The sequence below is a fragment of the Podarcis melisellensis genome (assembly GCF_964234715.1).
Source record: "Podarcis melisellensis genome assembly, chromosome: 7".
In the NCBI taxonomy this organism is placed as follows: domain Eukaryota; kingdom Metazoa; phylum Chordata; class Lepidosauria; order Squamata; family Lacertidae; genus Podarcis; species Podarcis melisellensis.
The window spans coordinates 15,806,487-15,878,575 of record NC_138539.1 but is presented as its reverse complement, the minus strand read 5'-3'; the positions used below and the strand labels follow the sequence as shown (position 1 = coordinate 15,878,575).

At 45.4% G+C, this 72,089-nt stretch overlaps 1 protein-coding gene across 1 annotated transcript; it reads left to right on the top strand.

Moving 5' to 3' along the window:
* The first annotated feature begins 38,426 nt into the window (after positions 1 to 38,426).
* Positions 38,427 to 69,617, top strand: COLEC10 (collectin subfamily member 10). The gene is made up of 6 exons (XM_081919008.1): positions 38,427 to 38,767; positions 49,274 to 49,345; positions 52,829 to 52,900; positions 57,682 to 57,735; positions 67,564 to 67,659; positions 68,210 to 69,617. Exons 1-6 carry the CDS (start codon positions 38,629 to 38,631, stop codon positions 68,599 to 68,601), a joined length of 825 nt encoding a protein of 274 aa, XP_081775134.1. The 5' UTR covers positions 38,427 to 38,628; the 3' UTR covers positions 68,602 to 69,617.
* The last annotated feature ends 2,472 nt before the right edge of the window (positions 69,618 to 72,089 follow it).

Sequence of the window (72,089 nt, the reverse complement as noted above, 5' to 3'; positions counted from 1 at the left end):
AGGCTGGAGCTGGTATAGCCGTCAGACCTGGAATGGGTCGGATGTCGTTGCACAACAGCAGTGAAAACAGGCTGAGGATTTAACAGCAGAAAGCTGGCTTAGCCTAACACACACACCCCTCCAGTCCAGTTCAAGAGAAGGTTTGTATTGCTCTCTTAGCTGGTAGGCTACATCTTCCCCGAAATTGCTTCTTCTTTTATGGGCTGACATAAACTCGTTCTACCTAAAGGGGGTGGGAATATTCCACAAATGGAAAGCAAATATTGACTCTGGGCGTCTCGGTTGATGCCCATTAAAAAATAACAACGGTTCATTATTTCGCATTGTTGGTTTAGCTGTAAATAAAAAAAAGGCATTTAGGGAACCGAGGAAGTCAGACGTGTAGATTTGATAGGTCTCTCTTAATGGGAAAATGTCACCGAAACCTGAAATCCACTTTTGTAGCACCAAGTTAACTTCTGCTTCCCAGGAACTTTGCTGCCTGGCAATCCAGGCCAAATGGCACCTTGCATGTAATTCCCTGAAACTGTCATCTAATGGTGTCTTATTATTGTGCAAAAATAATCTTTGGGTAGGGGCACTTACATGCAGACCATCGGGAGAGTTGGGGGCAGTTGTCCAGGGTTGAGAAGGGGGGTTTCCTTGGCAGCAACGGCAGCTGAGGGGCGGAGCAGCAGAACTGCAATCAAAGCTCAGAGCCGCCATTTAAATTTCCCACAATTCCCTAGGCCAATGGGGGATGCATTGGGCAGCACATTACTAAGCCAGCTTTACAGTGCTTGTTTTTTGACACAGAAAACCTTGAAATACTACCTTGGCTCCCTGCCCACTGCTTCAGCAGATGCTCTTACATCTCAGAAAGTAAGCTTTATTCAACGCCTGCAGGCACAGATTACACATGGCCACATTAGCACCAAGCATTTAAAGCACTGTTGATGCCACTTTAAACATCCAAAGAATTCTGGGAACTGTAGTTGTTAAGGGAGCTGAGGGGGCTCCTCCCCCCCATGTGATTTAACAATCAATTTCTCTTCACATGGAACTCTGGGAATTGTGCAGTAGCTGTTTTTTACATTAAGTTATATCCTCCCTTTTACCTTCAGACGTTTCTTGAATACTTTTTTTTTATTGCCCACAGGCCCATTCAGTTGTTCAATTTTCTTTGTTTAGGTGAGTCAGTCATTCTTGTGACAGCTTTGCATTCTTTCATGATACATTATGTCCTGTGCAGCCTTGTTGTGTTCTGTGAGTGGGTGATACATAAGTAAATAAATAAAAGGTCAAGGTCAAGGACCCCTGATGGTTAAGTCCAGTCGCAGATGACTCTGGGGTTGTGGTGCTTATCTCGCTTTACAGGTCGAGGGAGCCAGCACTTGTCCGCAGACAGTTTTTCCGGGTCATGTGGCCAGCATGACTAAACTGCTTCTGGCGCAACAGAACACCGAAACCAGAGCAGTGCACAGAAACGCCATTTACCTTCCTGCCGGAACGGTACCTATTTATCTACTTGCATTTCTTGGCGTGCTTTCAAACTGCTAGGTTGAAATAATAAATAATAGATATCAAAAGGAAATAACCATTTTCTTGCCTTTTAGGGTTGTTCCAGGCTCTTTGGTAGTGTGAACAATGACAAATCATTTCCATAAATAGATAAATCACACGCTGACTCATACAACACCCAGCATGGTTTGCCCAGGGTAGATTTTGGCATTTCTAGAGGGGTCCTTCAAGGGTGCTGGGGGGGTGGCACTGCGGTTGTCCAAACACTTTCCCCAACTACTTTTGGCTTCTCCTGGCGCACGTTCAACTTTGCAAATATTTGGTAACAGTTCTGAGCAGTGGGAGCTATTGCTGGTTGCCATGATTTGGAGCAGGGAAACAACATTTAGGAAAAGAGGTGAGTAAATGCACCTTTGTCTCTTTTGTTTCCTGATCCTCAATTGTCCCTTCCTCAAATGGCCTTCCAGAGTATTTTTTTAAATGGATGTCAGACTATGACTATGGGCCTTTGTATGAAATGTGTAGCTTGGCCCTCAGATTCCCACTCTATGTGGCTCTTCAAATATTTGTGCAAGAGTTATACGCAGAAGACAGTTATGACTCAAAAGCTTATTATGTCTTGACAAAGGTATTTTTGCTAGTGATCTGCCTCTGCTTACAAATGGCCAAAACATATCTTGCTGTGGGGGAATTGTTTTGGCAAAACGGTTCATTTGTTTTATGCCACAGAATATTCATGTAAATGCTTTGATGATCCCTATTTATAAAAATAGCAGGCCAGCCTCCGGACTTATTCTGTCCATCCATAACTGCTGTTTCTTTCCTTTCCAATGTGCTGCACACAGTTGTACTTCAAGCAGGAGCTTTGGGTATGGTGGGGCATATAACTCTAGGCAGATGAACAAGGGTTTGCATGCAAGAAAGGTGGAGACTTTGGGTGCCCACATATTATATTATAATAATATGTTGTTGACATCTGTCTGTCACAAGAGACAATGGAGTGCGCCTCCATGGGTGAAGTCAAACTGTTCCATTAGCCGTACGGGATTGACGTTCCATGGTACGCAAGCTTGGGCAGTGTGTAAGGAGGTCCTGGGCTGCCAAGACTGTTGGAGCCTCCATACGACCGAGCTGTAATGGCTACTCCTCCAGACGTATCTTCAGAACCCCATCCAGGCTCTCCTCTGACAGTGATTAATGACCTAGGTCTTTGAATGAGACTTCAGGCACACTGTCCATTGCGCAGAGTACTCAGACAGCGGCAGAAGGAGCCAGAAATATGTGCTCCATTGCTCCTTTATTTCGAACTAAGACAGAAAAGAATATGCGTCTGCTCTCTGTGAGAGACAGAAAACAACAGAACAAAGAAACAGGAAACCAGTAACTTCAACATCCATCTCCCGTCTCCCATGAGACTTCCAACAGTCTGGAATGTCAACAGAGTCTTGTGACTCCAAGAACTGCACAGTGGCATAACAGAAACCTAACAAAAACAACATGACCCCCCTCTTGGTCTCACTGATGTGGTCCATTTGGCACCAGCTTGGCTGCAGGAGTTGCCAGAAGGAGGCTCCATCCAAACTGTCTTAGGGACTCCACTCTGGATTTGTGTAGGGTTTACTCCTTAGTCTTTTCTTCTCCTGAAGAAATCCCGCAAGAGCCTTCCCAGGTTGATGAGTCCCATTGGTCTCTCGCTTCCCTCTACAGCACGTCTTGACCATTGGACCCACTATTGGTCTGGTCCGATCAATCTGCTGGAGCCTGTCTTTGCATGCAGGGGAAGTCCCTAACTCATAGAGGATTTGAGATCCATCGGCTACCCTCACCTGGTTTAGCCAGCCAGTCGAAGCCATTCCCCAGTGTGTGCCTGCTGTCGCACACTGACAGCTTCTAGGAGCCACAGGTGAGTGCTGAGTGGGGACCAAAGGTGGACAAACTACCCCAGAAGGAGCATGACATGTCCCACACCAGAGATACTCCTCCTCCCTAACATTCCATACACCCCATGGAATAATCAACATCAACATAATGGTTTGTATCCAAAGTAAAGGACCCCTGACCATTAGGTCCAGTTGTGGCCGACTCTGCGGTGCTCATCTCGCTTTATTGGCCGTATCCAAAGTAGTGTTAAGTAAATTGTATCATCAGCCAAAGTATTTCTATTTGTGTAACAGAACTTTCTTCCCTTCCCTCCCCCCTCAACCTCTACATCTCTTCTAGAGGGTTCCCTGGGGGTTCCCTCTAGGGGTTCCCCCAGCCCTCCACAGCAGATTTGCGGAGGGCATGGGGCATATGTAGGGGGAAGAGAGGGGAGAATGTTCTGTTGTGCAAGCAGAAATCCTTATGCTAATGGAACACGTTAATTGGATAACACCCAGTATTCTTAATTATTAGGTTTTAACTGTTTTTAGAATGCTGTTTAAAAATGTCTTAACGTCATTGATAAGTTTGCCACCCATGTCTCCTTCAGGAGGAAGAGTGGGATATAAATTTATTAATTGAAATAAACAAACAAACAAACAAACAAACAAACAAATAACAATAGTATAGTATTCCTTTCCCATCCTACACCAAAAGTTCCTGTGGCAGCTTACATTATAAAAACAAAGCCGTGAAAAAGCAACGCCGCCCATAACCTCAAACTCATAACCCATCCAAGACGTTACAGAGATGACACCAAAATCAGTCCTTCAATTTTCAATACTTGGTACTTAGTAAGTCCTTGCATGTGTGGTCCTTGTAATTCAACATGTGTAATAAGGTTGATACGGCTAACTTTGTCCCCCTCCGATGCTGCCAAAGCCTATTATCCATCTTCAGGGATGATGATGTTTCTAGAACTCCCTTGGTGGTCCTGACCATCCTTGGCAATGCCAGAGACAAAGGAAGAAGCAAACAAACAAACAGCCTTCTCTCCTGGGTCAGCATCTTCTCAGAATAGTTTTGTGACTGCAGCGAATGAGTCTGCAGCTCTGAGCACTGGCAGAGGCACACAGTAAGGCAACAATCCATTTCCAACAACCAATAACCAGGTTTAGAAAAGGCATGTGGTGCAGTCCTCTTGAAAGGGGTGTCTACATGGGGTAAACCCAGAGCCCAAGTCCCCAGGTCATTTATGCTGGTCTCCAGATCTCCTGCTCCTTCCCCTCCACAAATCTGTGTCATGTTGGACCTGTTCCTCAAGTCTTTTGAGTCCTTGGCAATGCCCCAGTGTTCTTGGGGACACATCCCTGCACAATGCAGAAAAGGGGCCATGTGTTTGAATGCACCCCTGAGAAATGTAGCCTGATAAGAAGCAGGGTTCTGGTTATCAAAACAAGAGGACAAGGTTGCTGTAGTTGCTCTGTGGAGATCATGAGGCAACATTTCCCATTCAACCCCATTTTCATAATGATTTCCCTTTCCTTCCGCATTCTCTGGAAAATTCTTATCTTATTGGTTTGCATTTAAGTCTTCATATATTACTGTTTTCCCTGCATGTTAGTTGAAGCAGTTGTTTTTTTAGCCAATCCTTAAGGCTAGTGGAGCATACACACACACACTAGCCTGCTTCAGACATTCAGAGGAATGTGTTAAGGGTCAAAGGGTCGGGAAAGACTGCAGAACATTGGACTAGCATGCAGAAGACTCCAGATTCAAACCCTGGTTAGATCAATAGAACTGTGGTGGCCATGTGTCTTACCTAATAGACAACAGTCCTATATTTCTTGGTGTCCAAGAAATACTTGGTGTCCAAGTATTTGCTCCAACTCCGCTTAGAGATAAAGAACCACAAGAAGGGAGCTGCCCATCTTCTGAACAGCAGACTGGCAAGGTACGCAAGTCACCTGGTCAGTCTTTCTCACTATGGTGAATTTTTGCACCAACAGTGGAAAATCAGCTGTGTTGTCCTCCAGAAATATCCTCTTGCAGTATGTTGACCAGTAGGGGAGCTGTGACGGACAGCAGAGCCAGACTAGGGTCTGGTGATGCTGTTCTTCTGAAACCAGGGTGCTTATCCTCTCGCAGATTGGCTAGAGCCAGCTAGCTACAGAGGGGGAAAGAAACAGCACTTTGGGGGAGAAGAAAAGGAGCAGTTTCTGAGGGAGAGAGTTGGATAGGACTTGTCTTGGAGAGGGCAGTTAGGGAGTGAGATTGGGAGAAGGATGGGGTTTGACTGAGGGACAACTGGTTCTGAGTTAAGTTAAAAATACACACAGACTATCCATAGCGACAGAGCCTTGCAGCTTGGATGGGGAGACCGGGTTGAAGATCTGGGAAACACAGGAGTGTTCTGGTAGGGCTGAGTCTGAGCCAGAAGAGGTAGATCCTGTCGGAGTTCAGGCTACCTGGGTCTCAATATAGCCAAGGAGGGGAGAGTTCTTCATATCTATCTATCATCTATCTATCTATCTATATCTATCTATCTATCTATCATCTATCATCTATCATCTATCTATCTATCTATCTATCATCTATCTATCTATCTATCTATCATCTATCATCTGTCTATCATATCTATCTATATCTATCTATCTATCTATCTATCTATCTATCTATCTATCTATCTATCTATCTATCATCTCCACTATCTATCATCTATCATCTATCTATCATCTATCTATCAATCATCTATCTATCTATCTATCTATCTATCTATCTATCTATCTATCTATCATCTATCTATCATCTATCTATCTATCTATCTATCTATCTATCTATCTATCATCTATCTATCTATCTATCTATCTATCTATCTATCTATCTATCTATCTATCTATCTATCATCTATCATCTATCTATCATCTATCTATCTATCTATCTATCTATCTATCTATCTATCTATCTATCTATCATCTATCTATCTATCATCTGTCTGTCTGTCTGTCTGTCTGTCTATCTATCTATCTGTTGTCATATTTTAATTCTTCCTCCTTCCCTCCTTCCCCTCCCATGTCCTTTATTATCTGCCCCTCGAATACCATTGGAGGGGGTGTGCCAGAGTTTTAACGCAGTAAAAAAAGGTAAAACGCTACATATGAGCAGTGTTTCACTGATATAGCCGCATAAAACGATTAAAAAATTAAGCAGTAAAAAAGACAAGGTAATAACACGTTATGAATGTAAAAAGTAGAACATCACTTGTCCATCTATGCTATCAAAATCATTCCTTAACCCTTCCTTAATGTTAAAAACCACGAGTGTAGATCTGCCCCTGGAGACTGAATGTGGTCCTCCAGTCCTCTCTGCCTAGCCTTCAATACTCTCCCTAGGCCACTCCCCCTCTGCCCAGGCCACACCCCTTGCTGGCCCTGCATTGCACCCTGAGCATTTATTGCCTCTCTGGAATGCCTGCATGGAGGACAGAGAAGGGTGTGCAAGTGTGTGAAGAAGCTAGGCTACGGGATAAAGGAACATTTTACATGAGTTGCTCCATCCACTTTGGCCTCTGGCTCTGGCCCTTGATAGGTTGCCCAGTGAAGAAGGCGGTCCTCATCCCTGCTATATGAGCTATATCCCCTAATCAAGCACCGTCCCAGACATCCTATATTCCTCATTTCCTTAGATCAATAGAGCAATGAAAACTCCCTTTCCTGGCAAGTGTAAAGTCCGTGACAGACTACAATTAGAGCCAAAAAAACAGGTGCATTCTCAGAAGAAGAAGAAAGAGATTTGGGGAAAAAAATATGACCCAGTGAACGTCAGTCTCCTTCATGCTGCTTTTTAAAAATATTTCCCACCTGGCCACATGTATCTTGGCAACAAGAGGTTTCTGCCTTCGCATGGTACAATTTGCATTCATTTGTCGGTTCCTTCGCTGTCTTCCAGGGACACCAGAGAGACATCATTATGGGATTTTCCAAAAGGCTCCTGGCTATATTTAGTGATGGTGTGCAGTGAGTCAAAGCACCCACCTGTGTCCTCCACAAATAGACGTTATAAATAGCAGTGACTGAAGTGACTAAATCCCAGCTCCTGTTCTCCGGTTTTAGCATGAATTCAAATAGTGTTCTTGGTTCCAAGAACTGTAGGATGTAAACTAAGGGGGCGTGGATACTGGAAATCTTGCAGTTACTCTTACTACCGGCTGGGCTAGCGGAAGGAAGTTGGAAAAAGGAGACGTAACTTCACAGTGCTGTGATTCCTTTCGCTCCCCTCCCCATCACCCCTACTTTTTCACAAATCTTTGCTTATTATTCATTAGTGTGTTGGGTGCACAGCCAGACATACTGCAAGCTTAGGTTTGCACGCTAAAATCAGGCTTGGTTCAGAAGCTTAACTAATCTGGATTCCTTTGCATTTTTGCTCATTTCAAAGAACAGTCTTTTCTCTTGTCTGTCTTGAACCTTGACTACACATATCGCTAACCAACAGTTTCATTTAATGGGATTATATTCAGGTCTCTGGGAGAGCTCTAATACAGGTTTGGAGTTTGTTAAGGCTGCTGGAAGTCGTAGCCCTGTGAGGGGTACAGTTCTCAGGATTCTCTTGGGGGAAGTCATGTGCTTACGATGCACATTAGATGTACTTTAAATGTATGGCATGGATTGCTCCTAGTTTAAGAAATGGTCATCCAACTTCTGTTTAAAAACCTCCAACGAATGAGAGTCCACTAGCTTCTGAGGGAGTCCCTTCCACAGTAGAACAGCTCTTCCTGTCAGAAGGTTATTCTGAATGATTAGCCTACCTAATGAGAGAATGCAGTTATTTTACTGTGCCTTAATACAACCCCCCTGGGACGTGGGTGGTGCTGTGGGTTAAACCACAGAGCCTAGGACTTGCCGATCAGAAGGTCGGCGGTTTGAATCCCCACGATGGGGTGAGCGCCCGTTGCTCGGTTCCTGCTCCTGCCAACCTAGCAGTTCGAAAGCACATAAAAGTGCAAGTAGATAAATAGGTACCGCTCCGGCGGGAAGGTAAACGGCATTTCTGTGTGCTGCTCTGGTTCACCAGAAGCGGCTTAGTCATGCTGGCCACATGACCCGGAAGCTGTACGCCGGCTCCCTCGGCCAATAAAGTGAGATGAGTGCCGCAACCCCAGAGTCGTCCGCGACTGGACCTAATGGTCAGGGGTCCTTTAATACAACTCCAGGGTGGACATTTTCTTTTTGAAGTTGTGATTCTTCAAACATTCACCCAAGGTCCTCCAAAATTCCATGGTTATGAGTTGCCCAGGCAACTTCTTTGGAGCTGCCTGAAATCTAGCATCTGAGAAATTGTGAGGCCCCCATGTAACATTTCCATGTGGGAGGGGTGTCCATGTGATGGATTAAAGCCCATCTTGTTGCTGCATGGTAACGCTTGCTAGAAATTCTCAGCTACTGTACACCCTTTCCCAGCACAGAGCAAGGCTATCCTTGTTTCAGAAAGCCTGCAAGCCTCAGGGGGAGAGATACAGGGTGCCCATAAATTGCTCCACCAACTATTAAATTATAGCCAGCTACCCTTGAGAATAGCCAGGCTGTTCTAGGAACACAAGCAGCTATTATCATGGTGCCAGCAATACCACACAAATGGATGGGAAGGAAATAAAGACGAGCGAGCCCTGGCCTGCTAAAGCAATAAAAGAATTGAGATGACTTTTCCATAGTGTAATGCTGGCCAGGAGACCAGGACAGACACTGCTATTCTTGCAAGCGCAAGTTGTCTGATCTCCTTTGAAGTGGTTTCGGAGTCAGGATCTCATTTTTCACAACTCACCTGAAAGTCGCCGCCCACCCACGGCAAAGCAAAGGCAGCTGCCATTGCTGGGTTCATGTGGTTAGCATCTGAATCACCAACAGCCTGTCCATTAGGGCAAATGAGGCACTGCCACACCAACCTGTCTGCCCTCAGCCAGCCCCCACCTGCCTGACTTCTGACCTGCAACCAGTCCAGGGTTGCATTGCTTGTCAGCACCTTCCTCCTTAGTCTGAGTGTCGCCCCCTGTAGAATTCAGCAAGGAGGAGGAGGGTGGGGACAAAACTAGAATTAGCTGGCTCTGCCTGCAATCGCCTCTGGCACCACCTACTGTTGGGTTCCTGGCTTTCTGCCCTACCAGTCCCAACCATAGCTGTCAACTTTCAGGTTTGAAAATAAGGGATCAGCAGCCTTGAAAATAAGGGATCAGCAGCCTCACCTGTCCTGGGGACAGTCTACGGGATATCTAACAATCTGGGATAGCAGCAGGAAGCAGCGGGAAACGGTGCTGGAATAAGGGAATTTCCTGCAAAAAAAGGGAAGGTTGACAGCTATGGTCCCAATGAGCAATAGCCACCAATGCCAGCAGCTCTACTTCCTGTTTTCTAAACCTACTGTTTTCTAGCACTGTTTTCTAAACCTACAGTAGATTAAACCCTTAGCCTAGACCATGTTCCTCAAACTTGGGTCTCCAGCTGTTGCTGGACTACATACAGGGGTCGGCAAGGTTTACCTTGCCTGGGCCGGTTCACTCCAGCAGAGATCCCTCCATGGGTTGGATCACGTGCGCCCCCATGATTTCTGGCATCTGTGTCTGTGCAGACGTGATTTTTGGTGCCGCGAAAGTGAGTTCCCATGCTGCGCTGTGTCAGTTTAGCGCAGCATGTGGGGACTTGCCGAGTGGGCAGCTCGGTTCGGGCCAAATTTGAGAAACACTGGTCTAGGCCCTTAGTGAATGTGGTCCTCTCTAGAAGTTGTTGGACTCCAGTTCCCATTCAGCTCCAGCCAGCTTAGCTAATGACCAGGGACGATGGGTGTTACGAGTCCAACAACATCTGGAAGGAAAGCATTCATTGCCTCCTCCACCAGTCCACGTAGACTATTTCAGAATAATGAGCTCCAGCCAGTTCATTCACATTAAATACCCACATCCTTAGGGACGCTTGTCCGCATTAACAATGAATGTTTTCTGCTTTTCATACCATATCAAAGCCAAAAACAAGATGTGCCTGAAAGGATGCTAAGAAGCAGGAATGCTTAAGGGAAGGAAACCGGAGGGGAGCCAATGAACTGAAACAAAGGAAAAGAAGGATCTGTAGCCATTTGGAACACATTTGCCAGCATTTATATCTTATAAAATTAGACCTGCGCTGCAAACACTGCAAGTCTTCTGCGAAAGCATCCCTCTTGTGAACAAATTTAATTGGCCGTGCTATATAAGTACTCCCCAATCATCGAGAAGTCCAAAGATAATTCTGCTGGGCTTCGTTTGGACGTGGGAGAGAGAACTCTGGAACAATGGCGCCTTTGTAATATTTGCTTAATTGGCAAATATATACAAAGAGAGCCTAAAGGGAGCAAGCAGGAAACAAGCGTCACGTTCCCAAAACAGCTGGGTGGACCCCCTGCAGGGTCTCTGGCTCCTACCAAGCCAGCTAAGTGCTCTCAGCCTCTCGAAGTGCTTACAGTTGACTCTCTAGGCCTCCCTAAAACTCTCTAACGTATTTTGCAATCTGGAACGAGACTCCACCAAGACCATGAACATTATGTCCTTAAGAAGCCAATGAGAACTTTTGGAAAAGAACAAACTAAGCCCCATATGTATCTACGCTGGGATGGTTTGCTATTTTGGAGTTGGTTGCAGCTAGAGATGGAGGAGATGAACTTCCACACAAATTGCATACCCATCCCTCATCTTTCCCAGTTTTATCCTGTTTCTTCAGGTGAGAACAGCTGGGAGAGAGGCAGCGGGCGGACCGTTTGGGCAGCACAGAGTCTGCGCGCCCAAGCCACTGAGTCTCACCATGGCTCGGGCATGCTGCAGACCCCGCGGTGAGTGACGCCTGACATTTTGTCACCCCCCTAGGGTGACACCTGAGGCGGCCCACCGCACCGCCTTCCTCCGTCCCTGCATGAGAGCACAGTAGCCATTTTGGGTGTTGTGATCTTGCACTGTGATCTTGCTCTGAAAAAGCACTTGGGGAGGGCCGTGATCTCATGTGGGTCACGTGACTCACACAGGAACGCGGCCTCGGAAGATGCGTATCCCAGTTTTTCGTCTTGGCATGTTGCAGGGTATGCAAACTGAGATCCTGTTGGAATAAGCAACAGCCTTTAATTGAAACCCACTGTACAAGGAAAGAGACAGACAGACAGACAGACAGACAGACAGACAGACAGACAGAGATTGAGTAGCAAACATTGTGAGAGACAAAGCAGTATTTCACTTCCCGAATTTTTCTGTATCGTGATACTTCCCATTTAGAACAAAGTCCATTTCTATCATTTTAATGTAAACCCCACCTTTAGGTCTCAAAGATCTTATCTATCTACTGGAATTACCCTTTCACGCAGCTCCAATATTTTGCTCTCCAGAGTAGACAGAATGAACAACCACCACCGCCATTGTAGTCAGGGGCTACCTTGTTAGGGTGTGTCCCAGAGGGGGGACGACTGAGCTCCAGGTTCCATCTACTTGGGTCCCTAAACCTTTCTGGCTCCTTTTTAATTAGCTTACAGGACTGGTGAACATGCTGCCAAAACAAAGTAACATGGAGAGACCCCAGCCACTCAGGGACCTTAATTTGTGTGTATACACATAAATTAGCATATGCAAAATGTATGCAGCTATGTGCCATGGGCCTGTATCCCGAGTATTTTCTCTCTCCTTCTAGTGTTGTGATGGATTATCACGATTTTGCTTATTGCTGGTATGTTTGTGCTGCTGTGTTATTGAGTTTGCCATACAGTTTTTGTCTTGGGATGTATTGTTATTTTTCTGATTTTATTCCAGTGCTTTCGAAACATTCTATGTTGCTTACAGCCTTTCTATGAGTCGAGTGACTAATAAATTGAAACAACAACAACAACTCTATAATATAGCATAGCATATCATTGATATAATATCCAGGGTTATAGCATTCTTTCTTGGTCAGGAAGCTGTGGTTAAGGCAGAACGATTGAAAGATAACTATTCACTGAATGAGAAATATCAGCTGGCTGATATAAACAGGTCTCAGTGAAGCCCAGGCTGTATTGAGCTCCTGCCCAGCTTCTAGTCATCTGACATATTCCTCTTCTAGAGGTCTTCTGGGAGCCAGCCTTGCATCGGCAGTGACATACAGTATAACTGGCCTTTCTCTCAGCTGGGCAGGAGCCACCTGTCTATGAAAAGCTCCTGTGTACTTGGGCAAAGATGTAAATAACCTTTCTAAACAGGCAAGGAAGGACTGCCTATTAGGGATGGATGAATCTGTTAAATTCACTTTCTCCTGAACATTTCCAGCATGTTAATGCAAATTTCTCCTACTTTTGACTAACATGTTTCTGCAAGCAACGTTGCCTAATATGCAATGCATATTTGTATGTTGCTTTCACTAATATGTGCATTTTATGCACTTTTTACCCTTACATACACATTTTTCGTAACACACTGTTTGGTTGGAGAGATGTGAATTTGGAAGAATATTCAAATTCTGGTTCACATATTCAAAAAAACAACACTTAGGAAATTTCTCCTTATAATGCAAACAGAATTGGATTTCTCCCCCTGGTTCTTACTGGATATTCAGTTATTCTGCATAGCCTCAGGACCATTCTGTGCCAGGGAGAGCAAATTCAACAAGAAAGACCTGATGAGTATCACTTCCCAGATATCCGACTCCCATGGGGGAACATCTAGGATGTGCTTGCACTACTAAGTTCTGAATGCTCAAATTTGCTTAGGACGGAACGTGTACAATTTCAATGCTGTGTTTTAGATTTTGTGGGCTGATGGTTTTTTAAATGAAAACAGGTTTCGGTTATTACTGCAGAAATGTTGCATAACTTGGCGCAGGAACCTGGAGAGGAGCAAGGAAAATGTAACACGAGTAGCTGATCCGTGAAAACGAACCGCCCCCCCCTCCATCCCATCGCTTGTGTTAACTGCATTTTGCTGAATCCTCTGGTCATATTTATTAGGACCCCAAGTTTTAATCAAGCATCGTGTGCAATTAATTAAGGCACCAACGCAACTAAGAGTTGAGCACACTTGACAATCCCATGCTGATATTACGCCATGTATCCAATGTGTGCTCAGCCCAGAAGGTCACACAAGTAGAAAATACAAAAAAGAGCACAAAAACGGCAGGCATCTCTGTAAACTTTGCCAGTGCCCACCAATCAGGGACTGAGCCAGCAATGCCACCCACATATGAAGCCAATGAACTCATAAAGACGAGGTACACACCCACCTCCATCACCGCAGAAACACCATGCAAGATGCCAGACTGACTGGTACCCGTGCTAATCATTCCCAGGCATCTCTCAAGCCAAGGGTTCGATTCCTCTTATGTTGTTCACAGACACTGTTTCAGAAGCATGCAGCACGCAAAGGGAAGGAAGGATAGGCCACATAACATGACATTCGTACAGCTCACTGCGCAAGACACCTGCAGAGAGCGTGCACACACTGTGATAGCCTGGGACTTGGGCTCGGACTCAGAACCAGAGGTGTCTCAGTCCACACTGGATCCTTTGCCTCAGGCGGCATCTGAACCAAGTCTGGGGCCTGCTTCTGAAGAGCCCCAGTTGCACAGGTTCCCCTGCAACAAGCACCAGCTGAGTCAAGTCAGGGGCCTGAGCCTGCCCTGGCTCCAGATGCTGGGATTATCTCGTTGCCTTTAGCTGGGCAATCACTTCCAGCTGCTCAACTACCAGTTGGGTCAGGAGAGGCTGAGGCAGCCTCTGGCTCTAGTAACCCACTGACATCTCCCGAGCTGGAGAGACTCAGGTCTGAGAGAAGGAGAGACCTGAGTACTCGCAGGAGGAATGCTCGCCTTCAGGCGAGACAGGGTGGTGAGTCACCGAGGGATCAGGACCAGCCGTTACCCCGACAAAGATAAAAGGCTGTCGGGCCCCGCCTCAGGTTGTGGGAGCAACGTTGCTGTTTGCTAGAACCTGCCTGAGACCCTGTGCCTGACCTAGCCTGGTTTCCTGCCTTGGCCCGTTGGACTGACTCTTCATGGAATCCTTGGATTTGGGACTGGACTGCTCTGCTCAGGTTAACCCCTGGACCCAGCACACACACACTTGCTGCCCTCTTAGGTCAAGGGTTCGAAACCCACACAGGGAAGAAAGGGCCTTATCAACAAGGCCAGGACACAAAATGTGAGTTGGAGGGTGCTGAAATCCCAAGGGAGCAGAAAAGACTATTTATGCATGCAACCATGGCTGCAAGGATGTTATTGGTCCAGAGATGGAAAGAAGATAAAGCTCTTACCAGAGAAGAATGACAGATCAAGTTGGCAGACTATGCTGAAATGGCTAAAAGGACTGGAAGAATCAGAAATCAGGAAGACCAAAATTTTAATAAGGAATGGGGAAATTTATAACTTATCTTAAAGACCATTGTAAGCAGTTAAAATTGTGAGTAGGATTGGAATATCGCTTGTACAGTGGTACCTCAGGTTAAGAACTTAATTTGTTCTGGAGGTCTGTTCTTAACCTTAAACTGTTCTTAACCTGAAGCACCACTTTAGCCTCCTGCTGCCGCTCCACCACCGCTGAAGCAAAGTTCTTAACCTGAGGTACTATTTCTGGGTTAGCGGAGTCTGTAACCTGAAGCGTATGTAACCCAAGGTACCACTGTAGTTTAATGGTGAATTTCGGGCACAATGGAGATGTAAAAGATTTGGATCATCATAAAAGATGCAGGAGGAAATGATTAACAGTGGGGAGAAGGGAAGTCCAGGAGATTCCTTGGAATCTTGCTTTTATGATTTATGTTTGGTATATCTCTGTAAAACTTTAATTTGAAAAACCAAATTAAAAATATTTATGAGAGTTTGAGCCTCCCTAGAGATGTTGGGATGGGTGCCTATTCTTCGATACACTGCTTCCAGTTGTTGGGCGAGGGGATACAGAGGAATCAGCCTTATACTGTGTCAGACCATTAAAACAGCTTCCTCAAACAAACCAGACTCTCAAAAGAAAGGTAAAACCACAAAAGAGTTAACACCTGTCCCAAACTGCTCAACCATACCATCGAAAACTGGTGGGCCTTAAATAGAAAGGAATGTAAGCTCTTTTTATATGCAATAACAGCAACAAGTATATATTTTTTTAAAGATATTTATTAAAGTTTTCAATATTAATACAATAAAAAAGTCAAAAAGAAAAAAGAAAAATATAACAAAAATACAAAAACAAAAAATACTTAAAAACACACAAAGTTTCAATAACTTATTTTTCATTAACTTATTTCCCAGACCTCCTCGTACCTCCCTTTTTTGTATTCCAATTCAATTGTTAGTTCAGCAAATCCTTATCAATAAGTTTTAACCTGCTTCTAAACCTTTTTTTCCATATTTTCTTAAAGCATTACAGCTGGAAACCGCTTAATTTCTATCCGACATCATTCTAACATTCATTAATTTTGCAATATTTCTGTAGATAGTCTTTGAATTTCTTCCAATCTTCTTCCGCTGACTCTTCTCCCTGGTCTCGGATTCTGCCGGTCATTTCTGCCAGTCCCATATAGTCTATCACCTTCATCTGCCATTCTTCCAGAGTGGGTAGATCCTGTGTCTTTACTTCGCAATGAGTATTCTTGCTGCTGTTGTAGCATACATAAAGAAAGTTCTATCCTTCTTTGACACCAATTGGCCGACCATGCCCAGGAGAAAGGCCTCTGGTTTCTTCAGGAAGGTATATTTAAATACCTTTTTCATTTCATTATATATCATTTCCCAGAAAGCCTTAATCCTTGGGCACGTCCACCAAAGGTGAAAGAATGTACCTTCATTTTCTTTACATTTCCAACATTTATTATCGGGCAAATGATAAATTTTTGCAAGCTTGACTAGGGTCATGTACCACCTGTAAATCATGTTCATAATTTTCTCTCTTAAGGCATTACATGCCGTAAACTTCATACCTGTGGTCCATAACTGTTCCCAGTCAGCAAACATAATGTTATGTCCAACGTCTTGTGCCCATTTAATCATAGCAGATTTCACCGTTTCATCCTGAGTGTTCCATTTCAGCAGCAAGTTAGAATATTATTGGCCCAAAAATGGAAGCAAGAAGAGTTACCGTTGATTGAAGAATGGAGGATGAAGTTAATGGACTATGCAGAATTAGATAAACTAACAGGAAGGATTCGAAACCGGCAAGACCAGAAATTCACGGAAGACTGGAGTAAATTTACGGACTATTTGAAAAGTAATTGTGAAGAACAGACGAAGTTTGTAGGGTTGCAATAAGTTTTGTGAGGAGTATTATTAGAAGTATTGTAAAAATGGATAAGGGGGAGGATGATTTGTTAAGAGATGTAAAGGCAATATAAAGTTAAGAAATGCATAAGAAGTGGTTAAAACAGTGGATCATCAGAGGGGCTGATGGAAGTCCAAAAAGATTGTATAAGTGATAAGTTTTGTGGTACATTTTATAATTTATATGTTAAAATTAATAAAAATATTATTAAAAAGAAAGAAAGAAAACTGGTGGGCCTGAGAAATGAATTCAGAATTTGTGGTTTTGCAATAAGCCTTCATTGCCTGCAGTAGTGTCTGATGGGTGAAGGAGGACGCCATACATGGGGAGTTTCATGTAATAGCTGCAGACAGTCTGTATCCTGAGCCCAGCCCATTTACGGCAAGAGCATTACTGATCCGATGTCTGATGAAAATTCGCCGTGGCGAAAAGCAAATTTTAAACTCTATAATTTCAAGGAAAAACAAAAGCGAGAGCGAACATGACGCCCCATTCCGTGAAAAGGAGCTTTGATGTCTGTGGAGGCAAGGCCAGTTCTTCTTACTTGGCACATCTCTAGGGCTTGCACAGAGACTTTTCATCAGACAAAGACCAAATTCAGACACAAGAAAGGAAGGGATCGTCCACATTGCCGTTCCACAGATGATGTGGATTTTCCAAAATGAAGTTTAGAATTACGCTTTCTTTTTCCAGTGAGTTGGTAATGCTCAAATAATAGCAGGGAAGAAGAAACGTTGTGCCTGTCATTCCGGCTGGGAACATTTCAGTTCTTGCTGGGAAAGTTGTTTTTTTGGTAAGAGGATTAGCATGAGAATGCATCTCTTGCTGCCAATAGTATATGGGGGTAGTGATTGAATTATAGAGGGGCAGAGCAGGGTATATACCCCACTTTTCACATGTGTCTCAAAGCAGCTTACATCATCCCTGATAACTAACCATGCTAAACTGGGGTTGATGGGATTTGCAGTCCAACAACATCTGAAGGGTTGTAGGTGTTTTTAGCAGGTGGCAGGGATGTGGGGCATAGATGTAAACTTTTCCCTTTTCTTGCAAGGAATCCTATTTGGAATAAGGGAATTTCCCTTTAAATAAGGGAAACGTTGACAGCTATGATGTGGGGGAAAATCAGTTCAGTGTGTATTTAAAGCACACTATCAAATCTGTGGCTCTGTGGGTTAAACCTAGGACTTGCCGATCAGAAGGTTGGTGGTTTGAATCCCCGTGATGGGGTGAGCTCCCGTTGCTCGGTCCCTGCTCCTGCCAACCTAGCAGTTTGAAAGCACGTCAAAGTGCAAGTAGATAAATAGGTACCGCTCCAGCGGGAAGGTAAACGGCATTTCCGTGCGCTGCTCTGGTTCACCAGAAGCGGCTTAGTCATGCTGGTCACATGACCCGGAAGCTGTACGCCGGCTCCCTCAGCCAATAAAGCAAGATGAGTGCTGCAACCCCAGAGTCGGCCACAACTGGACCTAATGGTCAGGGGTCCCTTTACCTTTACCTACCAAATCTGCACTTTTTGAAACAGTATGAGAATCAAAACACAGTCATCCTTTGAAATCCACCCTAGCTGAATTTTCCTAAATGAAGTTCTCCAAACCATTTTTACCCCCTCCCATACCTATATTAGGAGGGAATGTACACAAAGAATGAACAGATTAGTGAAAATAACAAAGAAATGCATGATATTAGGACAAATCACTAGTAAAAACGTCGACATCAGCCAAAACTGCATACCAAAATGTTTCAGTTACATTGAATTCACCCTAAAATGCTGAAGAAATTCCATCAAGATTTTTTTTTTTTAATTCAAATTGCTTCAGAAATGTCAATAACTAAATTTAAGACTGGGGAAATGAGATATGGAGAGAACCACAATTAATAGATCCTTTCTGTCAGTTTGCATTCCTTAGTGCAGAAAGATGTGTAGAGATCTTTCCTATTCTAATTAAGTAAAGATGGTTCTGGAAGCTTCTCTGTGTGAAAGAAACAAGCAGAAGGTTCATAATGTTTGGGTTGTAGCTTTAGAGAAGCTGAGTACAGCTGATTTAAACTAGTACTCTTATATGCTGACTATAAAAGTAAGGCCAGAAAGAGCCTGGGTTTCACTTTCTCCTTCTATCTATTTTTCCGTCTGGTGTGGTGTTCTGTCCATAGTATGCTTAGTGTTAAGGTTTAGACTTATTATAGTCGTTGTAAGTTTAAATTAAGTCTGCTGCAACTGGATTTCTTATGGACAGTGCCAATCCTGATTGTATTGGATTTGTGACCATTATGCTCATTTGCCTTCAGTAGCTGTAAAGCTCTGCTGATGAAATATAAATTTTCTCTGGTCAATTTTTGGGGAATCCTGCAACATGTTTAGGTTTTTACTCTGCATTGGAATCTGCTCTGGATCAGTACTGAGTAGAATTCAATGACATTTACTGGTATCCCATGAGTGTGCCAAACCCAGGGACAAATTTACCGATTCCCCACCCACAATTGCGGATAGATGCTTACACACACTCTTGTTTGGGAATACATTGTTTTTCATAGCAATTGGCCTTTGGGACATCTTGTCTGGAGGCCAGCTTACATTTCTGCATTTTCCACTAGCCTCCAGAACTTCTGACCTAAACTTAACTCAGATGCATGTGCTGTGTCAATAAGGACGCGTTTAGAACTTTCTTCTAACTGGGATTCATCCAGATGATTCTCATGGGCCTTAATGTCCTGTTTGCAATAAATTCTTTATTTCTGAAAAGAAAGAACACACACACACAAACACTTCAGGCTGGTCCCAGACATTATGCAACAAACTCAGGATTCCTAATGCTGTGTTTCCTACATAATATAAGTAGAAGAAGAAGAAGAAGAGTTTGGATTTGATATCCCGCCTTTCACTCCCCTTCAGGAGTCTCAAAGCGGCTAACATTCTCCTTTCCCTTCCTCCCCCACAACAAACACTCTGTGAGGTGAGTGGGGCTGAGAGACTTCACAGAAGTGTGACTGGCCCAAGGTCACCCAGCAGCTGCATGTGGAGGAGCGGAGACTCGAACCCGGTTTCCCAGATTACAAGACTACCGCTCTTAACCACTACACCACACTGGCTGGTTAGAGTACAAATACAATATCAGTTGATTAGAGCAAACCTTTTCACTGGAGAGCCAGTCACACTTCTCTGAAGTCTCTCAGCCCCACTCACCTCACAGAGTGTTTGTTGTGGGGGAGGAAGGGAAAGGAGAATGTTAGCCGCTTTGAGACTCCTTAGGGTAGTGACCAAATCCAAACTTCTCCTCCTCCTCCTCCTCCTCTTCTTCTTCTTCTAATTCCCTCAGACCTTGTGGAGGGCTGGACTATCTATCTATCTATCTATCTATCTATCTATCTATCTATCTCTATCTATCTATCTATCTATCTATCTATCTATCTATCTATATTGGGGGGGAATGAATGAATTCCTATGCCCCACAAGAGATGCATTTTAAATGAAAGGACACATTCTACTCATGTAAAAACACGCTGATTCCGGGACCGACTGTGGGCCAGATTTAGAAGGTGATTGGGCCGAATCTGGCCCCTGGGACTTAGGTTGCCTATCCATGGGTGCTGATAATACCAAGGTTGCAAGTTTGATCTCTGTAGGGGACAGCTGCATATTGCTGCATTGCAGTGAGTCGGACTACTGCAGGGTCCCTTCCAACTTTACAGTTCCATGATTCTATGAAGAGAGGGGCATTTGCAGGGGGAAGAGCAAGATGCTGGGTGCTAAACCTTCTCCCACCAGCAGCTTTTCTCCCATAATTCTCCTTTGAACCATTTTTCTTCTAGCTGGGATACTTCCCAGTCTCAGAGCCAGGATTTGAGGGAACAGGAGAAAGGCACACAGAGGAAGGGTTTAGGGAGGGGAACGAGCAGGAGGGGTAGAAAGAAGGAAATGTTTGAAACTGGTTTATCTAGCTCAGCATTGTCTTCATCAAGGATGGAGAGCCTGGGGCCTTCTAGATGGACTACAACTCCTACCATCCCCAACGGCTGGCAAAGGTAGCTGGAGTTGAGGCGAACTGTCTGTATTTTTGTGAAGTGCATTTAAGCTACAATCTTATGTCAATTTAGCTTTCTCAGAGTTTTATGTTTTATCAACCTTAGTTTCAGTTTGCTGAATTTATGCATCAATTTGGAATGTGTGTGTATGAGTGTCCTCACAAAAATTCCTGAGAATTTTAGCATGCATTTCCCCTAAAATGCACATTTTGTTATGCAATTTTGCCTAACGGAATGCATTGTCGTATGCAATATTTTCATCATTATCTGTATTTTAAAACTAGCATTCCTCCAATATGCACACTTTTGCACACATTTCTGCACCGGGTAACTGCATCACGAAAGGAGAGCATCAAATCCACTTCTTAAAAAAAGAACGAAAACCAGACATTGCATAGAGTAACAGTAGGGAGTTTATTGAGGACAGGCAACCTCTTGGTAGTCTTACCACATGAGAGACCCAGTGGAAAACTGAAAGCCACCAATGCAAATAGCTTTGGAACAAGTTGAAGTTGCAGCAGTAAGCAAAAATGGTCGGACCTCAGGCCTCTTAACCGAAAAGATAAAGTAGAAACAGACCAGGCCTACTGAGTGTAAGGAGCACGTCTTTCACCATCATAATGTGTTTCAGTGGTTTCCAAACAAGGCCATTTAGAGGATATTTTTTTCTATGAAAGAGTTGATTCTTAAATGATGGTGATGTTATTGCTGGATGCTGAAGCCTACCAAGCCCTTGCTCAGCTGGCATAAGCTTTGGACAAATCTCAAACAGACAGTGAGGAGCTTCAAAAGCATCTCTCTAAAATGGGAAACAGAAAAGAGGGTGAGGCTCACATAGGCTCCAAATGAATGTCTCCATCTGCTAGGGTCAGTCCACTTATTCGGCATTGTACTCGTCTAGCTTTTGCTCAGAGTAGACCCATTGAAATGAATGAACATGGCTAAGCTCTCATCCAAACTCACGTTGTGTGGATGCCTGATTATCGTCTACCAAAGCAACTATTCTATTCCGAACTTAAAAATGGAAATGGTGGTCAACAAAAGAGATTTAAAGACTCTCTAAAGGCAAATCTTAAAAAATGTACTATAAACACCGACAACTGGGAAACACTGGCCTGCGAGAGCTCCCGTTGGAGAACAGCCTTTATCAAAGGTGCCATGGACTTTGAAGACACTCAAACTCAGAATGCAAGGAAGAAACATGCTAAGAGGAAGGCACACTTGGCAAATCCACACCGTGATCCACTCCCACCCAGGAACCAATGTCCCCACTGTGGGAGGACGTGTGGGTCCAGATTTGGCCTCCACAGTCACTTACGGACTCATTGTTAAAACTGTGTCTATGGAAGACAATCTTACTTGGCTACAAGTGATCACCAAAGAAAGAGGAAAGCAGACACAGGTCTGCACTTCAAAGCTCCGTGTCAGAACACTCCTTTTTTTTCACCCCAGAGCTTTCCCCATGAAAACCCACTTGTTAAAACTGAAGCGCAATGAACAGCAATTCAGGTTCACCATGGATTGCTATTTGCTCCGATTCAGCAGTAAAGAGCAGGGGAAAGCTCTGGAACAAAAAAGTGCTCTGATGTCAGGCTGGGAGCTTTTCTCAGTCCTATCTAGACATACCAGGAACCTCCTCAGCCTGTTATGGGCAAGATATATTCGAGAAGTAACTTTGAGAAAGATGTATATTGGACTGGAATAAATTTAAAAACATATTAAAGGTAAAGGTACCCCTGCCCATATGGGCCGGTCTTGACAGACTCTGGGGTTGTGCGCCCATCTCACTTAAGAGGCCAGGGGCCAGCGCTGTCCGGAGACACTTCCAGGTCACGTGGCCAGTTTGACATCGCTGCTCTGGCGAGCCAGAGCCGCACACGGAAACGCCGTTTACCTTCCCGCTGGTAAGCGGTCCCTATTTATCTACTTGCACCCGGAGGTGCTTTCGAACTGCTAGGTTGGCAGGCGCTGGGACCGAGCAGCGGGAGCGCACCCCGCCGCAGGGATTCGAACCGCCGACCTTTCGATCGGCAAGTCCTAGGCGCTGAGGCTTTAACCCACAGCGCCACCTGCGTCCCCTAAAAAAAAAAAACTGTATAAAACCATGTCAATGTAGTGGTTCACTAACTTGAGATGTTATTTTTTAGCATTATTGGATTGTTCCGTTCACAATGTTTGTTGTGTCTTCCTATGAATCACGACTGGCTTTCTCTCTGTGTGTATAAACTTATTTAAATAAAGCATTATATATATATATATATATATATATATATGCAGGTTTTGGTGTCCTCGGGTGTCTTCCCGTGTAAAAGTTGGGGTGTCTAGGCGACGTTTCGACGAGGTCTCACTCGTCATCTTCAGGCTGGTGCTTTCGGCTTCTTGTTACTGGAACAGAGCAGGATCTCAGTGTTTGAGTTCCTATAAATACTGTTGAGGGGGTGTGGTGTATAGCCTCCAATGTTCTGGGCAGAGAGGAAGTTCCCAGGCTAGTGTGCCTTTTCTTCTTTTGTTCCTTAATTACTTGAGGGATATCTTGAGTGATTTCTTGAGTGATATCCTGAGTACCACTTAGGTGGGTCATTAGGTGTGGATTAGTTGCTAAAGTCTTTGTGTCTTGACCTCTTGAACTTTGTGAAGAGTTTTTCTGAGAAGATGGCTGTACTGCACTTAGTTGTGCTCTGGCTTGGCTTCGTGTATATATATATATATATATATATATATATGCTTTCGTAGATTTTCACGGGTACAGGAATGCAGGTTTTGGTGTCCTCGGGTGTCTTCCCGTATAAAAGTAGGGGTGTCTAGGCGACGTTTCGACGAGGTCTCACTCGTCATCTTCAGGCTGGTGCTTTCGGCTTCTTGTTACTGGAACAGAGCAGGATCTCAGTGTTTGAGTTCCTATAAATACTGTTGAGGGGGTGTGGTGTATAGCCTCCAATGTTCTGGGCAGAGAGGAAGTTCCCAGGCTAGTGTGCCTTTTCTTCTTTTGTTCCTTAATTACTTGAGGGATATCTTGAGTGATTTCTTGAGTGATATCCTGAGTACCACTTAGGTGGGTCATTAGGTGTGGATTAGTTGCTAAAGTCTTTGTGTCTTGACCTCTTGAACTTTGTGAAGAGTTTTTCTGAGAAGATGGCTGTACTGCACTTAGTTGTGCTCTGGCTTGGCTTCGTGTATAGGGGCGAGCTGTGGTTTTGTGGCCTGTGTCAGCCAGATCTGTGTAGGGATTGCAGGGGGGTGCAGCATCCGGAGGTGCCACCATGGTTTGGTTACTGGATGGTGTCTGTAATTTATCTGTGGAGAGGGTCTGGGTTTGGGTCTGGTGTGGTTGATTGGTGATGGCGTTCTGTGTGCCTCTGGATCTGGTGTCAGTTTTTGTGGGGAGGGCTAATTTCCAGATGTCTGGCAAGCGGGATGTGTCGTCACGCTTGTTCATGTTGTGAGGGTGTTTCTCTATCTCGATGGCTTCCATGATTATTCTCTTGTGGTGATGTTCCATGTTAAAGAGCAATTTGGAATCTGCAAAATTAATTTCGTGTCCTGTTTCTTTCATGTGTTGGAAAAGAGAGGAAGTTTTTTCTTCTTTTTTGACGGCATTCTTGTGTTCTGCGATACGTGCATTTATTCGTCTGTTTGTTTGTCCAATGTACGTGGCTGGGCAGACTTTGCAGGGTATTTCATAGACCCCTTGGTTTTCCAACTGGATTTTATCCTTGGGGTTTCTGAGGATATTGGCTATTTTTTGGTTGGTGCAAAAGGCTGTTTTGATATTGTGTTTATGGAGGATTTTGCTAATTTTATCTGTAGTGCCCTTGATATAAGGAAGGAGGGCCATGCCATTGTTTTCTTCTGTGTCTTGGTTTTTGGGGGGTGTTTCTTTTTGGATTAGCTTCGTAACCCTGTTTTGCTGGTATCCATTGGCAATTAACACATTTGAGAGATTCTGTAACTCAGTTGTCAAGTGGTCTTTGTCAGCCAGGCGTTTGGTTCTGGAGATGAGAGTCTTGGCTACGGAGTTTATTTGTGCAGGGTGGTGGTGTGATTGTGCATGTAAGTAGCGGTTGGTGTGTGTTTTTTTCCGGTAGATAGTGTGTCCTAGGGAGCCATCCGGTTTTTTGTAGATTAGGACGTCAAGGAAGGGAAGTTGGTTGTTGGCTTCTATTTCCATAGTGAATTGTATTTTGGGGTGTAGGCTGTTGAGATGTGTGAGGAAGCTATCCAGTTTTTCCTTCCCGTGTGGCCAAATTACAAAGGTGTCGTCAACATATCTGAGCCAAAGTTTGGGTTTGTGTTCTGACTTGTCTAAAGCATTGGTTTCAAAGTGTTCCATGTACAGGTTTGCGATGACCGGTGAGAGGGGTGATCCCATAGGTGCTCCTTCTATCTGTTTGTATCTTTGTCCATTGTGGATGAAGTACGTGTTGGTTAGGCAGTGGTTGGTCAGGTCCAAGATGTATTCGGGGGGATTGTATTTGTTTTGAATGGCTGTCAAGGCTTCATTAATGGGCACTTGTGTGAAGAGAGATACAACATCGAAGCTCACAAGTAGGTCATTAGGATGTAGGTTTTGCTTCTTTATTGTTTCTATGAACTGGAAGGAGTTCCATATATATATGAGCCTTTCATTGCTACAGACCTCCAGTTTTGGATATGTGTAGACCACTAGGAATTACTAGTAGCTGTGATGAGTAAAGGTTGGTTAAAGTGAGGGAACTTCTATTTGGATCGGGGTTTGTTTCTGCAAGGTCTGTTGAGTCTTTGCCACTGGGACACACTGAAGCTGTTATCCACAATGCAGTGGTATTTGCTGAAAAGTAACGGTAGGGTGACTTACACTGCTCTATGTTGCGCTCCAATTAAAAGCACTATAATTTGGCTGAGCAGTAGCTGTTTCAGTGGTTACCTTTCGGGCTCGAGGGTTTGTTTTGATGCGGCAGTGAAAGTTTACCCAAGCTGCATGCAGTTACTAGTCATGCCCTAAGGGACCATGCCATCTCAACATTGATTTCTTTCCGTGATGACTCATGCAACTGACTAACTCCAGTGTCTGTCCAGGTCAAAAAAATACTATTTGTTTGTTTTTGCTGTTTATTACTCTCTCTCTGTGTGTGAGATATATATAGCTATATATATCTATTTCTATATATAGATATATAGGTAGATTTAGATATAGCTATAGATATGAAGAGTTGACGATCTTTTAAAGTTACTGTGTATTTTAATCATGGATGGATTTTATAGTTGTAAATGAATTCGAAGCCATTTTGGCATATAAGCAGTATATATATTAAATAATATTACTAATCTGTCTTGAAAGTGTTTTAAAGATGTTTCTGAGATGTTCTTATTGTTTTATCACTTGTTGGTGTGCTGCCCTGGGCTGCTTTGGGAGGAGGGGTGGGATTTATTTTCAACAAATAAATAATAGAAATAAATTTCATCTGGCCTCAGGCAGTCAAATCAATTGTAATCAAGTTCCGGCAAAAAAAAAAAAATGTCTTTAGTTTCACTCACAGTGAAATAAAAAACTGTTTTCTAGTAGTATGAAATAGAGATATTCTGCAGTTCATAATAATACATCTCTGACTGAGAAAAGTCAGCCATAGAGCTGAAAGTACTTAACAGAACTTTTGAGGCTTCAATTTGGTGACAGAGCGGAGAAAATGTTACTAAAAGGTTTGCACAAACCATCAAAGTTCCCTTATACCCAGATGATGCCAGAGTGAGGAAAGGATATTTGATTCAGATATTTGATTCAGTTCACAGATTGTTCTGAAACAATATGTGAATGAAACTCAGCCATTCTTCTTAATTCACATTTCTCTGAATTTTGCAATGCAGCTACCCAGCCAAGTAATGTGTGCAAAAGCATATATACTAGGGTAAAGTGTGCATAAGAATGCATATATTAGGAAAATTCCTTTACAAAGATGTGTATATTACAAAAAATGTGTATATTGTATTTGGAAAAAATTGCACAAAAATGCTAACAAATATTCATGAAGACTTAAAAAAATAAGTTTGCAAACTGCTGTGGAAATGTAGAGAACTGAACTTAAGATTGGAAAAATGAGAAACCGAATTTACAGATTTGCCTATGCCAAGAGCAGGAAGTTTTGTGCTATTCTGAAACTAGAGGGAGGACAGAAGCAGGAAATGGAACTATTGCTTCCTTCCTTTCCCCTGGTGTCTTCTGGGTAGAAGAGATTCCGAAGAAAACTGTCACTCAATAGCAGCAGGGAATTTGAAGCTACCATCCCTAAGTGGGACAAACACTTTGCCCCTCGTCATGCCCCTCCCCTCCCCATCTCCAAAAACACCTCCCCCAATTTTGCATCCCATTAAAGGTGTGGCGAAATTAGGAGAGGTATTGCAATTCTACTGTCCCTGATTTTTAGAGTGGGAACAATCAATCTGAAACTCTAGGGCAGCCTTCACAACCTTGGGTTGCCTGATGCTGTTGGACTACAACTCCCATCATCCCTAGTGAGAAGGGCCAGCAGTCAGGGATGATGGGAGTTGTAGTCCAATAACCTCTGGGGACCCAAGGTTCAGAAAGGCTGCTCTCAGGAATATCCAAGTTATCAAACAGTCCACTGGTCTTAAGTTGATGCGAAACAGATATTTACAGGTTAGAGGATGGGAGCAAGGACAGAAAATGTTGTGAGGGTCCTCTCAGGAAAATATTTGCGCATCGCTGGGTAAAAGCAAAGTTTAAAGGCGAGGGAAGCTGACTTCTCATTCCTGACCATATAAGTTTCAAAGTCCATGTATTGCTACATCAATTTGGAATGCTACCACAGAGGATAAAGATACACTTTGTCAGAGTGCCCAGTCCATATGAAAGAAGTCCACATTAATGACGCTGCGATGGAGAGAAAGCAAAATGCTGTGCTGTGGTGGGTATCTTGTCGCCCACACATGATGGGGAAAGACTCTGCGGGTTACTGACTCATGCCGGTTGTAGCTGATACTCTGTAGAGGAGAACACACACACACAGACACACACTTGGGGAAATTCTTTCTGGTGCTGTGCTTGCTTGTGAAGCATGCAGCAGGCCGGAGAACAACTGAGCCACAATTGGTTGCTCTCGCTGCCGGTTGCCAAGCAAAATCCATCTCTGGTGGAGATCGGCACCCTACAGGAATTGGCTTACCACACTAGCGCGAAGGCTTCATACCACGTTACCCGCCAGGCGTGGAGTGTGCCGCTCCATAGCCATATGTGGGCATTGCCTAGCGGCATTTGGGGAAGAGTTCCAAGCCCAGAAATGTGGCTGAAGATGCATGGATGGGTTTCATTGCACATATATGGCCATTGACAGGACATGGTCAACAATAGTTCTGTAGCTGGATGCACATCAAAGCACAGATCCAATGTTCTGATTGGTCAGATCCACGCCACAGGCTTGCAGTGGTTTTGTGAAAAAGCTCAGCCATAGGAACCGGAGATTTCTAAGAGATAATGTGAAGGGAAAACATAGGTACCATTCTTAGCAGCTGTTGACAGTGTTATCTTCCATGGATTTGCCTAATTCACCTTGAAATCCATCCAAGGTGGTGGCCAACACTGCCCCCTGTAGGAGCATATTCACCCCATAGTTTAATTATGCACCACAATAAGTATTTTCTTTTATCCATCCCAAATCATATTTTGTCCCTGCCATTTCCCCTTCTGCATATAATTTATCCCTTTGCTGTTCTGCCATCACCTCAGTCTCATGCACACCCCTGCATCCAGTCTACTGCCTCCAAATGCCTCCTTTTCCTTTGCTATCTGGCGGCAGAATTCCAAAGGGAGGCCCCATCATGGCATTGCTGAATTACAATTTATTTAGGTCTGAACAGAGACACTGGTTTACTTTTCGACCCAGAGCCAGCCCACCCATGAAGCAAGGTGAGGTGACCTCCTTAGGCAGTAGGATTCCCAGGGGCAACGAGATCCTGATCTTGATATTTCCTGATGTCTTTCCTCACCCCTTTTTCCCTGGCATGGAAGGAGCTGCCATTTTGGGATCCACCTTGTTGTTGTTTAGTTGTGTCCGACTCTTCGTGACCCCATGGACCAGAGCACGCCAGGCACTCCTGTCTTCCACTGCCTCCTGCAGTTTGGTCAAACTCATGCTGGTAGCTTTGAGAACACTGTCCAACCATCTTGTCCTCCATCATCCCCTTCTCCTTGTGCCCTCAATCTTTCCCAACATCAGGGTCTCGGGATCCACCTTAGGTGCCAATTTGTCTTGGGCCAGGCTACAGATGCTAATCTGCATAGTCACATTGATTGTTTTGCCACTTAACGCTGCTGTGATCGGTTTATTACCTATCGCACTGCTGTTGAAAAGTGTTGCCGCATTGTAGCTAAAATTGAATTATCGCCATCTGTATTTTTAACAATTTGTTTACCTATGAACCTCACTACTTACCCACCATTTTACATCTGCCACCTTTATTAATCTAAACTGAAGACATTTCCGAAGTTTCAGCTGGTGCAGAATTCAGCAACCAGGTTGCTCATTGGGACAAGACGGTTTGAGCACATTTCATTGATCCTGACCCAGCTGCGCTGGCTGCCAATTTACTTCCAGGCCCAATTCGAAGTGTTGATTTTGACCTCAAGGATTGCTTCTCCCCATATAAACTTCCTCAAACTTCACGTTCATCATCTGAGCTCCTTCTTCATGTGCCTTCTCGGCGTGAGGTCCAGAGGATGGCAACATGAGAATGTGTTTTTTTTATATATAATATTTTTTATTAAATTTTCTGTTTTACAATTTCAAACAAACATTTTACAAACTTTAAAATATCCTGTGGCTTCCCTTCTTCCCTTCCCTTGGTTCATTTTGCATATTTTACACCCCTGCATATTTTACTATATAACCATTCAAATCAATTTTCCACTATTACATCCATCAAGAATTATTCACTCTGTTGAATTTAACTTTAATGCTGCCAGTGTTTTCAGCTGTACACAGTTATTTTCCATATACCTAATAAACGTTTTCCAATATTTTTTAAAACATATGTTCTTGCTCTCTTATTCTGTATGTTAAATCTGCAAGTTGTGCATATTCTATCAACTTGATTTGTCAATCCTCTTTAGTTGGGACCTCGCTCGCTTTCCATTTTGGGGCTAACAAAACATGGGCCACAGTTGTTGTGTACATGAATAACCTATTCTGACACCTGGGAGTTTCAGTCTGGGTTATCCCCAGCAGAAAGGACTCTGGGTTTTTTTGAGAACGTGTCTTTTCTGTAGTGGTTCCCTGTTTGTGGAATGCTCTCCACAGGGAGCTTTGCCTGGCACCTTCATTATATATTTTTAGGCACCAGGCGAAAATGTTCATCTTCAACTAGGTCTTTGGCTGATTAATATTATAGCCTTTTAAATGTGTCTGTGGGAAGGGAGGGGTTATTGTTTTGGTTTAATTTTTTACTTGTGTACTGTACTGTCGTACCTCGGGTTAAGTAGTTAATTCGTTCTGGAGGTCCGTTCTTAACCTGAAATTGTTCTTAACCTGAAGCACCACTTTAGCTAATGGGGCCTCCCGCTGCTGCCGCACTGCCAGAACACGATTTCTGTTCTCATCCTGAAGCCAAGTTCTTAACCCAAGGTACTATTTCTGGCTTAGCGGAGTCTGTAACCTGAAGTGTCTGTAACCTGAAGCGTATGTAACCTGAGGTACCACTGTATTGTATTTTATTTTATTGAACCGTCCTGAGATCTTTGGATGAAGACCTCAGTTCTCGAACGTCTCAGTTGATGAACATCTCGTAACCCGAATGCCAAAAACCTGGAAGTAAATGCTGCCATTTTCAAACGCACCTCGGAAGTCGACCGGCTCTCAATTGAATTTGAAGACAGCCCTTTGCGCCTCAGTTTTCAAACATTTCAGAACTTGAACGGTCTTCCAGAACGGATTACGTTGAAGAACCGAGGTACCACTGTATATAAATGTAATAAAATGTCATAAATGAGGTGGATCCTGGTCCACAAACGATTATGTAGTAATAAAATGTGTTCGTCTTTTAGGGTGCCACAATCTGACCTCTGTGTGACCTTCTGAATGAGTGCTGTAATTACAAGCTTCCTCCATGAATGCTCAGAAATAGCTCGTCTTCCAGCACATAACGCCGCGGCCTGTGTGCTGATAATGCCATGCCCCCTGGGAATCCCCGTGCCATTTTCCTATCCCGCCTCACACCACCAAAATGTAATTCCCAGCACCAGTCGTGGCACACAGCCAATTAGAAATTCAACCACAGGGCCACCTCTCTCCAAACATACTCGGGAACAGCGGGAGGTCAGCAAGGGTATGGAAGCTGACCTTAAAAAAGAACGTTTGTGTATCTGCCTACAAAACAGCGTTCTTTGGGCACCTAGCCTGCTGAATGTTAAAATTGCATGCACAGAACCAAGACAGAGAAGAACTTGGGGAGCAGGGAGGCGAATGACACTCTGTGCTGGACAAATTGGCGCTCCAAAGAATTGGGAACATGGGACTCATCAGCTAACCTTTAAATAGAGTCATGAGATCTTTCCAATGTCAATATGCAGGCGAAGGCAAATACTTAATTTTATTTATGCTGTCTAATTTTAAATTGCTGTTATGGCCTAATCTGTATTGAAATTGTCCTTTGTTTTTTCCGGTGTTATGCTTTGCTGACTAGCTGTACGAGTTAATCTGGTCTGTGACCGTTTAATAAAATTTGATTTTTGATCTTCAAAGGTGCTGCGAGGGACCTCAAAAGGCATGTGGTGGGATGGCTTATTAGGGGGATATGGAGACGAAACATTACATACCTAGGGGGCTGTTTATAGCACATGACGTCCACCCCCCAAATCCTGAGAACTGTAGTTTGTTAAGGGAGCAGCGAATTGTAGCTCTGTGACAGAGAAAATTCAGTTCCCAGGGTTCTTCGTCATGTGCTTTAAATGCATGGTGGTGTGTAGGCCCCCTCAGCCTGCACCTTACTCCCATGTTGCTGCCTGAGGCAAAGGGCAAGACTGCACCCCACCTGCCCCCCTCCATGAGTAGAAGCTGACTGGACTAGCACTTGAAATTTACTTGAATGGGATGGCATCCCACAGTGCACCTGAGGGCCGCAAACTAGTTAAGGGGATGTATGACTGGCATAAGGCACACTGAGCCACCTGAGGGTGGCTACCTCACCTTGCCTAATGGTAGGGCCGGCCACACAAAACAGCAGCAGAGAAATTACTTGCAGGCGTCCCAGCTTGCTGCATCAACTGGCAGGTTGAAGGACATATAAGTGGAACTACTTATGAAAATGGCTCCACTTGCCCTATGGCCTGATAGCAAGAGACTGTAGTACTCCAGATGTTGTTGAATTCCCAAATTCCATCATTCACAGCCAACAAAGCCAATGGTCCAACATTAGGGGAGTTGTAGTCCAACAACATCTGGATTTTCACAGGTTCCCAACCCCAGCTATACATCAAATGGAGCTTTCCTTCATTTGATTTTGAACACATGCTCCTCTTTGGTTTCCAGTGGAAGGAAAATTACTGTCCCTGTGGGACCTAACGAAATCTTGGCTTGTGATACATAGCTGGAAAACAGATTTAACTCTGAGCTTCTCCTGTGATCTGCTGTTGTATCATATTAATTTGACCCTTAAGGAAACATTTTGAAGCTACATCTGCTATATCAAGGGTGGACACATTTCAGGCTTGCAGGATACATTTTGGGTTTTTTAACCCAACTACATCCACCAGACAGAGTCAGGTGGAAAAGACTCCCCCCCCCCAAAAAAAAGTCACCCAAAGATCTACCATTAGATTCATACCTATCTTCTGCTAACCTCTGTACTACAAGGGCATTTCCAAAATGTTTTGCTCAGTGGTCCTCCAATGGAATGTGGTACAGTGGTACCTCGGGTTACAGACGCTTCAGGTTACAGACTCCGCTAACCCAGAAATAGTACCTCGGGTTAAGAACTTTGCTTCAGGATGAGAACAGAAATCGTGCTCCAGTGGTGCAGTGGCAGCGGGAGGCCCCATTAGCTAAAGTGGTGCTTCAGGTTAAGAAGAGTTTCAGGTTAAGAATGGACCTCCAGAACAAATTAAGTTCTTAGCCCGAGGTACCACTGTATTTGCTTAAGGCTCACTCGCTAGCCTGGCACAAAAGAAAGTGGCTGCTCTCAGGGGTTGTTGTTGTTTAGTTGTTTAGTCGTGTCCAACTCTTCGTGACCCCATGGACCAGAGCACGCCAGGCACTCCTGTCTTCCACTGCCTCCCGCAGCTTGGTCAAACTCATGCTGGTAGCTTCAAGAACCCTATCCAACCATCTCGTCCTCTGTCGTCCCCTTCTCCTTGTGCCCTCCATCTTTCCTAACATCAGGGTCTTTTCCAGGGAGTCTTCTCTTCTCATGAGGTGGCCAAAGTCTTGGAGCCTCAGCTTCAGGATCTGTCCTTCCATTGAGCACTCAGGGCTGATTTCCTTAAGAATGGATAGGTTTGATCTTCTTGCAGTCCATGGGACTCTCAAGAGCAGTGTTTCCCAACCTTTTTTGGGCAAAGGCACACTTGTTTCATGAAAAAAATCTCGAGGCACACCACCATTAGAAAATGTTTAAAAAATTAATTCTGTGCCTATATTGACTATATATAAAGTAACTCTCTTTAATAGGAATCAAATAAACACAAATAAAGTATTTTATAATTACTTTATTATGAAATAGTAAGTAAACAGAAATATGAAAAATTATAAAATACTTTATTCAGTGCGCAACCTGGGCCTGTTTGGCTGAACACAAAGCTGATATTCTGGCTGGAATCGAAGAAAGACACACACGTAGCTCTTCGTCAACAGCTCTCAGTCTCTCTCTGTATTTAGTTTTTATAGCAAATGAAGGAAGAGTAAGCAGGCTGGGGTGGGTTAAGTAAGGGCTGAAAGTGCCTAGATGAAGTGGGGGAAGCTAGAGAGGAGGTACATTCTGACGTTTGAGGATAGACTAGGTTCTTTATGTGAATGATATTTGACAGATCGAACTGAGAGCAAGGTGTGGCTTGTGTAGCTGGGGTGGACATGAATGTTTGGGGTGCAAACCCCAGGCCGGCCAGGTCCGAGGGGGGCAGGGAGAGACGGGCCTGCCTGCCTCTGCCTGCGCTGTGGTGTGTTTTGCCCTGACCGACGGACGGACCGACCTGCCAGCTGTCTCCGCAGTAGCAGCGCGGACTGGAGCTCCGTCATTCTCCCCGCCGGTGCCCGGGGAGGGGAGTGTGGGGCAGCCACTGTGGAAGCGACGGCGTGCTCCTCCTCCTCCTCCTCCTCTTGCCGGGCTAGAGCCAGCCGGCTAGCGCTCGCCCCTCCTTGCTCGAGCCGACCCCGCCGCCGGGGGCCTTCCCGTCCTCGTGTCCCTCGTCCGGGGGCCTCGTGTCCCTCGTCCGGGGGCCTCGTGTCCCTCGTCCGGGGGCCTCGTGTCCCTCGTCCGGGGGTTGGGAGGGGGCTGGGGGAGGAAGGGGGCGAGGGGGAGCAGCCGCCGCCGCTCCTGAGGAGATTCTGAGGCGGTGGCGGGCGACGCGTGGCGGAAGAGGAGGGGTCCCGCCAGCCCCGCGTTTCTCTCTCTCTCTCCCTCACGGAAACCTTCCCCTCAGCTTCTGCCGCTTTTTCTCTTCTTTCCCTCTTCCTTTTTTTTTTTAAAAAAAATGAAAAATCTTTCCTTTCTCTCTTTTCCAGCCCCCCCTCCCCTCTTCACGGAATTTCACTGCACTCGGGCGCCGCGGCGCGCAGGCGCACTGCTCGCTCCTCTTTCTGCGCAGGCGCCTTCTCTCGCTCTTTCGCCTCTTCTTTCTCTCTCGATGGTCCGCCTACAAATCAGCGAGGGAGGCGCCCGCCATGTTTGGATTTGCATCCAGCAGGAGATGCCGCCGCCGCCCCGCCTCTCGCCGCCCCGCCTCTCGCCGCCCGCCTCGCCCGCCTCCCTCCCACGGCACACCAGGCAACGTCTCGCGGCACACTAGTGTGCCGCGGAACACCGGTTGGGAAACACTGCTCAAGAGTCTCCTCCAGCACCACAATTCAAAAGCATCAATTCTTCGGCTCTCGGGGGTATGAGAACATAAAAAGACCCTCCCTTCTGGATCAGGCCAAAGGCCTATATAGTTGAGCATCCTGTTCTCACAGTGGCCACCCAGACGTCCCTGGGAAGCCCACAAGCGGGACCCAAGCTGGTGAATCTGGGAATCGGCCATCTGAGCTGGAGATCCTCCACACTGTAAGCTGCTGATCCTGCCAGGTCTTCCCAGAGGATTTCCCCTTTAATGTTTACACTGTCTTTGTATTTCTTGCACTGTCATCTATCTACCATAAACTGAAGAAGGAGGGAATAAAAATGTGAACATGAATAAGTAACACACGTTTATTATTAGATTCCCTCACACGCAACAGCCTCCCAGCACCATCGCAAAATTTCTGAACCTGTTCAAGGTGGGCATTAGCATTTGCCCCTAAATCTGCCCTCAGCCTAAGCAAACCGCTTCAAATCTAAACAGTTAACTCTGCAACAGGAAGACGTGTGCTCACTTTTCTCAAGGCGAAACGGGTGCTCCAGAAGGAATTGCATAAATATTTATGAAAACGAAGCAGGAAATATTTTCCCAGGGTAGTTTTTCTCTTCAGAGCTTTATCGGGTCGTGGAAGTTAGCGTTTATTTTAAACTTTAGATCTAAGAGCTCTGACACAGGAAAGAGCTGCCTTTCAACAAACTAAGCTGGGACGTGTAGATCAATTACAGCGGGGGTCGGCAACCTTTTTAGGCCTGCTTTATTTTGTGAGCATGTGGAAAGCAGGATAGAAATCTACTAAACCAGCAGTTTTCAATCAGTGTGCCGTGGCAGCCTAGGGTGCCTTGAATGATGGTCAGGGGTGCCATGGGCAACACTGGCCTCTGTCCCTCTTTCCTTCCTTCCCTCCCTCCTCTGCTGCCCTCTCACATCTCTGGCTCCTAAAGGCTTGCACAGCTGTTTGCTGCAGCAGCCCTGGCTACTTCCCCCCCCCCAATTTTTCCAATTAATTTTCCATCAATTTTTTTTTAAGACAGACAAACAAATAAACAAACAAACATACATCTCAACTGTAATTAAACTAAACTTCATAACATTGTTAAGTGACTTCCTCGTATCCCCCTGGTTGAATTTCTGTGTATATCATTTTAACGGTTTTCCAAAACCTAAACTCTTAAAAATTTAACTTAATCACTTAACATCTTTCTTTACAATTCAACTTTAAACATATTAATTTGTCACATTGTATATTTAAATCCTAAGCCCATCTGGTATTTGCAAGCTTTCCAGTTAATTTAATTTAACATATTTAACTAAATAGTCTTTATACAGCAGCCATTGCTACTGCTGCCTCTGGGGCTGGCCAGGGGGTGCTGGTTTGCCAGGAGCTGAGGCGGCTCAGAGACCGGGGGGGGGGGGCTGCAGCGCCTGCTCAGAGGGCTCCCAAGGAGAGGGGGCTGAGGGAGCCCCCCACAAGGGAGGGTGTTTGAAAGAGGGTGAGAGGCTGCCAGCTCGGCAGGCAGGGGGTGACACAACTGGGCTCCTGAGCCCCACATGGGTGCCGCAGAAAGAATATAGGGAGGAAGCCGTGGACTCAAAAAGGCTGAAAACCTCTGTACTAAACAAAAAATAGCAGTCCTCTGCCGCATGTTCCTTCCTCCCCACATGGGAAAAACCTCCCTCCCACCTTCCATCATCACTACAGTTGTACCTCGGGTTACAGACGCTTCAGGTTGTGTGATTTCGGGTTGCGCACCGCGCTGAACCCAGAAGTACCGGTTACTTCTGGGTTTCGGCACTTGCACATGCGCAGAAGCGCTAAATCGTGTTTTGCGCATGTGCAGAAGTGCTGAATCGCAACCCGCAGCGCTGTGGGTTGCGGACGCTGCAGGTTGCGATCATGCTTCCTGCATGGATCTTGTTTGCATCCCAAGCATCCACTGTACTTCGTATGTCAACAGAAACAGCATCACATCTCCATTGGCCCTTATTTGGTTGGACTGTGTGCCTACGGAGTCTCCATTTTATGCTTCTAAAGGAGAAAATAGCCCACAAGCAGAATTACGGAGGAAATGTGAACAGGCAGGCCTGGCTCAAGACATTTTGCTGTCTGAGGAACAGCAGCAAATACAAACATGCATTAAAGGGGCATCACACCCAAGGCCGGTCAAGTTATTTTGGCAGCTGAGGAACAAAATCGCAGAAGCGCCTCCCCTCACTTCTCAGGCAATAGAAATTATATATCCATGAATTAAATGACCGTCAATTTGATACCCTGTCATGACCACCAATATCTGCTGCCTGAAGCAGCCGCCACACTCTGCTTATTTGTATGCTGGTCCTGTGAACAAGGAACTAATTGTATTATTGAGTCCCTAGTGCAAGTAGATAAATAGGTACCGCTCTGGTGGGAAGGTAAACGGTGTTTCTGTGCACTGCTGTGGTTCGCCAGAAGCGGCTTAGTCATGCTGGCCACATGACCCGGAAGCTGTACGCCGGCTCCCTCAGCCAATAAAGCAAGATGAGTGCTGCAACCCCAGAGTCAGTCACGGCTGGACCTAAGGGTTAGGGGTTCCTTTACCTTTACCTAGCAACACTATAATACCACTTTGAACAGTCATGGCTTCCCCCAAGGCACCCTGGGAAAACAGTTTGTTAATGGCTTTGAGAGCTGTTAAGAGAGTCTCCTCATTGCTTGCACAGAGCTACAATTCCCAGAATCTCCTGGCTAGAGGGATTGTGAAATGCAACTCTGTGAGGGGAACAGGGGTATCCTAACAACTCCCAGCATGCTTAGCAATCTACAACTCCCAGGATTCTCCAGTGGAAGCCATGACTATTAAAGTGTTGTCAGTCTCAAGAGGCAATGGAATGTGCCTCCAGGGATGAAGGCAAATTGCTATGTTAGCGACACCTCCTTGGGGCACAAGCCTGGGCAGCGTGTATGGAGGTCCTGACCTGCCCGGATGACAAGACCCCACAAATACTGCTTAAAATGTATAGAGCAGATGTGGTCTGAGTTCAGCAGGGCTTCCTGGGTGGGTCTACACACAGCGAGAAAAATGCTATAAATAAGTCAGAAATCAAATCGTTATAGCAAAGGGCCAGAAAACGCTATGTAAAAATTGCATAAAATTTTTTTGCTCTCTGGCACCATCTGGCGTTGCATATTTATAACGAATTCAAAATGTCATTTTTTGACTAATGTAGCTGAGTCCCCTGAGAACCAGTCCAAGCCATTTTGCAGCCTGAGGCAAAGAGCAAGATGGCACCGCCTCTCTCACATTCCATGCACAGATGTGGCGGAATGGCAATGGGACTTCCACTGCACTTGAGAGGAGCAGGTCACCTTAGCAGGCAATGGCATAGGCAGCTCTGTCCTCCAACACCTCATTCTGCTCCCTGACTCTCCAGTATCCTTTTTTTCTTTAGTGCCCATGTCTCTCTCTGTCCAATGGTAGAGACGGCCATGTCAGCCTTACAGTGCAAGGTGTGTTTACACATCCTGGAGTCCCATTATCTCCAACAGGGATTACTCTCCAGGCAGTGTCTTCAGAATGGCTGCCTTAATGCCTTTTCTATTATATTTCTCTGACGAACATAAGAAATCAGCTCTCAGATTCCAGCAGGCAAATACAGAGGCCGGCTTGTGCATTCAAGACATCTCCTCCGGCCAGTGCACTTAATTATTTCACAGCCAAGAGATAAACTTTAATAAACAACTGTCACTGCTGCATAAATATATTGCACAGTGTATGCTAACACACACATACACCCCACACCGCACACAGGGCCTCTTGATGGCCTTTCTCTATTTAGCTCTAATCAAGCGGGATCTTCAATTGAGCTTGCTTTCCAGAGTTATATGGGAAATCTTATTTTAGCAATTATTAAGGCTGGAACGAGGAAGGGCATTTCCTGTGGAGCTGAACGGCGCGAGCAGCATGAAGAACCAACTTTGGAAACACGAAACCTCCCTGTTGCTTTTTCTTGTCCTCCTAGTGCAGATTTTTGGTTTGGATGACGACAACCGGTCAGCGACGGAGATCTGTTCCACCCATACCATTCTACCAGGACCGAAAGGTGAGCCTTCTGTGTGATAAACATCTTTGCTGTTGCTGAAGAGACACAGCAGTGTGTGCTTCAAGGGAAACCAACACACTGCTTATGATTCTCCCCCCAGCTCTTGTGCCACATAGAATTGGGGAAGGAAGGTTGCCAACTTTTTGGCTGCTTCTGCAACTGTGCCTTTAAGAGCAGAAGACCTTGCAGTCTTCTGCAGCTAATCATGGTGAGAGCTTATATTTTGGTGCATCAGATTTGGTGCCGCTGAAGGTCGAAGCTCAGGCATTTTGCTAGTCAGTTGGCAATCCTTTGCAGAGCGGGTGGGAAACTTATTTGCATTTTAATCTGATAGACAATGCCTGTTGTGGAAGAATAATTCAAATGTCAGTTGCACAAATTACAATGCTTAATCAGTGTTTTATTATGTAAACCAGGGGTGGGAAGCAGGTGGCCCTCCGATATTGTTCTGTTTTCTCGCTCGACTACAACTCCCATCATCTCAGATTACTGGTCCTGCTAGCTGGGGCTGATGGGAGTTGAAGTCCAGCAATATCTAGAAGGACAAAAGTTCCCTATCCCTGATCTAAGCATCTGGTTGGGGAAAAGTAAAGTACTGTAAATTATAATGGAGCAGAAGAAATATGTAGTGTTTGTTTGGGTTATAAAGGGTTAAGCACCTCCCTGCCCCCTGTAGTTGGAAATATTTTAACTTGAATTAATGCCAGGGCTATGCCCTGGTTTGAGGAGCAGTTACTCAGTTTGTGGTGCGCTGCAAAACATGGGATTTTTGCTGCAAAACTGTTGGCACTGGTTTGGAGTGATTTGGACACTGATGGTGTTAATTACAAACCCTGTGTTTGATGTATCAATTACAGTGGTACCTCGGGTTAAGTACTTAATTCGTTCCGGAGGTCTGTACTTAACCTGAAACTGTTCTTAACCTGAAGCACCACTTTAGCTAATGGGCCCTCCCGCTGCCGCTGCGCCACTGGAGCACGATTTCTGTTCTCATCCTGAAGCAAAGTTCTTAACCTGAAGCACTATTTCTAGGTTAGCGGAGTCTGTTACCTGAAGCGTATGTAACCTGAAGCGTATGTAACCCGAGGTACCACTGTACCCAGTTTGTGGGGTGCTGCAAAACATGGGTTTTTTTCCTCTGCAAAACAACTGCAAAACTTGGGCACAGTTTTATAGGGGACCCGAAATTCTGGGGTCCGTAGTTAATTATCGTGCCAACTCAATTGGAGGAGAGAGACAACTATTCTCTTTCCCACATTGCCTCAGTTCCAGCAGTGTTCTATGATTATGATTTTGCTTCCACCATATAAAAAAAGCTAGTGCAGCACAGTGGTGGCAGTGGCTGTTTGGTTAGCATATGAAACATTGAGGTTGAAAATCCCTGCCCAGTTACGCTGCTTATTGGGGAACCCCATGAATCAGTCTGCCCCAGCTTGGACTACCTCACAAGGCTGTCGTGCAGATAAAAAAATAAGAGGGCAAAGACATGTGCTCACTGTTGCCCCACAGGGCAGGATTAGATCAAAGGGGTCGTTTTCAGTTGAACAAGAAGAGGAGAAATTTCTGAATAGGAAGAGCAGTCCCAGAGATACACTAGCACAGCTTTGTCATCTTGGCAAAAAAAGGACCATTCTGGGAATATGTCAGTATCAAAACCAAGCAGTGGGGTTTATGCAGGATCCTAACTCTGTTCAGCTCAGTCACATGACCTGGCAAATAGGGTGTTTTTACAGCCAAACTCTATTTTAAAGACTTGTTTTCGCTCTGAGAGGCTTGGAACTGCGTAGCCAGCAGCAGTCTTGCTCCTGAATGGGGTTTGGATCTGGTACAACTTTATCCTGGCTTACTTGCTTAATGCCAACTCCTCGTGAGTAGGAGCACTCTCACTGTGGTACACATGGAACCCTCATACTTTTATTTATTTATTTGCTTATTGAAACACATTTTAAAACTGCTTCGCATTTTAAAATCCAGTAAGTGTATACATAAATACAACATAAATGCAACCGAACAGTCTTGTAAAGACCGAGATACAGTACCAAAACTAGAATTTCCTTCCCATTTCCCGTAAGTGCTCCGGGTTCCACGCCGCCCCAAGAGGAGCACAAGACCTCAGACGTTGAACAGCATCTTCCCCACCAGTTTCTGATTGTAAGCTCCTTGGGGCAGGAGACCTGCCTTTTGCTTACGTTTTTATTCTGCAAAGCACCGCGCAAGCTGCTAAACAAGGTGCATTTCCTCCTCAGTTCTGTGTGTTCACCCAGAAGTTACGGTTGTGATAAAAAGTCGTGGGCTAAAAATACACTGCAAGGATTACTCAGGGCAGGCCTGATAATCTCAGTGGCCCACGCTGGCTTTAAAAGTCAGTCCTTGATAAGAGCAAATGGCTCAGGCTGCTGTCCTAGGTACACTAACCTGGGAGTCAGCAGCACTGAATCAAATAGGACTGGAATTAAAAAGTGCCTAATAAAAAGGACTGATGAAACCCCTTGCTTAATAGATATTCAAGGCTGCCCCCAGGTGGCCACGAGAGATACCTGTACTGCAGACCTTCATATCAACAGGCCTATTTCAATATTAAATGTGCTACTCTCACTTCCTGCAGGCAAGACCAACCTTGGCCTCTGCAGCTTTTTGCCAGGCTCATACAATAATTGTGAAATGATTAAATTCTTTATCAAAGAAATAAAATGACCGAGACTCTAATAAGGTGGGTTCTGCTGGTTTGATGTGTCTTTTGTACATTAGTCATAAAGGAAGCTCGGGTATTTAATGCAGGTATGCTGCAGAGGACATGGGTGGCGCTGTGGGTTAAACCACAGAGCCTAGGACTTGCTGATCGGAAGGTTGGCGGTTCGAATCCCCGCGACGGGGTGAGCTCCCGTTGCTCGGTCCCTGCTCCTGCCAAACTGGCAGTTCAAAAGCACGTCAAGTGCAAGTAGATAAATAGGTACCACTCTGGCAGGAAGGAAAACGGCGTTTTCGTGTGCTGCTCTGGTTCACCAGAAGCGGCTTAGTCATGCTGTCCACATGACTCGGAAGCTGTATGCTGGCTCCCTCGGCCAATAAAGGGACATGAGCGCCGCAACCCCAGAGTCAGTCATGACTGGACCTAATGGTCAGGAGTCCAGAGCACCTGAATGAAGTTTGCAGGCCACTGGTGGTCTGGTGACTTCCATTGTCTTAGCCTAATTCTCAGGAATGCTATGAGGACAAAGAAATGAGTGAAAAATTGTACTTCATCCACTGAGAAGTACTTGGGAGATTATTACTTGGGAGATTATTAACACGTTAAGGATCAAGCCAGAAAAGATCCGGGTCTCATTTCTCACCTAAAAGCAGCTGCAGGAGGGTCGGTTAACCCTTTCATCCCATCTTGCTTCCCTGATCTCACTCACCCTCAACTCCAAACTGCAGTTAGCCTCACATACAAGATTCCTTCATATGAACAAACCAAGCTGCCTTGCATGGAGTCAAACTTTTTTTAAAAAAACTTTTTTATTCCAAAATTAAAACAAAACATATTATCCAGAAACATAACATTCTTATTCCCCACCCCCATTTTTCCTCTTGTGTGTTGTTGGGTTACCAATAGCTGGTACCATGAAAAGGGCCTCTGTGGAAGGTTCATAGAATCATAGAATCATAGAGTTGGAAGAGACGACAAGGGCCATCGAGTCCAACTCCCTGCCAAGCAGGAAACACCATCAGAGCACCCCTGACATATGGTTGTCAAGCCTCTGCTTAAAGACCTCCAAAGAAGGAGACTCCACCACACTCTTTGGCAGCAAATTCCACTGTCAAACAGCCCTTACTGTCAGGAAGTTCTTCCTAATGTTTAGGTGGAATCTTCTTTCTTGTAGTTTGGATCCATTGCTCCGTGTCCGCTTCTCTGGAGCAGCAGAAAACAACCTTTCTCCCTCCTCTATGTGACATCCTTTTATATATTTGAACATGGCTATCATATCACCCCTTAACCTCCTCTTCTCCAGGCTAAACATGCCCAGCTCCCTTAGCCGTTCCTCATAAGGCATTGTTTCCAGGCCTTTGACCATTTTGGTTGCCCTCCTCTGGACACGTTCCAGTTTGTCAGTGTCCTTCTTGAACTGTGGTGCCCAGAACTGGACACAGTACTCCAGGTGAGGTCTGACCAGAGCAGAATACAGTGGCACTATTACTTCCCTTGATCTAGATGCTATACTCCTATTGATGCAGCCCAGAATTGCATTGGCTTTTTTAGCTGCCGCGTCACACTGTTGGCTCATGTCAAGTTTGTGGTCAACCAAGACTCCTAGATCCTTTTCACATGTACTGCTCTCAAGCCAGGTGTCACCCATCTTTTATTTGTGCCTCTCATTTTTTTTTTTGCCCAAGTGCACTACTTTACATTTCTCCCTGTTAAAATTCATCAGTTCTCTCACAGGGTTACATAAAGTGCAGTGGTCCTTCAGGTAGCTTGGTCCCACCCAAGCAGTTTAGAACTCTACCTTGGTCCATCAAGCCTAGGATTGTCTGCACTGACAGGCAGTGGCCCTACAGGATTTCAGTCAGGGAGTTTCTCCCAGGTTTACCTGGAGATGCCGGGGATTGAACCTGGGACCTTCTGCAAATAAGACCACCACCTTCTTAAAGATAAGCAGGTTTGGGTATGGGCAGGGCTTGGATGGGAGACAGCATTGGAACCACAGATGCACCGCCTCACCACCGTGAGAAGTGAGGTTACAGACAACCAGGGAGAGGGCCTTCTTGGTAGTGGCGCCCTCCCTGTGGAATGCCCTCCCATCAGATGTCAAGGAGTTAAAGAACGATACATAATAATAATAATACCTTTATTGTCATTGCACAACCTGTGTACAATGAAATTAAACGAGCCTCCCCCCCAAACACTCAGTCTCTTATCAAACAACACACCACCTCACAAGTCAATTTCACTATGCTGTTTTTCATTCAATGGATGAAAAGCTATTTTTTAGCCTGTTGGTACGGCTGATTGTACTTCTATATCTCCTGCCCGAGGGTAGAAGATTAAAGAGGTGACAACCTGGGTGTGAGTCATCCCTGAGAATTTTTCTCGCTCTCCTAAGGCAACGATCCCTTGCAATGTCATCTAGCGGACTCAAGGAACAGCCCATGATATCATGTGCTGCATTCACCATCCTCTGTAGAGACTTTCTGTCCGTGGCTGTCAGGCCAGCATACTACACTGTGATACAATAGGAAAGGACACTTTCTATTGTGGACTGGTAAAAGGAGTTCATCAGTTGTTTTTAGAAGACACCTGAAGGCAGACCTGTATAGGGAAGTTTTTAATGTTTGTTGTTTTATTCTGCTTTTATATAAGTTGAAAGCCACCCAGAGTGGCTGGGGCAACCCAGTCAGATGAGCAAAGTACAAGTAAAATAAAATCATCACCATCACCATCTAATGGAATAAACAATTGCCCATTGTGTGAAACAGGATGCTGGACAAGGTGGGCTTTTGGTCTCATCCAGAAAGGCTTTTCTTACATTCATACAGCATCCTCAAAAGACTATAATCAATTTATTTCACAAGCCAGAGCCCCCTTTTGACAAATGCATGGCATCACCCAAAGCACATTTGCCACAATATCTCCCTCCATTTTTAATGGTGCCTTGTGACTCCTTGCATGAACCAGCACGGCAGCACCCCTAGAACATGTTGAAGGAGTCGTGTTGTTGTTCAAGCACTATCCAAACTACAACATGCTGCGTCCTCGTCGAACCCTCCTGAGGACGTAGGAGAGGTGCGACTCCGGAAACATATTGAAGTAATTGCACGATCGGTTCACCGCGTCGAAAGAAAAGGAATGGGTGACCTCAGCCAAGGTTGGCGGGCTTGTTGCTGAGAACTTCAAAGGAATCTGAATTGGGTCCTATGTGTTCAGTAACTGGAATGGAAGGCAATTTGAAGGGGAATAATGGGAGTTCACCCTGCAGCTATGTGGTGTGTTTTGGAACGCTTGCCTTTCATTATTTTGACAAATGTCAATTATAAACTCCTTGACATCAGTCAGTGCCTCCAAGCCCTGTTTCTTGTGGTCACCGCTGCTGCTGCTGCTGACCATCTTCCAGACCTAATAGTGGCACTTGGACAGCTCTGCTTCTGGAAAAGGGCGAGCTCAGTCTGAAGCGGAGTTTGCCACATTCTGATCTCCCTGTTGGAAGTGCAGAAGGACCTCTCCCCACATCCTCAAGGACTCTTGGCCGGACTCTTGTTCCTGTGGTCTCTGTCATCACTCCCTTCTTTTCTGACCTATGTGTTCTCCATGCTTTTAAAAAAAAAAATTTGAAAAATTTAATTAAAAATTCGAATTCCGTGCCAAATTCTGCAATGAGAAAATCCATGTTCTGCAACCTGCAGTGGAAGAGCATCTGGCTTGCACACACAAGGTCCTGGGTTCAATCTACGGTATTGCTACGTAATAATAATAATAATAATAATAATAATAAATAATAATAATAATAAATAATAATAAATTATATAAATATATATATATTTGTATCCCGCCCTTCCCGGTTCAAAAACCGGGCTCAGGGCGGCTAACAACAAATTTAAAACAATTGATGCAACAAAAAACAGCATAAAATACAGCATAAAATGTGAAGAACAATAAATTCAGAATTCAAAAATCACTTTAGGGGGGAAATCCATCCAATAAACATTAGATGATCACCAGGGCTAGCTGGCTAAATTAGTCCTGTTTGGGCCAGTGTGGAGACCAGGGGAGAATTAGCTGTGGGATCCCAGAGTGGGTAATCTTCATAAAAAGGGGAGGGGGAGGGAAGGATGGGGAATAAAAGATCAGGCTAAGTTCAAGTTGAAAGCCAGGTGGAATACCTCTGTCTTACAGGCCCTGCGGAAGGAAGTTAAATCCTGCAGGGCCCTGGTCTCATGGGACAGAGCATTCCACCAGGTCCAAGCCATCACTGAGAAGGTCCTGGTAGAGGATAATCTGACTTCCTTAGGGCCCGGGACTTCTAAACTGTGATTATTCATGGACCTTAAGGTCCTCTGTGGGGCATACCAGGAGAGGCGATCCCACAAATACGAGGGCCCTAAGCCACAAAAGGCTTTAAAGATCAAAACCAGCACCTAGAGCTGGGAATATTCCTCAGTCTGAAACCCTGGAGAGTCTGTGTAGTCAACACCAGGTTAGATCAACCAACGCTCTGATAAGACAGCTTTCTACTTATATTTTAATAACAGTCGTCTTGTAACAAGGATGCCCGTGAAATCAACTTTTTGAGTCAGGAAGAAACAAAATCAACTTCAGAGGCAAGTACAGGTTATTCTCAACTCTTTGACTACCCTTCCACATGCCACCTAAATGGGACTTCCAGGCCACCTATGTTCTACAGATGACAGCTTGAGACCCTCTGGTGCAGGTGCAAGGCGCAGAAGTCCCACCCTCCTTGCACTTTATCTTCACAACAATCCTGTGAGGTTGGTAAGTTAGGCTGAGGGAGAAAGAGTGCAGGCCCAAAGTCATGCTGGTGATCTTTGTGGCTTCGGCCTGGGTCTTTCCCTCCAACTACAGAAGCCCCAAGAGCAGGTAATGAAGGCTAACCTTTATTTTGGCTTGAGCACACATGCTAGTGCACAACACAGGAATGTGGCCTCTCTCCACAGCTGATCTGTGCAGCCTTGGGTTGGCCAAAGGCACAAAGGCAACAGTACTCCCTCAATGTCGCTGTCCCTCCTGCCCCAGGAAATGGTATTCAGTAGCATACTGGTGTTGAGATGAGTGGTGTGTGTGTGTGTGTGTGTGTGTGTGTGTGTGTGTGTGCCTCTTGGCAGTGCAGTTGCCCTCAGAAACCATTGGGATAATTATTTATTTATTTATTTATTTATTTTTAATGTTGCAATACATATATGAGATCTTTACATAGTGATACATATACATTATATTCGTAAATTTACATTTTCACATTTCATTATGTACCAACATTTTATCCATTTCTTATTTCTTGCCCTATGCCTCCCTTCCACCCGTGTGTGACTTCCTTGTTATTATTTTGTAACTTTATTACTGAGATTGTAATTTTGTATCTTAATAATTAAACATTCAATCTTATATATCTGCTTAGCTTAACTTAAAACTTAACTTTGCGAAATCAGCCTATACATATCAATATATTCTTGTTGGAGCATCTTTTGGTCATGTATTATTCTACACATTTTCATTCCTGTTTGAGATTTTGATTAGATTGCATTCTAATTGTTGCCATCATTTTGCCTAATTCAGTCATTTCAAAAAATTTACGTTGCCAATCTTTCAATGTTGGTATTTCTTCTGATTTCCAATTTTTTGCAATCAATAACCCTTGCGGCGGCTGTTGCAAATAAAAAGATTCTCTTCATGTCTTTGGGGATGCCATTTGTTATAATTCCTAAAAGGAATGTTTTTAGCTTCCTACCTGTCAGGGAACTGCCATCAGAGCTAGAGGTGGAGGGAAGGCTCCAGGGGGATGCCGGAGAGGGTCCCAGTAGGGAGAGAGGCAGCCCATCTGCTGGGGAAGGAAATCAGCGTAACACCAGTAGAGAAGGGGGGCAGATGGGGGAATCGGAGAGGAGGCTCCAGGACTCTTCACCAGAGACCAGTGGAGAGAGCACGGGTACTCTGCTGCCCACACCCTCCCTGCGCAGAAGACTTCCGCGCAGGGAGAGTAGGAGGAGACTTGGCATCAAAGAACTTCTTTGCTGGAAGAAGTTCAAGAAACGCCCACTGACGGATTCTGCCAGCGACTGAGACAGCCATGAAGTGAGAGGCTGTCCAGACAGAAAGGGTTCAACCAGGTAACCTAGCCAGGAGTGGCGGCAACTTACGCACGAGCAACCCCTAGAACCATTACACTACCAATTGTTGTTTAAAAATTTTTTAAGTTCCTTGCGTATATTTCCCCAATGATTATTTTTTATTTAATTTTATCACATCCCCACCAGACATGATATAAGGATCACCACTGGGATAATTTATTATGCACCTGGAGAAATGGAGTTCTACTACTTTCCTGCTACCAATCTGCCAGCAAAGTGGGTGCAGGCAGTGGCAGATCTACATTTGGGGGCCCTGAAGCTTGAACTGTCATGTCGACTAGATGACCCTCATGGTCCCTTCCAACTCCACAGTTCTGTGAAGACCCCTTCACAACCAGCAACGAGTTCTGGGTAACCACTGTTATCTTCATCAATGGGGTTGTTCCACGACAGATCGCCACACCTTTACAACATCTGTGCTACCAACTCTCAAGCTTTGGGAATGTTGAAATATAAAGGTAAAGGTAAAGGGACCCCTGACCATTAGGCCCAGTCGTGACCGACTCTGGGGTTGCGGCGCTCATCTCGCTTTACTGGCCAAGGGAGCCGGCGTACAGCTTCTGGGTCATATGGCCAGCATGACTAAGCTGCTTCTGGCGAACCAGAGCAGCATACGGAAATGCCGTTTGCCTTCCCGCTGGAGTGGTACCTATTTATCTACATGCACTTTGACGTGCTTTCGAACTGCTAGGTTGGCAGGAGCAGGGACCAAGCAACGGGAGCTCATCCCGTCGTGGGGATTCGAACTGCTGACCTTCTGATCGGCAAGTCCTAGGCTCTGTGGTTTAACCCACAGCGCCCCCCGTGTCCCTTTGTTGAAATATAGACAAAGACAAAAATTAATCTCTCGATTCAATGCGACTTAAACTGGGTTTGGTGTTGTTGTTGGCATCTGTTGGTCTCGGGAGACAATGGAGGACTGTGCCTTCGGGGGTGAAGTTAAGCTGTAGGCAGACTAAAGTCACTTATGGGCCCCCTCTGAGATCAGAGCCCCTGAAGCTTAAACTTTGTTAGGTTCATAATAGATCTACCGTTGGGTGGAGGATTTCAAGGAATAATTTTACACAGCTCTAGAAAAAGCAAATGGGTGAGTTTTGGACCAACAAAAGACACCACAAGAGGGCAGCAAGAGTCAATTCTTGGTACATCTTCAAACTCTGTGTTGAGAGAATGTTTTTTGGAGAGGATAGTTTTCCATGGACAAAAAAATCAATTCAAGGTGGTCATAGTTTAGTCTTTTTTCTTTTGCTGGCAATAACAACTTGACTAACACACTGCCATCAGGGTTGGCACCTACTCTGTTTGCCCTAATCCTCTACCTTAAACCATCGCTGTCAACTTTCCCCATTTTTTAAGGGAAATTCCCTTATTCCAAATAGGATTCCTCACACGAAAAGGGAAAAGTTGACAGCTATGCCTTAAACAGTATGCTGCTGTGCAAGAATTAAGACAGCACTTTAAGGCGTCTGATTGTTTCCTTTGCAGCTATGCCTTTACCTGTATCACACCTGACATCAGGTGAGGGCAGGTGAGCAGGCCAGTGGTTCTCTGCAGTTTCTCCTTTCAAAATGAGGCCAGGATACTCTTTCCTAACCTGCATTGTGGCTTGTATCAGATTGTCTGTTCTCTCCCTCTCTGCCCACTCACCCTGTGTGTTTGTTTTTGAAGGAGATGAAGGCAAAAAGGGAGACCAAGGAGAAATGGGCAAGCATGGGAAACTCGGCCCCACGGGACCCAAAGGTAAAGGTGTGCGTGGTTATTTGCTGTGCCCTGAAAATGTCTTGGGCCTTCTCCACCTTCCCATATTCATTCCGTCTTTGGAATGCTCTCACAGGTGCTCAGTTATGCCTCTGGATTAATGGGAAAAAGAATAAACTCTGACCCTGCAATCATCATCTGAGGCCCTTTTCTATGTGCATTTTTAACGTGTGATATTTTACTGTATTTTTGGCTTTTATGGAAGCCGCCCAGAGTGGCTGGGGAGGCCCAGCCAGATGGGCAGGGTATAAATAATAAATTATTATTATTATAGGATGCAACTTCAGAACGGTGACTTTTCAGCAGTGGCTCCGTGCTTGTGGAATGCTCTCCCCAAACCCGGCGCCATCGTTGCTGCCATTATGCACCAGCAAAAACATTTCTTTTACACCAGCCATTTGGCTTTTAATTATCAGTGGCCTCCTTCAGTGGGTGAGATGCTCAAATTCAGCAAGCCCTGATTGTAGAGGAACAATCAAACACACTTTAAGCCTCCCAGATGTTTCCCTTGCAGCCATGGCTGCCCCACACCTGATGTCAGTTTGGTGTGGGGCAGGTGGGCAGGGCTTGTGGAGAACAGCCTCATTGGCCAAACTGAATGGGCCTACTGAGACTTGAGAGCCGCCTTCACCATCCTGGTGCCTTCCATTGGCCTCGTGTGGGCAGGGCCACAGGGGTGGTTGCCCTGGGCGCAAAATTCTTAGGGGTGCAAAATTTCAAGAGGGAAAATAGTATTTTAAAAAATAGCGCACCCTCCCCCTCACACAGTCAACCTCCCAATATTTGCGTGGATGGACTGAGGAATGGATTTGGGTGACAGCCAGTTGCCTGGGTGCCCTCTGCAGGGCTTTAGAAAGATACCCACTCCTGACCAACCCTCCATTCGTCTCTCTGGTGTGCTTGACATTCATGGGGCGCTGCAACTGCCACTCGGGTAGGTTGCCGAGCTATTGATACTTCCTTCCAGCCTATCAGCAGGCGGTACTGAAGAGCCCTGCCCTGCTCTGTTACCCCCTTGCCAGCTGGTGCTGCTGGCAGTGCCAGCGACAACATGGAATAGGAAAAGTTTGTGCCAAGGGAGAATGAGTGTCCCCGCCACACCAGAATATCTGCAAAGGGAAGCTGATTCTGGCTCTGTAGAGGAAGCTGTTGATCTCTGGGGGAGCAATGCTCGTCTTGCCCCGGACTCTGGCAATCCATGCTACACCACTGGGCCAAAAACATCTGAAGGACACCAGGATGAGGAATAAGCTTGTTTAGAGGAAGCAGCTCGCCCCATGTTGAGATGCCCCACAGTGGAGACAGAAAGGGATCACACATCAAATACATTACACATCAAGGTGTGGGGAGGAGGTGCCACAGTTTAAGCTATTAGGAAGTTGGATAAAATAGGGCGAAGGGTGACCAAAGAACCTAAGGTGCTAAACAGGCCATTTATTGTACCAATAGCCCCCATGCCAGCTCCGTAGGCTGGCCGTGGACTTCAGCGTAAAATTTCGCGGCAAAATTGCTTCGTACTTCAGACAGCTAGTTGGGCGCAAATAATGGCCGTATCAATTCTGTCCACCTAACTATAATGGCCTAAACGCTTCAGGTTTTTGATCAATAAGATTTTACGACCGAAATACGTTCAATGCGCAGCTATAATAAAACACTCTCTGGTGCAACGCTGCTTCATATTGCAAAAATGGGATTTGACGTCGGGTGTGGGGGAGATAGGCTGCCTGCCATACACATTTATTGGCTCTTAAAAGAACCTAAATTGCCGCCTCTACAAAAACAGGGCTGCTCCGTTTATTCACGTGGTTTGCAGCTTTAGGAGATGCTGAAGGAAGACGCTGGGACATTCCTCTCATGTGTTGTGAAACTAAGGCCCCGTCTGCACTATATGTTTAAAGCAGTACCATACAGCTCTTGAACAGTCTTGTCTTCCCCCAAAGTATTCTGGGAACTGTAGTTTGTTAAAGGTGCCGGGAGTTGTGAGGAGACCCCGTATCTCCCCCCGCCATCCTCACGGAGCATAGTTCCCAGAGTGATTTAGCAATCAACCCCTCCTCTCAGGAAACCCTGGAAATTATGAAGGGGGGGGTAGAGATCTAACAGCTCCCAGCACCCTGAACAAGCTACAGTTCCCAGGATTCTTGCAGGTGAGGAGCTATAACTGTTTAAAGTGGCACGATACTACTTTAAAGTACAGTCGTACCTCAGGTTAAGAACTTAATTCCTTCTGGAGATCTATTCTTAACCTGAAACTGTTCTTAACCTGAGGTACCACTTTAGCTAATGGGGCCTCCCGCTGTCACTGCACGATTTCTGTTCTCATCCTGAAGCAAAGTTCTTAACCTGAGGTACTATTTCTGGGTTAGCGGAGTCTGTAACCTGAAGCATCTGTAACCCGAGGTACCACTATATAGTGCACATGGGGTCTAAAGTATATTTTTAAAAGACATAGAGCTGCCATGGGGTGGGGCAACCATCTCTGCATTAATGTCTCCCTTTCCCCCTCCAGAAACACAGCCATCCTTTGAAATTCCCAGTTATCCAGTTTTTGCAAAGGGTGGTGCAAGACTTTTAATCTCAGTGGGGTTTGCTTCCAAGGAGGCATGAATAACAGCCTTCCCAGCTTGGTGTCGTTGAGATGCTTTTTGAACTAATAACGCCACCCATCAGCCTTGGCCATTGACAATACTCCTTTTACACACACACACACACACACACACACACACACAACCTGAGCATCATCATTATGGCAAGCACATTGCTGGTAATCAGTAAGCACTAGAGGGGCTTGTGGATTAAGACTGCCACATTCTGGTTTCAGCATCGTCCTTAAAAAAGAAAAGAAAAAAAGCTTTATGAAACAAAAACATAACAAAACCAAAAAAAGATGCCTCCAGGCTCCTCAACTGGGAACTTTTAGTTTGGCAAATAAGCTTTGAAATTTCATACTGTTTCTTCTGCAAGAGTGCCGGTGGCGGGTGCGCAGAGCCATCTGCTGCCAGTCGGCTCAGAACCTCCAGTGCCGGTGAATCAAAGACAGTCCCTCTGTTGGATTGGGCTCTCAGAACATATGGGAAACCTACTGTTCGGCCGGGAAACAAAGGAAAGCATGAATGTTCACAGCTTCAGCTCTACAGATGGCTTCAGCGTCATGGCTGAAGCCTTGGCTCGCTGGAGGAAACTAAATGTCCCCACTTCTTAAAAAAACAACAGTGTTGTCGTTGTTGCCTCCACCACCCCTTAAAGGGCCTCTGAGCGACAATCAGAAATGTAACAAGGGAAATCTTTCCCATCATTGCACTGGGGAAAGATTTGCCCTGATGAATTTCTGCCTGTCACACGGCTATTAACTAGAACAGCAGTCCTCTCGGAAGAAGGCGGTAAGGTCATCTACTTATACAAGGTCATATGAAAATGGCGTGAGAATGAATAAAACGGGAACTTGTCGCTGTATTTCCTTCGCAGGAGACAAAGGAGCTGCTGGCGATATCGGTGACCAAGGGATCATGGGTAAAATTGGACCGATTGGCAGAAAGGGTAGGTTTGCCTTTAATACTTTTGGAATGTGTTGTGATGGCGCAGAGCAAAATGTGGAACATCTGCTATTTACGCTTCCCAAATTAAACAGATGGCTTTTATTGCCAAAGAAAAAAAGAAAAAAGAAAGTTGTGAATTACATTAGGTCTTATGCCCTCAACCCATGACTGGCAGAGTAGAAGACCTGAGATTTACCAGGGTTGCCTAAAAGTTTTCGAAAATACATCTTATATGAATTCATTTATTCATTTCTTTGGAATTTCTCTGCAATGGTCAAGCACACAGTGACCATGACACCAGCGATTGACAATAACACACTCTTTGCCTGTTCATACCCAGAAACCTCCCCCCTAAATAAATTCACACTTGACTCAAAATTTTGGTTTGGTTTTTGGCAGAATTTAGGCCACAACTTTATTGATTACAGAAAGTGACTGGTTGAAAAGGCTCTGGTTTGACTAGTTCCCTGGTTTGACTAGTTCCCTGCCACGCAGGTAGCGCTGACTCAGGGCACCAGCACAGGTCAGTCAAGGGTGAACACCCATAGAATCATAGAGTTGGAAGAGACCACAAGGGCCATCGAGTCCAACCCCCTGCCAAGCAGGAAACACCATCAGAGCACTCCTGACATATGGTTGTCAAGGCTCTGCTTAAAGACCTCCAAAGAAGGAGACTCCACCACACTCCTTGGCAGCAAATTCCACTGTCAAACAGCTCTTACTGCCAGGAAGTTCTTCCTAATGTTTAGGTGGAATCTTCTTTCTTGTAGTTTGGATCCATTGCTCCGTGTCCACTTCTCTGGAGCTCTGTTGGCTCATGTCAAGTTTGTGGTCAACCAAGACTCCTAGATAAGGAAAGGAAAGCCAGGCACAGGCTAACTTCACCACCCAAATGTCCCCCTAGACTCAGGCACGGGCACAACCCCCTCACAGGGGTTTACCAAACCACCGAGTCCCTGAATTCCTTCACGTACAGATGGCGAGAGCATTCTCCCATCCCTATCACCTGAACCAGAGCCTATCTGCAACCTTACAAGTTGTGATGATTTGCTACGCAGCAGGCAAAACCAAAATGGCACTAGCCAATCGGGGAAAACTCCTGCCGTGCCCCTGTCCCAACAACAGACTACACACAACGGCATAGCAAGGTCAATTGCATAGCCCTAAAAGTAGGGAGAGGTGGGCGGGTGTTCTGAATGCATGCACCGAAAGAGGAAGCTCTGGGTAACATGCATGGGCATAAATAGGTCCCTCAAACCATTTAGACTGCATCCCATTGGCCAGATTGTACCCACCAATCAGGTGTTGTGGCTAACCAATTGTACCCACACAACACAGGGTGTCTGTTGTCCAGGTCTCACCGCAATGCATGCCTTCTTTAAGGGAGGACCCAATTTGCTAGCTTTAGTGTGCTAATTTAATAGTTGTGGTCAGAGAGTAACTCTTGGTATCGGTTGAATCCTAAATTAATAGAATCAAACTAGCTAACAATGCCCGTTCAGCACCCTCAAGCTGAAGTATTCCTCTGAAGGTCTTCTCTTGGAGAGCGGGAACTTTAGAGACACCAGTGGCATGTCCAGAGAGAGGGAAATGTTCTCCTGCTGTTTTCTGAACTTTGTCATTTTCCATGTGTTCTGCCCCCTTTCCCTTATGGGATATTCCAGAGCCCCTATAGAGTCCTTAAGTGGGTTCCCTATAGGTAGGAGAAAATAAAAGAGGCCAACCAGAGTATATTAAGAAGCAAAGTGGTTAGTAAGCCTGATCTTTATTCAAGGAACTGTTGCAACTCACCACACAGGAGGGAGGAGAACCGTGAACAACTTTTGAAATTGTCCACCCTGTAGCCCAAGACCACCCCCCAAAACATCATACATACATCACAGAAGGAGGCGGTCTGCAGCAGAAATCCTGCCTGCCAGGATACCTGAAAATGGTCACTGATTGCATTACCTGGGCAGCCTGGCCATTCTTTTGTGATGGTTAATACTTTAGTCCCCAAATCCAGGTCACAGGCTCACCCTATTCAAACACAAATACGCCCTTAAAGACAGGATTTGCAAGCAAAAAGACAATGGGAAGGCTTTCTCCATTTGCCTCCCTTGCTGCAGAGGAATATTTGAGGTTAAATGAGTCAAAATGACTTCAGGATTGCTCCCCCATACTATTTCAGACACATGGATCATATACAGTGGTGCCCCGCAAGACGAACGCCTCGCAAGACGAAAAACCCGCTAGACGAAAGGGTTTTCCGTTTTGGAGGCGCTTCGCAAGACGAATTTCCCTATGGGCTTGCTTCGCAAGAATAAAGCCCATAGGGAAATCTCCAGGGACCTCTTTTAAATGCTAGCAGTGGGGAGCAAAGCCTTTCCCCCCCTCCGGCCTTCAGAAGAGGTCCAGGAAGGCCGGCGGGGGCCAAAAGGCTTTGCTCCCCACCGCCAGCATTTTAAAAGCAGTCCGGGATAGCAGGGAAGCGCTTCCTGCTATCCCGGATGGCTTTTGAAGGCAGGCGAGGGGAGCAAAGACTTTTGCCCCCCGCCCGCCTTCAGAAGAGGCCCAGGACCTCTTCTGAAGGCGGGCGGGGGGCAAAAGTCTTTTCCCCCCTGCCTGCCTTCCCGGGGGCTTTTAAATCGCCCCGGGGCTGTCCCGGGGCGATTTAAAAGCCCCCGGACAGCTTTTGAAGGCAGGCGGGGGGGGGAGCAAAGACTTTTGCCCCCCGCCCGCCTTCAGAAGAGGTCCAGGACCTCTTCTGAAGGCTGGCGGGGGACAAAAGTCTTTGCTCCCCCCTGCCTGCCTTCCCGGGAGAGCAGAGCTGCCCGCCAGCATTTTAAGATCGCCCCGGGACAGCGGAGACTTTTCCGCTGTCCCGGGGGCTTTTAAAATGCTGGGGGACGGCAGCGAAGCCTTCACTGCCGCCCGCCAGCATTTTAAGATCGCCCCGGCACAGCGGAAAAGTCTCCGCTGTCCCGGGAAGGCAGGCGGGGGGGGAGCAATGACTTTCGCCCCCCGCCAGCCTTCAGAAGAGGTCGGGGGACAGACTGTCCCCAGACCTGGTCTGAAGGCGGTTTCCATAGGAACGCATTAATTGATTTTTAATGCATTCCTATGGGAAACCGTGCTTCGCAAGACGAAAAACTCGCAAGACGAAAAGACTTGCGGAACGAATTAATTTCGTCTTGCGAGGCACCACTGTATTTAGATATGTGTGCATTTATGGATATTTATTCTGTATCTGAGACCTTGAAATTTATTCTGTATCTGAGACATTAAAATTATTATAACGCATACCAGATGTGCCTCCCTGCTTGCCCTTTACAGGCAAGAACCGAGCAGGAAGAGGAAACAGTTTTTCACGCACTGTGAATTTGTGAGGGAATATTTACAGAAAGCTTTTGCAGGCACCATAGGAGGTGCTACTGAGCTTCCTCATACCACCAGGCACCACATTGACAATCCCCTTGTCGGAGACAAACCAGACGTGTCCCTAAGCAGGTACAACAAACCACATCTGTCATTCTTAATAAATTAATAGTATGCACTGGGGTGGGGGGCAATTTCCTACAGAACACCTGTGCATCTGTGGTGCCATCTTCCTTGGGGGATGCCTTTAGGGGTACACTTGGCACTTCAATCATCTTTCATGTCAACAGAAAGCCTATTAGTTCGCCCAGGCATTCGTAGGTTGGTCGTTTCAGGAATGAATAATGCCTGTTTGTAGTTTGCAAGGATTTGTAGGGGTGCTGTTTCCCCCCAAAGAAGAATTTCTGATTTTAATTACAGCTGTTTTTACCTGTTTTTGCACTTCACAGATTTCAGGTTTGCAATCATTTTAATGAGATTTATCTCATGGCATAACGCCATTGTACTCTACCCTGAGATCAGTTCTGATGAAGGGCAGGTTCAAAATACCTTAAATAAATGACAAATAAATAAATAAATGGATACTCCTATTGGGCAAGTGGGACATTTTTACCCCAGGGATAATAACAACTGGGGGAGGGTTCATTTTTTTCTGAGGTTGCAACAAGGGGGGGGGGAATCTCCCCATCCCACACACTGAGGTTCCAGCAAAAAACAACAAAAAAACCCTTCCCACTAGTGCCTGCTATTAATATTTTAAGAAACACAGGTGTGGTTTGCAGTCATGACACATTTAGCAACCTGTCGGGTTTTGATCGGGATGCTTCAGAACTCTTCAGTTGGAAACTATAGCGAGATCCCAAGAAATGGCTGTGTGTGTGTGCACATCGCAAGCAATTGTGATTCTCTCACAATACCCGAATCAACTCTTCGAAAAACTATTAGCGGTCTCCATTACTTGCTGCTCATGCATGCAGGAAGGCAGTACCAGGCGCCGTCCAGCCACGAAGCCTCTGAACTTTTAATGGGTCAGCTATTAAAAGCTCCCAGCTTTGTCCACTAAAACAAAAGCCCGAGAGAGCTATTCCATGTGTGTTTACTCAGAAATAAGTCTCACTGTGTTCAGTGGAACTTACTCCCATCCAAACGGGCCGGTAGGGTTGAAGCAGACCTGTTTAATTTGGCACATCCGCTTAGTCCTGTATCGGGAAAGCTTTTAATGTTTGATGTTTTGCTGTGTTTCTGTTATGTTGGGAGCCTCCCAGAGTGGCAGGGGCAACCCTATCAGATGGGTGGAGTATAAGTAATAAATTATTATTATTATTATTAGCCCTGCCCATCTCTCAAACCCACTCAGCAAACATTACTCAACAGAGCAGTTCTGTTTTCTTATGTGTACAGCCTGTGTTTTCTTCCTTTAATCAGGTGACAAAGGACTGAAGGGGTTATCTGGTGTATCTGGAGGAAAGGGGAAAGCAGGTAGGCCGTTTCGATTTCTTTTTGGCTTCCCAAGCAGCTCCTGTCTGCGGGCAGTGATTCCATAGGTGTGTTTAAGCCAGGGATGGTAGCTCTCCCAATCTGGCCACCCAGCTTCCATCAGCCCAATTAGCCTGGCCAATGGTCAGTGATGATGAGAGTTCATACCGTCCAGCATTCCTCAGGTGAATATAGAGGCACTTCTCACTCCCCACAACTGAAAAATACACACCAACAAATACAGTCATACCTCGGGGTGAAGTAGCTTTGGTATGAGTATTTTCGGGTTGCGCTCCGCGGCGACCCGGAAGTAATGGAGCACGTTACTTCTGGGTTTCACTGCTCGCGCATGCGCAGACGCTCACGCGCATGCACGGAAGCGGCGAATTGCGACTCACACACACGTAGACGCACGGACGTTGGTTTCGTTCGCTTCAGGATGCGAACAGGGCTCCGGAACTGATACTGTTCACATCCAGAGGTACCACTATAAACTTTAGAAAGAGCCAATATCAGACGCGGACACACAAAGCATTTTAAAACAAAATCAAGACTCCTTGTGCTCCACTCTGCTTCCCTTGTTTTCCTGCCCTCTGCCTGGTCCTCATAGTCGTAGGGCTGGGCCTCAGTGGCTACAGCTTCTCTTCCTCCTCCTTGCCCACTCGCCAGCAACTGCTACAAGTTGCCCACGGGAGGTGGCCAGCGGCAATGGCCAGGGAGAGGCAATGGGATTGTCAGGAATGTTCCTTCCGAGAGTGACAGCGAGGGCTCTGAGGACTGAGGGGGGTGGCAGGCAGAAAGAGATGGAGGCTTGCTTTCTTCACATGCAGAGAGAGAAATGAGTACCTCCCATCCGGGAATGCAGGCTGTAAATTTTCAGGACAGCATAAGGCAGGCAGAGGGGCCATGGCTCTCAGACATGTTCTCAGGGGAAGAGCGGCAAAGTGGACAATCTGCTCCTGAGTTTCCTCGTACTAGGAGGATGGGCAGAGTCCAGGCTTGGCGTCAATCCTGTTGAAAAAGAACCCACCCTTCAGTGGGCTCAACTGACCCATCTAGTGAGGAAGACTGAGCTGTGTGCTCTGACTAAACTACTGTGTAAAGGTAAAGGGACCCCTGACCATTAGGTCCAGTCGTGACTGACTCTGGGGTTGCGGCGCTCATCTCGCTTTATTGGCTGAGGGAGCCGGCGTCCAGCTTCCGGGTCATGTGGCCAGCATGACTAAGCCGCTTCTGGCGAACCAGAGCAGTGCATGGAAACGCCGTTTAGTTTCCCGCCAGAGCGGTATCTATTTATCTACTTGCACTTTGAGGTGCTTTCGAACTGCTAGGTTGGCAGGAGCAGGGACTGAGCAACGGGAGCTCACCCCATCATGGGGATTCGAACCACCGACCTTCTGATCAGCAAGGCCTAGGCTCTGTGGTTTAACCCACAGCACCACCAATAAATCTGAAAGTTATAAAACTGCCAGCCTGCTATGTCTTGGTGTGAGAGGGAGGTCATAAATCCTGATTAGGGCAAGCGCCAGCCCCTTCTCCTCCCCGAGCTCAGCAGTGTCAGAACTGGAAAGGGAAATAGGGACATTCCAGGATCAAATCAGAAGCTGGGATGGCTTTTGCAATTCCAGGACTGTCCCAGGAATATTGGGGGACTTGGGAGGGTTTGGGAGTTGTGGTCCATCAGCATCAAGAGAGCTACAAGTTCCCCATCCCTGGTGGAGGAGAACATAGGAAGCTGCCTTATACTGAGGGGTAGCTTCTGTACCATAATAAAAGACAAAAGTGGAAAGGACCTAACAGAAGCAGAAGACATCAAGAAGAGGTGGCAAGAATACACAGAGGAACTATACCAGAAAGAAATGGATGTCTTGTATATCCCAGGTAGTGTGGTTGCTGACCTTGAGCCAGACATCCTGGAGAGTGAAGTCAAATGGACTTTAGAAAGCACTGCTAATAACAAGGCCAGTGGAAGTGATGATATTCCAGCTGAACTATTTAAAATTGTAAAAGATGATGCTGTTAAGGTGCTACACTCAATATGCCAGCAAATTTGGAAAACTCAGCAGTGGCCAGAGGACTGGAGAAGATCAGTCTACATCCCAATCCCTAAGAAGGGCAGAGAATGCTCTAACTACCGCACAATTGCACTCATTTCACACGCTAGCAAGGTTATGCTTAAAATTCTACAAGGCAGGCTTAAGCAGTATGTGGACCGAGAACTCCCAGAAGTGCAGCTGGATTTTGAAGGGGCAGAGGAACCAGAGACCAAATTGCAAACATGCGCTGGATTATGGAGAAAGCTAGAGAGTTCCAGAAAGACATCTACTTCTGCTTCATTGAGTATGCAAAACCCTTTGACTGTGTCGACCACGGCAAACTATGGCAAGTTCTTAAAGAAATGAGAGTGCCTGATCACCTCATCTGTCTCCTGAGAAATCTCTATGTGGGACAAGAAGCTACAGTTAGAACTGGATATGGAACAACTGATTGGTTCAACATTGGGAAAGGAGTACGGCAAGGCTGTATATTGTCTCCCTGCTTATTTAACTTATATGCAGAATTCATCATGCGAAAGGCTGGGCTGGATGAATCCCAAGCCGGAATTAAGATCGCCGGAAGAAATATCAACCTCAGATATGCACATGATACAACCTTGATGGCAGAAAGTGAAGAGGAATTAAAGAACCTTTTTATGAGGGTGAAAGAGGAGAGAGCAAAATATGGTCTGAAGCTCAACATCAAAAAAATGAAGATCATGGCCACTGGTCCCATCACCTCCTGGCAAATAGAAGGGGAAGAAATGGAGGTAGTGAGAGATTTTACTTTCTTGGGTTCCATGATCACTGCAGATGGTGACAGCAGTCACAAAATTAAGATGCCTGCTCCTTGGGAGAAAGGCGGTGGCAAACCTAGACAGCATCTTAAAAAGCAGAGACATCACCTTGCCAACAAAGGTCCGTATAGTTAAAGCCATGGTTTCCCCAGTAGTGATGTATGGAAGTGAGAGCTGGACCATAAAGAAAGCTGATTGATGCTTTTGAATTATGGTGCTGGAGGAGACACTTGAGAGTCCCATGGACTGCAAGAAGATCAAACCTCTCCATTCTTAAGGAAATCAGCCCTGAGTGCTCACTGGAAGGACAGATCGTGAAGCTGAGGCTCCAATACTTTGGCCACCTCATGAGAAGAGAAGACTCCCTGGAAAAGACCCTGATGTTGGGAAAGATGGAGGGCACAAGGAGAAGGGGATGGCAGAGGACGAGATGGTTGGACAGTGTTCTCGAAGCCACAAACATGAGTCTGACCAAACTGCGGGAGGCAGTGGAAGACAGGAGTGCCTGGCGTGCTCTGGTCCATGGGGTCACGAAGAGTCGGACACGACTAAACGACTAAACAACAACAAAGCTTCTGTCCATCTAGCTCTACAGGCCTCAGCAATCCTGGGTCTTTAGTCAGGGACCTTTTGTCTAGTCGTACTGGGAGATGCCAGGGATCAAACCTGGGATCTTCTGCACGCAGAGCAGAGACTCAGCCACTGAGCCACAGCCCCTCTCCAGTGTATGCATTTGTCCAGTGTGATGTAGTGTGTCTGTGTGTAGTGTGGTGTGGTGCTTAAGAGCGGTGGATTCATAATCTGGGGAACCGGGTTCGTGTCCCCGCTCCTCCACATGAAGCTGCTGGGTGACCTTGAGCTAGTCACACTTCTCTGAAGTCTCTCTGCCTCAGAGAGTGTTTATTGTGGGAGAGGAAGGGAAAGGAGAATGTTAGCCGCTTTGAGACTCCTTCGGGTAGTGATAAAGGGGGATATCAAATCCAAACTCCTCCTCCTCCTCCTCCTCCTCCTCTTCTTCTTCTTTGTCCTTCCGACAGGCTGTCCCCCCACCCCTTTTGCAATTATCTAGCTTGTGAGGACGCCACACTTGACTGAGTGTGTTATAATATTTAGCCATTCAATGGTGTGTTTAAATGTTCAAACCACTCTTTCTTCTAGTCCTTTGATAGTCTGGAGAAGCAGATGAGTATTATTATCTCTCTAGTCAAGGTGGGATGGGTGAGTTCAAACAAAAATCATGGAAAGGGTGAGGCTTTCCGCTTTGTTTTTCTGTTTCTTAGCTGCTATGCTGCATCATGCACATTGTGCGCACTGTGTTGTACACTGATCTGAAAACATAAGAAGAGGCCCGATAGATCAGACCAAAAGTCCACCCAGCATCATGAGAACATCCATGCCAGCATTCTGGTCTCACGTTGGCCAACCATATGCCCATGGGAAGCCCACAAGCAGGTCATGCACACAACAGTAATCTCCCTCTCATGATGCCCATGGAGGTATTATACAACTAGGGACATAGGTGGTGCTGTGGTCTAAACCACTGAGCCTCTTGGGCTTGCCGATCAGAAGGTCGGCGGTTTGAATCCCCACAATGGGGCGAGCTCCTGTTGCTCTGTCCCAGCTCCTGCCAACCTAGCAGTGTGGTGTAGTGGTTAAGAGCAGTAGTCTGGTAATGTGGGGAACTGGGTTTGCGTCTCCGCTCCTCCACATGCAGCTGCTGGGTGACCTTGGGCTAGTCACACTTCTCTGAAGTCTCTCAGCCTCACAGAGTGTTTGTTGTGGGGGAGGAAGGGAAAGGGGAATGTTAGCCGCTTTGAGACTCCTTCGGGTAGTAATAAAGCGGGATATCAAATCCAAACTCTTCTAGCAGTTGGAAGCATACCAGTGCAAGTAGATAAATAGGTACCGCTGCGGCGGGAAGGTAAATGGCAATTCCATGTGCTCTGGTTTCTGTCACGGTGTCCTGTTGTGCCAGAAGCGGTTTAGTCATGTTGGCCGCATGATCCGGAAAGCTGTCTGTGGACGAACGCCGGCTCCCTTGGCCTGAAAGTAAAATGAGCGCCATACGGACTTAACCATCCAGGTGTCCTTTACCTTTTACCTACCAAATGTGCAACATATCTGTGGAGAAGGAGGAATGAGGCCACCCCACCCCCAGGGGTGTGACCAACACCCCTGACACCATACAAGCCGTGTTCCTTGACATTTGCACAAAGAGATGATGGTCTGCAAGGGGGCACAACGTGCATTTGTAGGATTAGGCGTCTCTTTGCAGACCTTGGGTTTTAAAAGCAAAGGTCAGAGGTTAAGGTCAGAGGGTGTCGGAGGCAGCGACAACAGTAGGGTTCCACTCCCTCTCCTTCTCTACTTTGAATGGAAAGTGAGTGGAGAAGACTTTGGCCCAAGTTTAGCAAGTTTGGGTCCAAATAGGGGTGCCGACTTAAATAAAATAACGGGGGGGGGGGGGAGGTATGCCCTACCCTGCACAATCAATCACATGACACAGAGCACCCACAACATATGAATGGCGGTGCCCATCAACCTTGGGGGGTGGGCGAAGGCCTCTTCGGCCCCCCGGAGTTGGCTCCTATGGGTCCGACTAAATATTATTTATTCAGTTTCTATTACTCCTTTCCTCCCAGGGCAGTGAATAGCAAAGCAGTCAAACAATAAAAGCCATTTAAAAGCATTAAGAATGTCCAAAAGCATTTTAAAAACAGCCACGCACCCTCGCAGCTAATAATTTCAAGGCTTGCTGGGGACAGTATATTTCCGCCATTAAAAGCCTAGGTTGAGCAGGTTTGTGTTTGAATCCCTTCTGGCTTTTAATGAGGGAAGTAGACACACTTCGCCGGGAAGGGCATTCCACAAACAAACCCACCACCAAGAAGGCCCCGTCATGGTTCAGCAGTAACCAGGCAGCAGCCAGTGATAATTCAGCGCCTGGAGTTCCATTGTGGAGGAAAAGGAGAGATAGAAAATAAATAAATAAATAAATAAATAGTTATATACAAAACCCCAGGTCAGTGATGCAACATTCAAACCTGGCACACATTAAGTCCTGATTTCTGTTATCTTAACACACTGAAAACTTTTGTTAAAGAAAGACATAACTCTTTTTTGTTTTTGTCAGACAAGGCCTTTTCTGTTCTAAATCCAGTTTTTTTTTTCCTTCTTAAGGGCACCAAATTATTTTTTAAAGCACATATTGACATTCTCCCTAAAGCAGAGAGAGTACTATGCAAACAAAGGAAAGATCTTGCGTAACATAACTCTAATCCTTCTCCTTTCAACAGGGGAATTAGAAAGAGTTCAGGAGTACGGGTTGCCGGGGTGTTTTCGTTTTGGCCTCTTTTTTTGCCAGGCCCAAACAGAATCCAAGGCCAGTTTGCAAGGTTGAATATTTTGGGTGTTTCTTGCCAGCCCAGCTGAAGCACGTGCTGAGGACTAAAGCAGTCCAGCGAAAAGGCCCTCAGCATTTTGCAACAAGCATTCATCCCGAATGCATGGCTGTGATAAACTGTGTATTTGAAATTACAGTATGCTAATAGGCTCTAGCTGCAAATGACAGAAGCCCACTAGACAAAACAGCTGCAAGAGAGGACAGTTACCAAAGAGTCGTCAGTACCAAAAACTCTACAGCAGTGTTCCCCAATCTTGGGTCTCCAGATGCTTTTGGACTACAATTCCCAGCATCCCTGACCACTGGTCTTGCTAGGTAGGGATGATGCGAGTGCTGGAGACACAAGTTTGGGAAGCACTGCCGCAGAGGAAGAGTGAGGAACCTTTGTCCTCCCCGAGATGTTGCTGACATGAACTGCAACTCCCATCATCCCTGGCCATTGGCCATGCTTGCTCAGCCTGATGGGAGTTGTAGTTCAGCAGCAACATCTGGAGGGGCAAAGGTTCCTCACAGCTGCTGTAGCATGTGGTCAGTAACAGTGGACAAAAGCTGTTAAAAAAAAAAAGAAATTACTTGCTCTCCTGTAGCCTCACCTGACTCTAGCAGACAGAGCAGCAAAAGTCAGCAGAACGCAGGTTGAGATTGCAGGTGGCAGAAAAGCAAAAGCGCTTTCTGCATTTTCTTCCATAACAGCTTGCCTATTTTCCCAGCCCACAAAAAAAAGTATTTTTATCCTCCCTACTCCCACAGGAGCTTGAGGCAGCTTGCATTAAAAACACAACTGTAAAATAATCACGTTGAAACCTATAAAAGACAGAGGACACACAGCGGCAATAAACATGCTTTTGCCAAAACATTGACTAACGCCGCTGGGCTGCTGCGGGAGACAGGCCCACGTTAAAAGTTCTGCCATATTTCAAGTCAGAGGCCTGGTTCATATATAATGAAAAAGCATGTTTTCCATTATGTGAACATGCTGTGATGAGCATCATGTCTGCAGGTCCACCTCGCTTCACATACCAGAGGAGAGTGGAAGTTTTTGCTGCTACTGCTGCTGTTGTTATGGAAGCCACAGTTTCCTGTTACGTCCAAACATTTGTGAGAACAAACCAGAATCAAACTAGCCCTATTCGGGCTTTCACTTCCAAACATGCAAAGAGGCCCGTTGGAATGTGTGTGATTAATTCTGCGCCTCTCATTGACATCAAGTACACTAGAAGTATTCCCAATCCAGTGTGTCGCTTGCTGAATCTGAAAGGAGCAACAGAATTTCCGACATGGGGGCAGGAATTCTGGCCAATCAGGGTTTTTGTGATAACTCTGCTGTGATGGTAGCCTCCTTCAGACGTGCCCAATCACGTGTAGCCTCAGGACAGTGTCACCAAAGGGGCAGAGCTAGCCCTACACATTCCTTCAGGGCCCTTCGCATTTCAGGCTGAGCACCTGAACAGGGCTCCTTTGGCTTCCGAGTCTGGTTTGCGCCCTCACTAGAGTTTAAACAAACCAGAAGAAGACTGGAAGAAATTTAAAGACTATCTACAGAAACACTGTAAAATTAAGGAATGATAAAAGGATGCTGGAATGAAGTTATGTGGTTTTTGCAATAATGCTATAAAGGGTTAAGTAATAATGGATTGTCAACAGGTCAGAATGTAAAGTTATAATATATTAAGATAAATTAGTAAGATAAAAACAAGGATGGAAAGGATTTGCTGAAATAACCAATTGAACTAGAATACAAAAAAGGGAGGTGTGAGGAGGTCAAGGAAACAAGTAAATGAAAGACAAGATATGGAAAGATGGATTTATTTAATTGTTTCTATTCTTTTTGTATTTTGTATTTTCTGTTTTTCTTTTTCTTCTCTTTATTTTTGTAATTTTTTGAAACTTTAATAAATATTATTTTTTTAAAAAATAGAGTTTAAACAAACCATAGTCCTCTGACAAAATGTGGAACCATGAGTTGTTTAAAACTGGAAGCAGGAGCTTCTGATCTCCCCCGGTGGGTAAAAGAGAAGAGTGTGGACATGTTAGCTGGAGCCTCATCACGGCTCATTCCCAGTACGATGCTCATTCCTGAATTAAGAAGCAATGACCGAATAAGCCAGGATTGTCCAAATTGTCCCATTGCACATTCTACCCCTGACCTTCCAGTGTTAAACAAAAAGGGGGCTTCTGTGTGCATTTGACTGAACACCCTTAGAAGCATTATAATGATTATTTCAATTTCATAGCTGCCCTTCGCCATAAGGTCCTGGATTGGGTTGCAGCAATTTAAAAATGCAATATTAAAAAGGGTTTGAAACAATTTGCAGTCACAAGACGAGTCTGGATCCTAAAAAAAACATGACTTTCAGGTGTCAAAAGATGAGGTAAAAAGGTGCACACTCACCATACAACAGAAACTCCACACTGAAAGTGCTACATGCATTGTCCTGTCTAGAGGCAATTCTACAATTTAGGAGCTGCCACAGGGAATGCCTTTTCCAGGGATACACCCACCCACGAAATTCTGAGTGTGGTGAAACTACCACGATGGCCCCTTCTACCAATTTTAGCACCCAAGAGGGTCTGTAAGGAAGGAGGTCTTACAAATGAGGACCTTGTGTTATAACGGTTCCCAGTCTCAAGACTGCTTCTAAATGCAAGCTTTGTCCCCTGCTTCACAGCTCATGGTTTGGCTGGGGAAATGGACGACATGCTACAACAAACTATGGTTTAGCTCAGTGTGGCACAGTACCAAAATGGCATGGGAGGAGTGAGGCGGCTTCTATTTCCCTTCCCAGAGCCTGTATGCTTCTGCATTCATGCTTCTGAGCCATAGTTTGGCAGAAGTCCCCTTTGGTGTTGTTATTTAGTCGTGTCTGACAATTTGTGACCCCATGGACCAGAGCATGCCAGGCACTCCTGTCTTCCACTGCCTCCCGCAGTTTGGTCAAACTCATGCTAGTAGCTTCGAGAACACTGTCCAACCATCTCGTCCTCTGTCGTCCCCTTCTCCTTCTGCCCTCCATCTTTCCCAACATCAGGGTCTCTTCCAGGGAGTCTTCTCTTCTCATGAGATGGCCAAAGTATTGGAGCCTCAGCTTCAGGATCTGTCCTTTCAGAGACCACTCAGGGCTGATTTCCTTAAGAATGGAGAGGTTTGATCTTCTTGCAGTCCATGGGACTCTCCAGAGTCTCCTCCAGCACCAGAATTCAAATGTCCCCTTTAACCTTAGTTAAAGGTTAGCCAACATGTCTCCATGCTTTGGGTGCTGCAAATGGTCAGTGCAATTCCATGGGATGGACTCAACTAACTCATTTCACTAGTGGAAATCAGCACAAGGACTTCCAGTCATGCAACAGGAGTTTTCCTCCTTTCCTTTGGGCATTACCCCTGCAACCCCAAACTGACTCAGGCGAACGGGTTGTGAGAACCTTCAGAGCAGCTTGCATGGGGGAAACTCCTTCCCGGGAGTTGTGTGGAGCATCAGACCACACCCAGGTCCTTCCTGACTTTATCATATGTATATTTGTTTTGAACAGCTATGTAATGCTTACCCACTTTGATGCTTTGGGTAGACTATTTGATTATATACCTATATGGGGTTAGGTGCTGTCTGTGACTGCGGGAAATATCGCAAAGTCGTTGGACAACTGGACATCAACGTTGCTCGGCTCAAGAGTTCCATCAAGTTTGTGAAGAATGGTATGTTTCATTTCCTTGGTTCTAAAACTGCCATTTGGGAAAGGTGGCATAAAAATGTAATTAGGTGCCAGGCAAAAACATTCCTCTTCTTCCACGCCTTTGGCTAATTAATCAACTTATGGCCTTTTAAACTGTGGGTGAGAATTTATTGCTTTTGTTTGTGACTATACCATAGCCTTTTCTATACTGACTTTTTATGTTCTTCCACATCCGTTTAATGCTTCTAACCCTTCTTTTACATTCTTTTAGCGTCTTTTAGAATACAATAGTCTTTTATATATACCTTCTATTTTAATAATTTTAGCTTTCCAAAAACATTTTACAGATTTTAAATGATTGTTCCCCACCCTACTTATGCTGGTCTATGACTGTAATAAATATTTGATTGATATGTATATTTTTGGTTTTATATTGTAAATCTCCCTGCTATCCTCGGATGAACGGTCGTGTAGAAATTTAATAAATCACAACAATAATGATTCGGGGCTTTTGAGGATATCCTGAAAAAGTCTGCTTTGTTAAAACGGGCTTTTTGTTTTTCTTCTCCAAGTGTTAGCAGGTATCAGGGAAACAGAGGAGAAATACTATTACATCGTACAGGAAGAAAAAAGCTACAAGGAAGCGCTCACTCATTGCAGGATTCGAGATGGGGTTCTGGCGATGCCGAAGGATGAGGCTGCCAACGCCGTGATCTCTGACTATGTATCCCAAAGTGGCCTCTTCCGAGTCTTCATTGGCCTGAGCGACATGGAGAACGAAGGGCAGTTTGTGTATGCCGACCGTACTCCATTGCAGAGCTACAGCAATTGGAAGGAAGGAGAACCTCAGGACACCTCCGGGCAGGAAGACTGTGTGGAAATGCTCAGCACCGGGCAGTGGAATGACACGGAGTGCCATCACACGATGTACTTTGTCTGCGAATTCCCAAAGAAGAGAAAGTAGGCACCAGAGGGAATCTGTGGCACACCCTATGATCACCCTGTGCTGGTCAGCTATTGAACTAAGAGTCTAGGAGAGGAATCTGCTTCCAATACACCAAGTATACAGAACTGGTGGCCCTCCATAAATTGTTGGACTCCAAATCCCCTCATCCTTATGTTGGCTGGGGCTGATAGCCCTTGGAGTTCAACAAACTCTGGAGGGACATTAACAATGACACTATAATTTGGATATTTACTACTCAATAAATCTTTTAGTACTGGAGCTTGAGATCTGGGCCTTCTGCTAGGTCTCTGCATTATCTTCAGACACAGCATCCTAAGCTGTTGCCTCTCATCCTTTCTCCTTGCTTCCAACATCTGGAGCTCATCCACAGGCCTGATTATAGACAACCACTGGCAAACACAATGAGTGCCAAAGTCACAAGAGATAGAAGAAAGGGCATCCTTGATGTATGCATGTCCTTATCTGGCACCAATCCTCAGAATACTTACAGGCCAGTCCTAAGCAGCTTTTCTTGGGGGTACATCCCACCGAGTTCAATAGGACTGAGGCTTGGTCTACACATATAGAAAAATGAGAATAGAATACAGCTTCAGAGAGCAGGTGGCGGAGTTAATGCTTATGAATTCTGCTCCCCTCTTAATTATTGTATTTTAGGAACTCTATTTAGCAAATAGAGAACCAGTGTAACAAGTAAAGATCTGGTTTTCTGTTTGGAGGCAGGTTTGATTTTGTTTTTCTACACGGAAGCAATCAAAATTATTATCTCTTACTGGCTGTAGCACAATCTGTTCTACCACCACAACTGGAACTCATTCCCCTGCATGTTGGTTCCAGCGTAAGTATATTTAGGACTTTACCCTTCCTCCGACACAGCAGCCTGGCTGCTTCTGATAAATTTCAGTGCGATGTCAGTGAGATTATTCCTGGGGCTTCATTTCTCATGCCGTGTACTATATCACAGAATTGTTGTGAAGGTTAAGACACAATAAAGACTATAGCATGGTGCACTATGATGTACTGCACAATAAGTAGTCCTCTATAGAAATCCCACTTCGTCTTCTTACAATCACCTAAAAAACAGGCACCCACCTCCCATTCATCTCCCTGTTCCAACTAGAGATGGAGGAGAAATTTTATTCAGTTCACATTTCAAGGCAAAGCAACGTACTTCACATTTTGCAAAACAAGATGCAAAACTGAAACCCTCCCAAAATTCACACTTCTCCGAATCTTGCGGCACAGTTTTCCAACCAAGTGATGTGTGCAAAAATGCATATATACTGGCAAAAAAAGGTGTGCATATTTATATACTGGTGAAAATAACACCAAAAAATGTGTTAGGGGAAATTGCTTTGACAATATGTATACAGCAGTACCTCCGGTTACGAACTTAATTCATTCCAGAGGTCTGTTCTTAACCCAAAACCATTCTTAACCTGAGGTGAGCTTTTGCTAATGGGGCCTCCCACTGCTGCCGTGCCGCTGGCACACAACTTCTGCTTGCATCCTGGGGCAAAGTTCGCTACCAAGAGACCTACTTCCGGGTTAGCAAAGCTCGTTACCCGAAGCATTCATAAGGAGAACAGTACGTAACCTGAGGTTCCACTCTATTTGGCAAAAATCATGATCAAACCCTGATCAATTTTCACAAGGACTTAAAAAAACCAAAACTGCAGAAAGATGTGGAAATACGGAGAACTGAAGTCAAGATTGGAAAAATGAGAAACTGAGAGAAACCAAGATTGACAGACTCATCCATCCCTAATTCCAACCCTCGTGGGTGGGGAATGGGTTATTAGTTTCCTGTTCCTCTTAGGGACTTTTGCCAAGAGCTAGTTAATGAATCACAATAATTGTGAGTTTAAATGAGCAGAGAAACTTGATTCACAGGTTAGTTCAGGAGATATCACCTGAGTCACGAGCTTCCTAGGATGGGTGTTGACTAGTAGCGGGCATCTGCCTGCCAAATTAGCACCACTGGCGGTAGAGATGATGAAAGAGAAGATAGGAATGACTCCACGACTTGCAAAAATGACAAAATAGCAAAGGACCAAGTAATGTCCAAGTCTAGTTGTCCTTTAATTAGAAGGACCCCGTTATGATGCACCAAGAAAACACAAGAGGGAGAGAAATTAATACATCATATTTGGATACTGAGTTGTCAGTGCCTATTGCCAACTGGATCTGAAGCATGCTTGCTCAACAGAAAATCTGAGCGCTCCTTTTGTAAGTTGTGCATAAGATTTCTGCCTTGGGCTACTTTCACAGGTCATATAACCAAGAGCAGTGAAGCCAAAGGTAAATCCCTAGAGGATCATGGAGCAGGTCTAAGATATATAACCAAGGCCTTTACCATCCAAATATTGGAAGCTCTCTCTGATGCATTCACCAACATGAAAAGCTTCGGATATAGCTGCACACTTTGTTCCTCAAACGCAGGAGCTGCCTCTTTTGTCAAAGGCATCAGCTGTCAGTTTGGGGACAGAGTAAGAACAAGGGTGAAGGCTCTTCAGTTTTGCACAGAGCCTTTGGTTCCAGTGAATCACACGCCTCATTTTTGCAACCATACCAATGAAATACAGTCATTCACAAACAGCAGAAACAACTCTGAGTGAATGGGCTCTCAAAATTCGCTATCCTATTTGTGGGCAGAGGAACTGGAGGGGCCATTTCACCAAATTTCTGCAGGAAAATGAGAAATTCTCCAAAAGTGTCCCTGGGGTAATGGCAGAAATAGCACAGCTTCTTTCTCCTCCTCCTCCCTGTTTTCTTTTTCCTTTTGAGCAAATAACAGTGAAACAGCATCCTCCACAATGCCCTAGGCAAAGAAGTTTAAATGCAATTGTTTTATGAAGTATCTTCTACTCAGTACATGAAGGTAGTCAACATGGTGTCTTCCAAAAGTTGTAGACTTGTAGTCTACAACTCCCATCATCCCTGACCATTAGCCATGTTGGCAGAGGCTGATGGGAGCTGTAGTCCAGAACAACTGGAGGGCAGCACCGGCAGAAGTACATATGGTACCCCTGCAATCTGTGTTCAAGCTCAAAAACACTAGGGTTGCCATATTTCAAACAGCGAAAATCTGGACAGAAAAGTTGTTGAGCTGTGTTTTTGTGTGTGGTTTTTTGGGCCAAAGTTGTTGAGCTTTTATTAGTTTTGCCCAAAGTTGTTGGGCTTTTTGGACAAAATTGCTTTAAAAACTGCCAGTCTCAAGCTATTTTTATGGGGAAATGGCACAAAACTGCACTGCCGACGTCCAGATTGTCCCGGAAATTTTCCTGATTTCTGCCCAGACACTGCTGCCGACTACAGTATTCCGGATCTGTCCGGGAAAAACTGGACCGATGGCAACCCTGAAGAACACACTAATGCGGGGGGGGGGGAATCATTCCTTGGTGTTAAATATAGCCAAGAGGTCTTCCAGTTCAGTGATGGTTATACAGTGGTACCTCGGGTTACATAGGCTTCAGGTTACAGATGCC

Excerpts from the sequence above, each read along its gene's own strand:
- COLEC10 (XM_081919008.1), top strand. The coding sequence starts at position 38,629 with ATGAAGAACCAACTTTGGAAACACGAAACCTCCCTGTTGCTTTTTCTT. Across the intron at positions 38,768-49,273 it reads CATTCTACCAGGACCGAAAG|GAGATGAAGGCAAAAAGGGA; the intron begins GTGAGCCTTCTG and ends TTGTTTTTGAAG. Across the intron at positions 67,660-68,209 it reads CATCAAGTTTGTGAAGAATG|TGTTAGCAGGTATCAGGGAA; the intron begins GTATGTTTCATT and ends TTCTTCTCCAAG.